This window comes from Procambarus clarkii, unplaced genomic scaffold, assembly GCF_040958095.1.
Source record: "Procambarus clarkii isolate CNS0578487 unplaced genomic scaffold, FALCON_Pclarkii_2.0 HiC_scaffold_687, whole genome shotgun sequence".
NCBI lineage: Eukaryota > Metazoa > Arthropoda > Malacostraca > Decapoda > Cambaridae > Procambarus > Procambarus clarkii.
Window position 1 is genome coordinate 35875 of NW_027189720.1, and position 68349 is coordinate 104223.

General features: G+C 50.9%; 1 protein-coding gene across 1 annotated transcript; it reads right to left on the reverse strand.

Annotated features, from left to right (window-relative positions):
• Nucleotides 1–5883: 5883 nt before the first annotated feature.
• On the reverse strand, nucleotides 5884–60286 carry LOC138361749 (uncharacterized; the record flags this gene model as incomplete). Its single annotated transcript, XM_069320905.1, has 9 exons — nucleotides 60148–60286; nucleotides 54845–54928; nucleotides 50054–50137; nucleotides 45905–46072; nucleotides 43339–43506; nucleotides 28719–28844; nucleotides 21481–21606; nucleotides 7135–7278; nucleotides 5884–6009 (listed from the first exon to the last, which is right to left on the reverse strand). Coding segments are annotated over exons 1-9 (1165 nt in total), but the record flags the coding sequence as incomplete, so codon positions are not given.
• Between the last annotated feature and the right edge of the window lie 8063 nt (nucleotides 60287–68349).

Here is a 68349-nt window from a genome sequence, read left to right on the forward strand (position 1 = left end):
AAACCTTTAGCAGCCACATGTGCCTCACTGATGGACTGCAACAGCCACATGTGTCTCACTGATGGAGTGCAACACACTTGCAGCAGGCACATGTGTCTCGCTGATGGACTGCAGCAGCCACATGTGTCTCACTGATGGACTACAACACACCTGCAGCAGCCACATGTGTCTCACTGATGGACTGCAACACACCTTTAGCAGACACATGTGCCTCAGTGATGGACTGTAACACACCTGCAACAGCCACATGTGCCTCACTGATGGAATGCAATACACATGCAACAGCCACATGTGCTTCACTGATGGACTGCAACACACCTGCAACAGCCACATGTGCCTCACTGATGGACTGCAAAACACCTGCAACAGCCACATGTACCTCACTAATGGACTGCAACACACATGCAGCAGGCACATGTGTCTCACTGATGGAATGCAACACACCTGCAACAGCCACATGTGCCTCACTGATGGACTGCAACAAACATTTAGCAGCCACATGTGCCTCAGTGATGGACTGCAACACACCTGTAACAGCCACATGTGCCTCACTGATGGACTGCAACACACCTGCAACAGTCACATGTGCTTCACTGATGGACTGCAACACACCTGCAACAGCCACATGTGCCTCACTGATGGACTGCAACACACCTGCAACAGCCACATGTGCCTCAATGATGGACTGCAAAACACCTGCAACAACCACATGTACCTCACTAATGGACTGCAACACACCTGCAGCAGCCACATGTGCCTCACTGATGGACTGCAAAACACCTGCAGCAGCCACATGTGCTTCACTGATGGACTGCAACACATCTGCAGCAGCCACATGTGCTTCACTGATGGACTGCAACACATCTGCAGCAGCCACATGTGCTTCACTGATGGACTGCAACACATCTGCAGCAGCCAACTGTGCCTCACTGACGGACTGCAACACACCTGCAGCATCCACATGTGCCTCACTGATGGACTGCAACACACCTGCAGCAGCCACATGTGCCTCACTGATGGACTGCAACACACCTGCAACAACCACATGTGCCTCACTGATGGACTGCAACACACCTGCAGCAGCCACATGTGCTTCACTGATGGACTGCAACACATCTGCAGCAGTCAACTGTGCCTCACTGATGGACTGCAACACACCTGCAGCAGACACATGTGCCTCACTGATGGACTGCTACACACCTGCAACAGCCATGTGTGCCTCACTGATGGACTGCAGCAGCCACATGTGCCTCACTGTAGGACTGCAGCAGCCACATGTGCCTCACTGTAGGACTGCAGCAGCCACATGTGCCTCACTGAAGGACTGTAGCAGCCACATGTGCCTCACTGATGGACTGCAGCAGCCACATGTGCCTCACTGATGGACTGCAGCAGCCAAATGTGCCTCACTGATGGACTGCAGCAGCCACATGTGCCTCACTGAAGGACTGCATCAGCCACATGTGCCTCACTGATGGAATGCAATAGCCACATGTGCCTCACTGAAGAACTGCAACACATCTGCAGCAGCCACATGTGCCTCACTGGAGGACTGCAGCAGCCACATGTGCCTCACTGAAGGACTGCAGCAGCCACATGTGCCTCACTGATGGACTGCAGTTGCCACATGTGCCTCACTGAAGGACTGCAACACATCTGCAGCAGCTACATGTGCCTCAATGATGGACTGCAACACACCTGCAGCAGCCACATGTGCTTCACTTATGGACTGCAACACATCTGCAGCAGCCACATGTGCCTCACTGATGGACTGCAACACACCTGCAGCAGACACATGTGCCTCACTGATGGACAACAACACATCTGCAGCAGCCACATGTGCCTCACTGATGGACTGCAACACACCTGCAACAGCCACATGTGCCTCACTGATGGACTGCAACACACCTGCAACAGCCACATGTGCCTCACTGATGGACTGCAACAGCCACATATGTCTCACTGATGGACTGCAACACACCTGCAGCAGCCACATGTGTCTCACTGATGGACTGCAGCAGCCACATGTGTCTCACTGATGAACTGCTAAACACCTGCAGCAGCCACATGTGTCTCACTGATGGACTGCAACACATCTGCAGCAGCCACATGTGTCTCACTGATGGACTGCTACACACCTGCAGCAGCCACATGTGTCTCACTGATGGACTGCAACACACCTGCAACAGCCACACGTGTCTCACTGATGGACTGCAACACACATGCAACAGCCACATGTGCCTCACTGATGTACTGCAACACACCTGCAACAGCCACATGTGCCTCTCTGATGGACTGCAACACACCTGCAGCAGCCACATGTGCCTCACTGATGGACTGCAAAACACCTGCAACAGCCACATGTGCCTCACTGATGGACTGCAACACACCTGCAACAGCCACATGTGCCTCTCTGATGGACTGCAACACATCAGCAGCAGCCACATGTGCCTCTCTGATGGACTGCAACACACCTGCAACAGCCACATGTGCCTCACTGATGGACTGCAACACACCTGCAGCAGCCACATGTGCTTCACTGATGGACTGCAACACATCTGCAGCAGTCAACTGTGCCTCACTGATGGACTGCAACACACCTGCAGCAGACACATGTGCCTCACTGATGGACTGCTACACTCCTGCAGCAGCCACATGTGTCTCACTGATGGACTGCAACACACCTGCAACAGCCACATGTGCCTCACTTTTGGACTGCAACACACCTGCAACAGCTACATGTGCTTCACTGATGGACTGCAACAGCCACATGTGTCTCACTGATGGACTGCAACACACTTGCAGCAGGCACATGTGTCTCACTGATGGACTGCAGCAGCCACATGTGTCTCACTGATGGACTGCAACACACCTGCAGCAGCCACATGTGTCTCACTGATGGACTGCAACAAACCTTTAGCAGCCACATGTGCCTCACTGATGGACTGCAACAGCCACATGTGTCTCACTGATGGAGTGCAACACACTTGCAGCAGGCACATGTGTCTCGCTGATGGACTGCAGCAGCCACATGTGTCTCACTGATGGACTACAACACACCTGCAGCAGCCACATGTGTCTCACTGATGGACTGCAACACACCTTTAGCAGACACATGTGCCTCAGTGATGGACTGTAACACACCTGCAACAGCCACATGTGCCTCACTGATGGAATGCAATACACCTGCAACAGCCACATGTGCTTCACTGATGGACTGCAACACACCTGCAACAGCCACATGTGCCTCACTGATGGACTGCAAAACACCTGCAACAGCCACATGTACCTCACTAATGGACTGCAACACACATGCAGCAGGCACATGTGTCTCACTGATGGAATGCAACACACCTGCAACAGCCACATGTGCCTCACTGATGGACTGCAACAAACATTTAGCAGCCACATGTGCCTCAGTGATGGACTGCAACACACCTGCAACAGCCACATGTGCCTCACTGATGGACTGCAACACACCTGCAACAGCCACATGTGCTTCACTGATGGACTGCAACACACCTGCAACAGCCACATGTGCCTCACTGATGGACTGCAACACACCTGCAACAGCCACATGTGCCTCAATGATGGACTGCAAAACACCTGCAACAACCACATGTACCTCACTAATGGACTGCAACACACCTGCAGCAGCCACATGTGCCTCACTGATGGACTGCAAAACACCTGCAGCAGCCACATGTGCTTCACTGATGGACTGCAACACATCTGCAGCAGCCACATGTGCTTCACTGATGGACTGCAACACATCTGCAGCAGCCACATGTGCTTCACTGATGGACTGCAACACATCTGCAGCAGCCAACTGTGCCTCACTGATGGACTGCAACACACCTGCAGCATCCACATGTGCCTCACTGATGGACTGCAACACACCTGCAGCAGCCACATGTGCCTCACTGATGGACTGCAACACACCTGCAACAGTCACATGTGTCTCACTGATGGACTGCAACACATCTGTAGCAGCCAACTGTACCTCACTGATGGACTGCAACACACCTGCAGCAGCCACATGTGCCTCACTGATGGACTGCAACACACCTGCAGCAGCCACATGTGCCTCACTGATGGACTGCAACACACCTGCAACTGCCAGATGTGCCTCACTGATGGACAGCAACACACCTGCAACAGCCACATGTGTCTCACTGATTGATTGCAACACACCTGCAGCAGCCATATGTGCTTCACTGATGGACTGCAACACATCTGCAGCAGTCAACTGTGCCTCACTGATGGACTGCAACACACCTGCAGCAGACACATGTGCCTCACTGATGGACTGCAACACACCTGCAGCAGACACATGTGTCTCTCTGATGGACTGCAACACACCTGCAGCAGCCACATGTGCCTCACTGATGGACTGCAAAACACCTGCAACAGCCACATGTGCCTCACTGATGGACTGCAACACACCTGCAACAGCTACATGTGCCTCTCTGATGGACTGCAACACATCAGCAGCAGCCACATGTGCCTCACTGATGGACTGCAACACACCTGCAACAGCCACATGTGCCTCACTGATGGAATGCAACACACCTGCAACAGCCACATGTGCTTCACTGATGGACTGCAACACATCTGCAGCAGTCAACTGTGCCTCACTGATGGACTGCAACACACCTGCAACAGCCACATGTGCCTCACTGATGGACTGCAACACACCTGCAACAGCCACATGTGCCTCTCTGTTGGACTGCAACACACCTGCAACAGCCACATGTGCCTCACTGATGGAATGCAACACACCTGCAAAAGCCACATGTGTCTCACTGATGGACTGCAACACATCTGCAGCAGACACATGTGCCTCACTGATGGACAACAACACATCTGCAGCAGCCACATGTGCCTCACTGATGGACCGCAACACACCTGCAACAGCCACATGTGCCTCACTGATGGACTGCAACACACCTGCAACAGCCACATGTGCCTCACTGATGGATTGCAACAGCCACATGTGTCTCACTGATGGACTGCAACACACCTGCATCAGCCACATGTGTCACACTAATGGACTGCAGCAGCCACATGTGTCTCACTGATGGACTGCTACACACCTGCAGCAGCCACATGTGTCTCACTGATGGACTGCAACAGCCACACGTGTCTCACTGATGGACTGCAACACACATGCAACAGCCACATGTGCCTCACTGATGTACTGCAACACACCTGCAACAGCCACATGAGCCTCTCTGATGGACTGCAACACACCTGCAGCAGCCACATGTGCCTCACTGATGGACTGCAACACACCTGCAACAGCCACATGTGTCTCACTGATGGACTGCAACACATCTGCAGCAGACACATGTGCCTCACTGATGGACAACAACACATCTGCAGCAGCCACATGTGCCTCACTGATGGACTGCAACACACCTGCAACTGCCAGATGTGCCTCACTGATGGACAGCAACACACCTGCAACAGCCACATGTGTCTCACTGATTGATTGCAACAAACCTGCAGCAGCCACATGTGCTTCACTGATGGACTGCAACACATCTGCAGCAGTCAACTGTGCCTCACTGATGGACTGCAACACACCTGCAGCAGACACATGTGCCTCACTGATGGACTGCAACACACCTGCAGCAGACACATGTGTCTCTCTGATGGACTGCAACACACCTGCAGCAGCCACATGTGCCTCACTGATGGACTGCAAAACACCTGCAACAGCCACGTGTGCCTCACTGATGGACTGCAACACACCTGCAACAGCTACATGTGCCTCTCTGATGGACTGCAACACATCAGCAGCAGCCACATGTGCCTCACTGATGGACTGCAACACACCTGCAACAGCCACATGTGCCTCACTGATGGAATGCAACACACCTGCAGCAGCCACATGTGCTTCACTGATGGACTGCAACACTTCTGCAGCAGTCAACTGTTCCTCACTGATGGACTGCAACACACCTGCAACAGCCACATGTGCCTCGCTGATGGACTGCAACACACCTGCAACAGCCACATGTGCCTCTCTGATGGACTGCAACACACCTGCAACAGCCACATGTGCCTCACTGATGGACTGCAACACACCTGCAAAAGCCACATGTGTCTCACTGATGGACTGCAACACATCTGCAGCAGACACATGTGCCTCACTGATGGACTGCAACACACCTGCAACAGCCACATGTGCCTCACTGATGGACAGCAACACACATGCAACAGCCACATGTGCCTCACTGATGGATTGCAACAGCCAAACGTGTCTCACTGATGGACTGCAACACACATGCAACAGCCACATGTGCCTCACTGATGTACTGCATCACACCTGCAACAGCCACATGTGCCTCACTGATGGACTGCAACACACCTGCAACAGCCACATGTGCCTCACTGATGGACTGCAACACACCTGCAACAGCCACATGTGCCTCTCTGATGGACTGCAACACACCTGCAGCAGCCACATGTGCCTCACTGTTGGACTGCAACACACCTGCAAAAGCCACATGTGTCTCACTGATGGACTGCAACACACCTGCAGCAGACACATGTGCCTCACTGATGGACAACAACACATCTGCAGCAGCCACATGTGCCTCACTGATGGACTGCAACACACCTGCAACAGCCACATGTGCCTCACTGATGGACTGCAACACACCTGCAACAGCCACATGTGCCTCACTGATGGACTGCAACAGCCACATATGTCTCACTGATGGACTGCAACACACCTGCAGCAGCCACATGTGTCTCACTGATGGACTGCAGCAGCCACATGTGTCTCACTGATGAACTGCTAAACACCTGCAGCAGCCACATGTGTCTCACTGATGGACTGCAACACATCTGCAGCAGCCACATGTGTCTCACTGATGGACTGCTACACACCTGCAGCAGCCACATGTGTCTCACTGATGGACTGCAACACACCTGCAACAGCCACACGTGTCTCACTGATGGACTGCAACACAAATGCAACAGCCACATGTGCCTCACTGATGTACTGCAACACACCTGCAACAGCCACATGAGCCTCTCTGATGGACTGCAACACACCTGCAGCAGCCACATGTGCCTCACTGATGGACTGCAACACACCTGCAACAGCCGCATGTGTCTCACTGATGGACTGCAACACATCTGCAGCAGACACATGTGCCTCACTGATGGACAACAACACATCTACAGCAGCCACATGTGCCTCACTGATGGACTGCAACACAACTGCAACTGCCAGATGTGCCTCACTGATGGACAGCAACACACCTGCAACAGCCACATGTGTCTCACTGATTGATTGCAACACACCTGCAGCAGCCCCATGTGCTTCACTGATGGACTGCAACACATCTGCAGCAGTCAACTGTGCCTCACTGATGGACTGCAACACACCTGCAGCAGACACATGTGCCTCACTGATGGACTGCAACACACCTGCAGCAGACACATGTGTCTCTCTGATGGACTGCAACACACCTGCAGCAGCCACATGTGCCTCACTGATGGACTGCAAAACACCTGCAACAGCCACATGTGCCTCACTGATGGACTGCAACACTCCTGCAACAGCTACATGTGCCTCTCTGATGGACTGCAACACATCAGCAGCAGCCACATGTGCCTCACTGATGGACTGCAACACACCTGCAACAGCCACATGTGCCTCACTGATGGAATGCAACACACCTGCAGCAGCCACATGTGCTTCACTGATGGACTGCAACACATCTGCAGCAGTCAACTGTGCCTCACTGATGGACTGCAACACACCTGCAACAGCCACATGTGCCTCGCTGATGGACTGCAACACACCTGCAAAAGCCACATGTGTCTCACTGATGGACTGGAACACATCTGCAGCAGACACATGTGCCTCACTGATGGACTGCAACACACCTGCAACAGCCACATGTGCCTCACTGATGGACAGCAACACACATGCAACAGCCACATGTGCCTCACTGATGGATTGCAACAGCCAAACGTGTCTCACTGATGGACTGCAACACACATGCAACAGCCACATGTGCCTCACTGATGTACTGCATCACACCTGCAACAGCCACATGTGCCTCACTGATGGACTGCAACACACCTGCAACAGCCGCATGTGCCTCACTGATGGACTGCAACACACCTGCAACAGCCACATGTGCCTCTCTGATGGACTGCAACACACCTGCAGCAGCCACATGTGCCTCACTGATGGACTGCAACACACCTGCAAAAGCCACATGTGTCTCACTGATGGACTGCAACACACCTGCAGCAGACACATGTGCCTCACTGATGGACAACAACACATCTGCAGCAGCCACATGTGCCTCACTGATGGACTGCAACACACCTGCAACAGCCACATGTGCCTCACTGATGGACTGCAACACACCTGCAACAGCCACATGTGCCTCACTGATGGACTGCAACAGCCACATATGTCTCACTGATGGACTGCAACACACCTGCAGCAGCCACATGTGTCTCACTGATGGACTGCAGCAGCCACATGTGTCTCACTGATGAACTGCTAAACACCTGCAGCAGCCACATGTGCCTCACTGATGGACTGCAACACACCTGCAACTGCCAGATGTGCCTCACTGATGGACAGCAACACACCTGCAACAGCCACATGTGTCTCACTGATTGATTGCTGTTACGGCCCTCTCGGGACGCAACGGGGTTCTTACTCTGATGTAGTTAGAGGAAGATATATATCCGGCCCCAAGCCAGTAGAGGCTATCAAGGGATGCGATCCGTGACGCAAGTAACTTAAAGGGAGTAGGGAAAGAAAGGTAAGAACTTAATATAATATAATATAACCTTCACCATTTAAATATATAAAAGTAAAACGTACACAAGGGGGAAGGGTATTAACACTTTACAAAGGGGATCAACACTGTAGTCTTCTGCTGGAGACTATGGATCCTCGAAGCTAGGTGCTGAGTCCGCGGTGCTTTCTTCGTGGCCTCAAGACGTGTCCTCGGAGAACGCCGAGCCTACCCTGGCCACAGGTCAGCCACAACACAGGTCCACTGGGGGCACCGTCGTGGAGGCCGTCAACCACACGTCCAGCAGGTCTGCTGGCAGGTACTGAGCCACCAAGGCTGGTACGGCCACTCCACGAACGATATAAGGGGTACGCCCTAGACAGGAGTCTCGTGTGATATCACCAATCACCCTCCTGTCCTCAATACCCCAGTGGATTATCGTCTCCAAACGTCGGTCCCGGGTAAATCCTTCCACTGCCACTCCACTGGCAGGCTTAACACACCACAGTGTTCTTCCGGGGGGACGACGTCACGACAGCTGCAGCAAACTTCACTGTATGGAGACTGGCTGCCTCGGGTAGACTGACTACACCTTCAACACAGTGGTCCCAGGTTGGCTCTGTAAGCAGACACGTCATTAATAACCGGGACACTAATACACCACAGTCACAGGCTCAGATACAAACGCCCGACATATCCACTCCCTAGATGGCGCTGTCGTCGGAGCACCACCTCACCAGAGGTCAGGAGCGGCGGTGTTGAGCGCTGAACCAGACTGGAAACTGGTCCTCGAGGCCAGTACACGCTGTCCTCACTAGGTGTCGTCGTTCGTTTGGCGGGGGTTTCGGGAGCTGACCCACAGATGGCGTGTTTGTCACTGCTCCAGGCTCGGACGTTGGATCCGGGTTCGTAACAATTGCAACACACCTGCAGCAGCCACATGTGCTTCACTGATGGACTGCAACACATCTGCAGCAGTCAACTGTGCCTCACTGATGGACTGCAACACACCTGCAGCAGACACATGTGCCTCACTGATGGACTGCAACACACCTGCAGCAGACACATGTGTCTCTCTGATGGACTGCAACACACCTGCAGCAGCCACATGTGCCTCACTGATGGACTGCAAAACACCTGCAACAGCCACATGTGCCTCACTGATGGACTGCAACACACCTGCAACAGCTACATGTGCCTCTCTGATGGACTGCAACACATCAGCAGCAGCCACATGTGCCTCACTGATGGACTGCAACACACCTGCAACAGCCACATGTGCCTCACTGATGGAATGCAACACACCTGCAGCAGCCACATGTGCTTCACTGATGGACTGCAACACATCTGCAGCAGTCAACTGTGCCTCACTGATGGACTGCAACACACCTGCAACAGCCACATGTGCCTCGCTGATGGACTGCAACACACCTGCAACAGCCACATGTGCCTCTCTGATGGACTGCAACACACCTGCAACAGCCACATGTGCCTCACTGATGGACTGCAACACACCTGCAAAAGCCACATGTGTCTCACTGATGGACTGCAACACATCTGCAGCAGACACATGTGCCTCACTGATGGACAGCAACACACATGCAACAGCCACATGTGCCTCACTGATGGATTGCAACAGCCAAACGTGTCTCACTGATGGACTGCAACACACATGCAACAGCCACATGTGCCTCACTGATGTACTGCATCACACCTGCAACAGCCACATGTGCCTCACTGATGGACTGCAACACACCTGCAACAGCCACATGTGCCTCACTGATGGACTGCAACACACCTGCAACAGCCACATGTGCCTCTCTGATGGACTGCAACACACCTGCAGCAGCCACATGTGCCTCACTGATGGACTGCAACACACCTGCAAAAGCCACATGTGTCTCACTGATGGACTGCAACACACCTGCAGCAGACACATGTGCCTCACTGATGGACAACAACACATCTGCAGCAGCCACATGTGCCTCACTGATGGACTGCAACACACCTGCAACAGCCACATGTGCCTCACTGATGGACTGCAACACACCTGCAACAGCCACATGTGCCTCACTGATGGACTGCAACAGCCACATATGTCTCACTGATGGACTGCAACACACCTGCAGCAGCCACATGTGTCTCACTGATGGACTGCAGCAGCCACATGTGTCTCACTGATGAACTGCTAAACACCTGCAGCAGCCACATGTGTCTCACTGATGGACTGCAGCAGCCACATGTGTCTCACTGATGAACTGCTAAACACCTGCAGCAGCCACATGTGTCTCACTGATGGACTGCAACACATCTGCAGCAGCCACATGTGTCTCACTGATGGACTGCTACACACCTGCAGCAGCCACATGTGTCTCACTGATGGACTGCAACACACCTGCAACAGCCACACGTGTCTCACTGATGGACTGCAACACAAATGCAACAGCCACATGTGCCTCACTGATGTACTGCAACACACCTGCAACAGCCACATGAGCCTCTCTGATGGACTGCAACACACCTGCAGCAGCCACATGTGCCTCACTGATGGACTGCAACACACCTGCAACAGCCACATGTGTCTCACTGATGGACTGCAACACATCTGCAGCAGACACATGTGCCTCACTGATGGACAACAACACATCTGCAGCAGCCACATGTGCCTCACTGATGGACTGCAACACACCTGCAACTGCCAGATGTGCCTCACTGATGGACAGCAACACACCTGCAACAGCCACATGTGTCTCACTGATTGATTGCAACACACCTGCAGCAGCCACATGTGCTTCACTGATGGACTGCAACACATCTGCAGCAGTCAACTGTGCCTCACTGATGGACTGCAACACACCTGCAGCAGACACATGTGCCTCACTGATGGACTGCAACACACCTGCAGCAGACACATGTGTCTCTCTGATGGACTGCAACACACCTGCAGCAGCCACATGTGCCTCACTGATGGACTGCAAAACACCTGCAACAGCCACATGTGCCTCACTGATGGACTGCAACACACCTGCAACAGCTACATGTGCCTCTCTGATGGACTGCAACACATCAGCAGCAGCCACATGTGCCTCACTGATGGACTGCAACACACCTGCAACAGCCACATGTGCCTCACTGATGGAATGCAACACACCTGCAGCAGCCACATGTGCTTCACTGATGGACTGCAACACATCTGCAGCAGTCAACTGTGCCTCACTGATGGACTGCAACACACCTGCAACAGCCACATGTGCCTCGCTGATGGACTGCAACACACCTGCAACAGCCACATGTGCCTCTCTGATGGACTGCAACACACCTGCAACAGCCACATGTGCCTCACTGATGGACTGCAACACACCTGCAAAAGCCACATGTGTCTCACTGATGGACTGCAACACATCTGCAGCAGACACATGTGCCTCACTGATGGACTGCAACACACCTGCAACAGCCACATGTGCCTCACTGATGGACAGCAACACACATGCAACAGCCACATGTGCCTCACTGATGGATTGCAACAGCCAAACGTGTCTCACTGATGGACTGCAACACACATGCAACAGCCACATGTGCCTCAATGATGTACTGCATCACACCTGCAACAGCCACATGTGCCTCACTGATGGACTGCAACACACCTGCAACAGCCGCATGTGCCTCACTGATGGACTGCAACACACCTGCAACAGCCACATGTGCCTCTCTGATGGACTGCAACACACCTGCAGCAGCCACATGTGCCTCACTGATGGACTGCAACACACCTGCAAAAGCCACATGTGTCTCACTGATGGACTGCAACACACCTGCAGCAGACACATGTGCCTCACTGATGGACTGCAACACACCTGCAACAGCCACATGTGCCTCACTGATGGACTGCAACAGCCACATATGTCTCACTGATGGACTGCAACACACCTGCAGCAGCCACATGTGTCTCACTGATGGACTGCAGCAGCCACATGTGTCTCACTGATGAACTGCTAAACACCTGCAGCAGCCACATGTGCCTCACTGATGGACTGCAACACACCTGCAACTGCCAGATGTGCCTCACTGATGGACAGCAACACACCTGCAACAGCCACATGTGTCTCACTGATTGATTGCAACACACCTGCAGCAGCCACATGTGCTTCACTGATGGACTGCAACACATCTGCAGCAGTCAACTGTGCCTCACTGATGGACTGCAACACACCTGCAGCAGACACATGTGCCTCACTGATGGACTGCAACACACCTGCAGCAGACACATGTGTCTCTCTGATGGACTGCAACACACCTGCAGCAGCCACATGTGCCTCACTGATGGACTGCAAAACACCTGCAACAGCCACATGTGCCTCACTGATGGACTGCAACACACCTGCAACAGCTACATGTGCCTCTCTGATGGACTGCAACACATCAGCAGCAGCCACATGTGCCTCACTGATGGACTGCAACACACCTGCAACAGCCACATGTGCCTCACTGATGGAATGCAACACACCTGCAGCAGCCACATGTGCTTCACTGATGGACTGCAACACATCTGCAGCAGTCAACTGTGCCTCACTGATGGACTGCAACACACCTGCAACAGCCACATGTGCCTCGCTGATGGACTGCAACACACCTGCAACAGCCACATGTGCCTCTCTGATGGACTGCAACACACCTGCAACAGCCACATGTGCCTCACTGATGGACTGCAACACACCTGCAAAAGCCACATGTGTCTCACTGATGGACTGCAACACATCTGCAGCAGACACATGTGCCTCACTGATGGACAGCAACACACATGCAACAGCCACATGTGCCTCACTGATGGATTGCAACAGCCAAACGTGTCTCACTGATGGACTGCAACACACATGCAACAGCCACATGTGCCTCACTGATGTACTGCATCACACCTGCAACAGCCACATGTGCCTCACTGATGGACTGCAACACACCTGCAACAGCCACATGTGCCTCACTGATGGACTGCAACACACCTGCAACAGCCACATGTGCCTCTCTGATGGACTGCAACACACCTGCAGCAGCCACATGTGCCTCACTGATGGACTGCAACACACCTGCAAAAGCCACATGTGTCTCACTGATGGACTGCAACACACCTGCAGCAGACACATGTGCCTCACTGATGGACAACAACACATCTGCAGCAGCCACATGTGCCTCACTGATGGACTGCAACACACCTGCAACAGCCACATGTGCCTCACTGATGGACTGCAACACACCTGCAACAGCCACATGTGCCTCACTGATGGACTGCAACAGCCACATATGTCTCACTGATGGACTGCAACACACCTGCAGCAGCCACATGTGTCTCACTGATGGACTGCAGCAGCCACATGTGTCTCACTGATGAACTGCTAAACACCTGCAGCAGCCACATGTGTCTCACTGATGGACTGCAACACATCTGCAGCAGCCACATGTGTCTCACTGATGGACTGCTACACACCTGCAGCAGCCACATGTGTCTCACTGATGGACTGCAACACACCTGCAACAGCCACACGTGTCTCACTGATGGACTGCAACACAAATGCAACAGCCACATGTGCCTCACTGATGTACTGCAACACACCTGCAACAGCCACATGTGCCTCTCTGATGGACTGCAACACACCTGCAGCAGCCACATGTGGCTCACTGATGGACTGCAAAACACCTGCAACAGCCACATGTGCACACTGATGGACTGCAACACACCTGCAACAGCCACATGTGCCTCTCTGATGGACTGCAACACATCAGCAGCAGCCACATGTGCCTCACTGATGGACTGCAACACACCTGCAACAGCCACATGTGGCTCACTGATGGACTGCAACACACCTGCAGCAGCCACATGTGCTTCACTGATGGACTGCAACACATCTGCAGCCGTCAACTGTGCCTCACTGATGGACTGCTACACTCCTGCAGCAGCCACATGTGCCTCACTGATGGACTGCAACACACCTGCAACAACCACCTGTGCCTCACTGAAGGACTGCAGCAGCCTCATGTGCCTCACTGAAGGACTGCAGCAGCCACATGTGTCTCACTGATGAACTGCTAAACACCTGTAGCAGCCACATGTGTCTCACTGATGGACTGCTACACACCTGCAGCAGCCACATGTGTCTCACTGATGGACTGCAACACACCTGCAACAGCCACACGTGTCTCACTGATGGACTGCAACACACATGCAACAGCCACATGTGCCTCACTGATGTACTGCAACACACCTGCAACAGCCACATGTGCCTCTCTGATGGACTGCAACACACCTGCAGCAGCCACATGTGCCTCACTGATGGACTGCAACACACCTGCAACAGCCACATGTGCCTCACTGATGGACTGCAACACACCTGCAACAGCCACATGTGCCTCTCTGATGGACTGCAACACATCAGCAGCAGCCACATGTGCCTCACTGATGGACTGCAACACACCTGCAACAGCCACATGTGCCTCACTGATGGACTGCAACACACCTGCAACAACCACATGTGCCTCACTGAAGGACTGCAACACACCTGCAGCAGCCACATGTGCTTCACTGATGGACTGCAACACATCTGCAGCAGTCAACTGTGCCTCACTGATGGACTGCAACACACCTGCAGCAGACACATGTGCCTCACTGATGGACTGCTACACACCTGCAACAGCCATGTGTGCCTCACTGATGGACTGCAGCAGCCACATGTGCCTCACTGTAGGACTGCAGCAGCCACATGTGCCTCACTGTAGGACTGCAGCAGCCACATGTGCCTCACTGAAGGACTGCAGCAGCCACATGTGCCTCACTGATGGACTGCAGCAGCCACATGTGCCTCACTGATGGACTGCAGCAGCCAAATGTGCCTCACTGATGGACTGCAGCAGCCACATGTGCCTCACTGATGGACTGCAGCAGCCACATGTGCCTCACTGAAGGACTGCAGCAGCCACATGTGCCTCACTGATGGACTGCAGTAGCCACATGTGCCTCACTGAAGAACTGCAACACATCTGCAGCAGCCACATGTGCCTCACTGGAGGACTGCAGCAGCCACATGTGCCTCACTGAAGGACTGCAGCAGCCACATGTGCCTCACTGATGGACTGCAGTTGCCACATGTGCCTCACTGAAGGACTGCAACACATCTGCAGCAGCTACATGTGCCTCAATGATGGACTGCAACACACCTGCAGCAGCCACATGTGCTTCACTTATAGACTGCAACACATCTGCAGCAGCCACATGTGCCTCACTGATGGACTGCAACACACCTGCAGCAGACACATGTGCCTCACTGATGGACAACAACACATCTGCAGCAGCCACATGTGCCTCACTGATGGACTGCAACACACCTGCAACAGCCACATGTGCCTCACTGATGGACTGCAACACACCTGCAACAGCCACATGTGCCTCACTGATGGACTGCAACAGCCACATATGTCTCACTGATGGACTGCAACACACCTGCAGCAGCCACATGTGTCTCACTGATGGACTGCAGCAGCCACATGTGTCTCACTGATGAACTGCTAAACACCTGCAGCAGCCACATGTGTCTCACTGATGGACTGCAACACATCTGCAGCAGCCACATGTGTCTCACTGATGGACTGCTACACACCTGCAGCAGCCATATGTGTCTCACTGATGGACTGCAACACACCTGCAACAGCCACACGTGTCTCACTGATGGACTGCAACACACATGCAACAGCCACATGTGCCTCACTGATGTACTGCAACACACCTGCAACAGCCACATGTGCCTCTCTGATGGACTGCAACACACCTGCAGCAGCCACATGTGCCTCACTGATGGACTGCAAAACACCTGCAACAGCCACATGTGCCTCACTGATGGACTGCAACACACCTGCAACAGCCACATGTGCCTCTCTGATGGACTGCAACACATCAGCAGCAGCCACATGTGCCTCTCTGATGGACTGCAACACACCTGCAACAGCCACATGTGCCTCACTGATGGACTGCAACACACCTGCAGCAGCCACATGTGCTTCACTGATGGACTGCAACACATCTGTAGCAGTCAACTGTGCCTCACTGATGGACTGCAACACACCTGCAGCAGACACATGTGCCTCACTGATGGACTGCTACACTCCTGCAGCAGCCACATGTGCCTCACTGATGGACTGCAACACACCTGCAACAGCCACATGTGCCTCACTTTTGGACTGCAACACACCTGCAACAGCCACATGTGCTTCACTGATGGACTGCAACAGCCACATGTGTCTCACTGATGGACTGCAACACACTTGCAGCAGGCACATGTGTCTCACTGATGGACTGCAGCAGCCACATGTGTCTCACTGATGGACTGCAACACACCTGCAGCAGCCACATGTGTCTCACTGATGGACTGCAACAAACCTTTAGCAGCCACATGTGCCTCACTGATGGACTGCAACAGCCACATGTGTCTCACTGATGGACTGCAACACACTTGCAGCAGGCACATGTGTCTCGCTGATGGACTGCAGCAGCCACATGTGTCTCACTGATGGACTACAACACACCTGCAGCAGCCACATGTGTCTCACTGATGGACTGCAACACACCTTTAGCAGACACATGTGCCTCAGTGATGGACTGTAACACACCTGCAACAGCCACATGTGCCTCACTGATGGACTGCAATACACCTGCAACCGCCACATGTGCCTCACTGATGGACTGCAAAACACCTGCAACAGCCACATGTACCTCACTAATGGACTGCAACACACATGCAGCAGGCACATGTGTCTCACTGATGGAATGCAACACACCTGCAACAGCCACATGTGCCTTACTGATGGACTGCAACAAACATTTAGCAGCCACATGTGCCTCAGTGATGGACTGCAACACACCTGCAACAGCCACATGTGCTTCACTGATGGACTGCAACACACCTGCAACAGCCACATGTGCCTCACTGATGGACTGCAACACACCTGCAACAGCCACATGTGCCTCAATAATGGACTGCAAAACACCTGCAACAACCACATGTACCTCACTAATGGACTGCAACACACCTGCAGCAGCCACATGTGCCTCACTGATGGACTGCAACACACCTGCAGCAGCCACATGTGCTTCACTGATGGACTGCAACACATCTGCAGCAGCCACATGTGCTTCACTGATGGACTGCAACACATCTGCAGCAGCCACATGTGCTTCACTGATGGACTGCAACACATCTGCAGCAGCCAACTGTGCCTCACTGATGGACTGCAACACACCTGCAGCATCCACATGTGCCTCACTGATGGACTGCAACACACCTGCAGCAGCCACATGTGCCTCACTGATGGACTGCAACACACCTGCAACAGTCACATGTGTCTCACTGATGGACTGCAACACATCTGCAGCAGCCAACTGTGTCTCACTGATGGACTGCATCACACCTGCAGCAGCCACATGTGCCTCACTGATGGACTGCAACACACCTGCAGCTGCCACATGTGCCTCACTGAGGGACTGCAACACACCTGCAACAGCCACATGTGTCTCACTGATGGACTGCAACACATCTGCAGCAGACACATGTGCCTCACTGATGGACTGCAACACATCTGCAGCAGCCACATGTGCCTCACTGATGGACTGCAACACACCTGCAACAGCCACATGTGCCTCACTGATGGACTGCAACACACCTGCAACAGCCAAACGTGTCTCACTGATGGACTGCAACACACATGCAACAGCCACATGTGTCTCACTGATGGACTGCAGCAGCCACATGTGTCTCACTGATGGACTACTACACACCTGCAGCAGCCTTATGTGTCTCACTGATGGACTGCAACACATCTGAAACAGCCACATGTGCCTCACTGATGGATTGCAACAGCCACATGTGTCTCACTGATGGACTGCAACACACCTGCAGCAGCCACATGTGTCTCACTGATGGACTGCAGCAGCCACATGTGTCTCACTGATGGACTACTACACACCTGCAGCAGCCTTATGTGTCTCACTGATGGACTGCAACACATCTGAAGCAGCCACATGTGTCTAACTGATGGACTGCTACCCACCTGCATCAGCCACATGTGTCTCACTGATGGACTGCAACACACCTGCAACAGCCAAACGTGTCTCACTGATGGACTACAACACACATGCAACAGCCACATGTGCCACACTGATGTACTGCAACACACCTGCAACAGCCACATGTGCCTCTCTGATGGACTGCAACACACCTGCACTAGCCACATGTGCCTCACTGATGGACTGCAACACACCTGCAGCAGCCACATGTGCCTCACTGATGGACTGCAACACACACCTGCAACAGCCACATGTGCCTCACTGTTGGACTGCAACACACCTGCAACAGCCACATGTGCCTCACTGATGGACTGCAACACACCTGCAACAGCCACATGTGCCTCTCTGATGGACTGCAACACACCTGCAACAGCCACATGTGCCTCACTGATAGACTGCAACACATCTGCAGCAGACACATGTGCCTCACTGATGGACTGCAACACACCTGCAACAGCCACATGTGCCTCACTGATGGACTGCAACACACCTGCAACAGCCACATGTGCCTCACTGATGGATTGCAACTGCCACATGTGTCTCACTGATAGACTGCAACACACTTGCAGCAGGCACATGTGTCTCACTGATGGACAGCAGCAGCCACATGTGTCTCACTGATGGACTGCAACACACCTGCAGCAGCCACATGTGTCTCACTGATGGACTGCAACAGCCACATGTGTCTCACTGATGGACTGCTAAACACCTGCAGCAGCCACATGTGCCTCACTGATGGACTGCAGTTGCCACATGTGCCTCACTGAAAGACTGCAACACATCTGCAGCAGCTACATGTGCCTCACTGATGGACTGCAACACACCTGCAGCAGCCACATATGCTTCACTTATGGACTGCAACACATCTGCAGCAGCCACATGAGCCTCATTGATGGACTGCAACACATCTGCAGCAGCCATATGTGCTTCACTGAAGGACTGCAACACATCTGCAGCAGCCATATGTGCCTCACTGATGGACTGCAACACACCTGCAACAGCCATATATGCCTCACTGATGGTCTGCAACACACCTGCAGCAGGCACATGTGCCTCACTTTTGGACTGCAACACACCTGCAACAGCCACATGTGTCTCACTGATGGACTGCAACACACTTGCAGCAGGCACATGTGTCTCACTGATGGACTGCAGCAGCAACATGTGTCTCACTGATGGACTGCAACACACCTGCAGCAGCCACATGTGTCTCACTGATGGACAGCAACACACCTTTAGCAGCCACATGTGCCTCACTGATGGACTGCAACAGCCACATGTGTCTCACTGATGGACTGCAACACACTTGCAGCAGGCACATGTGTCTCACTGATGGACTGCAGCAGCCACATGTGTCTCACTGATGGACTGCATCACATCTGCAGCAGCCACATGTGCCTCACTGATGGACTGCAACACACCTGCAACAGCCACATGTGCCTCACTGATGGACTGCAACACACCTGCAGCAGGCACATGTGCCTCACTTTTGGACTGCAACACACCTGCAACAGCCACATGTGCCTCACTGATGGACTGCAACAGCCACATGTGTCTCACTGATGGACTGCAACACACTTGCAGCAGGCACATGTGTCTCACTGATGGCCTGCAGCAGCCACATGTGTCTCACTGATGGACTGCAACACACCTGCAGCAGCCACATGTGTCTCACTGATGGACTGCAACACACCTGCAGCAGCCACATGTGTCTCACTGATGGACTGCAACACACCTTTAGCAGCCACATTTGCCTCACTGATGGACTGCAACAGCCATATGTGTCTCACTGATGGACTGCAATACACTTGCAGCAAGCACATGTGTCTCGCTGATGGACTGCAGCAGCCACATGTGTCTCACGGATGGACTGCAACACACCTGCAGCAGCCACATGTGTCTCACTGATGGACTGCAGCACACCTTTAGCGGCCACATGTGCCTCAGTGATGGACTGCAACACACCTGCAACAGCTACATGTGCCTCACTGATGGACTGCAACACACCTGCAACAGATACATGTGCTTCACTGATGGACTGCAGCACACCTGCAACAGCCACATTTGCCTCACTGATGGACTGCAAAACACCTGCAACAGCCACATGTACCTTACTAATGGACTGCAACACACATGCAGCAGGCACATGTGTCTGACTGATGGAATGCAACACACCTGCAACAGCCACATGTGCCTCACTGATGGACTGCAACAAACATTTAGCAGCCACATGTGCCTCAGTGATGGACTGCAACACACCTGCAACAGCCACATGTGCCTCACTGATGGACTGCAACACACCTGCAACAGCCACATGTGCTTCACTGATGGACTGCAACACACCTGCAACAGCCACATGTGCCTCACTGATGGACTGCAACACACCTGCAACAGCCACATGTGCCTCAATGATGGAGTGCAAAACACCTGCAACAGCCACATGTACCTCACTAATGGACTGCAACACACCTGCAGCAGCCACATGTGCCTCACTGATGGACTGCAACACACCTGCAGCAGCCACATGTGCTTCACTGATGGACTGCAACACATCTGCAGCAGCCACATGTGCTTCACTGATGGACTGCAACACACCTGCAGCAGCCACATGTGCTTCACTGATAAACTGCAACTCATCTGCAGCAGCCAACTGTGCCTCACTGATGGACTGCAACACACCTGAAGCATCCACATGTGCCTCACTGATGGACTGCAACACACCTGCAGCAGCCACATGTGCCTCACTGATGGACTGCAACACACCTGCAACAGTGACATGTGTCTCACTGATGGACTGCAACACATCTGCAGCAGCCAACTGTACCTCACTGATGGACTGCAACACACCTGCAGCAGCCACATGTGCCTCACTGATGGACTACAACACACCTGCAGCAGCCACATGTGCCTCACTGATGGACTGCAACAGATCTGCAGCAGCCACATGTGCTTCACTGATGGACTGCAACACACCTGCAGCAGCCACATGTGCTTCACTGATGGACTGCAACACATCTGCAGCAGCCAACTGTGTCTCACTGATGGACTGCATCACACCTGCAGCAGCCACATGTGCCTCACTGATGGACTGCAACACACCTGCAGCTGCCACATGTGCCTCACTGATGGACTGCAACACACCTGCAACAGCCACATGTGTCTCACTGATGGACTGCAACACATCTGCAGCAGACACATGTGCCTCACTGATGGACTGCAACACATCTGCAGCAGCCACATGTGCCTCACTGATGGACTGCAACACACCTGTAACAGCCACATGTGCCTCACTGATGGACTGCAACACACCTGAAACAGCCACATGTGCCTCACTGATGGATTGCAACAGCCACATGTGTCTCACTGATGGACTGCAACACACCTGCAGCAGCCACATGTGCCTCACTGATGGACTGCAGCAGCCACATGTGTCTCACTGATGGACTACTACACACCTGCAGCAGCCTTATGTGTCTCACTGATGGACTGCAACACATCTGAAGCAGCCACATGTGTCTAACTGATGGACTGCTACACACGTGCATCAGCCACATGTGTCTCACTGATGGACTGCAACACACCTGCAACAGCCAAACGTGTCTCACTGATGGACTGCAACACACATGCAACAGCCACATGTGCCTCACTGATGTACTACAACACACCTGCAACAGCCACATGTGCCTCTCTGATGGACTGCAACACACCTGCAGCAGCCACATGTGCCTCACTGATGGACTGCAACACACCTGCAGCAGCCACATGTGCCTCACTGATGGACTGCAACACACACCTGCAACAGCCACATGTGCCTCACTGATGGACTGCAACACACCTGCAACAGCCACATGTGCCTCACTGATGGACTGCAACACACCTGCAACATCCACATGTGCCTCACTGATGGACTGCAACAGCCACATGTGTCTCACTGATGGACTGCAACACACTTGCAGCAGGCACATGTGTCTCACTGATGGACTGCAGCAGCCACATGTGTCTCACTGATGGACTGCAACACACCTGCAGCAGCCACATGTGTCTCACTGATGGACTGCAACACACCTTTAGCAGCCACATTTGCCTCACTGATGGACTGCAACAGCCATATGTGTCTCACTGATGGACTGCAATACACTTGCAGCAAGCACATGTGTCTCACTGATGGACTGCAGCAGCCACATGTGTCTCACGGATGGACTGCAACACACCTGCAGCAGCCACATGTGTCTCACTGATGGACTGCAGCACACCTTTAGCAGCCACATGTGCCTCAGTGATGGACTGCAACACACCTGCAACAGCCACATGTGTCTCACTGATGGACTGCAACACACTTGCAGCAGGCACATGTGTCTCACTGATGGACTGCAGCAGCCACATGTGTCTCACTGATGGACTGCAACACACCTGCAGCAGCCACATGTGTCTCACTGATGGACTGCAACACACCTTTAGCAGCCACATGTGCCTCACTGATGGACTGCAACAGCCACATGTGTCTCACTGATGGACTGCAACACACTTGCAGCAGGCACATGTGTCTCACTGATGGACTGCAGCAGCCACATGTGTCTCACTGATGGACTGCATCACATCTGCAGCAGCCACATGTGCCTCACTGATGGACTGCAACACACCTGCAACAGCCACATGTGCCTCACTGATGGACTGCAACACACCTGCAGCAGGCACATGTGCCTCACTTTTGGACTGCAACACACCTGCAACAGCCACATGTGCCTCACTGATGGACTGCAACAGCCACATGTGTCTCACTGATGGACTGCAACACACTTGCAGCAGGCACATGTGTCTCACTGATGGACTGCAGCAGCCACATGTGTCTCACTGATGGACTGCAACACACCTGCAGCAGCCACATGTGTCTCACTGATGGACTGCAACACACCTTTAGCAGCCACATTTGCCTCACTGATGGACTGCAACAGCCATATGTGTCTCACTGATGGACTGCAATACACTTGCAGCAAGCACATGTGTCTCACTGATGGACTGCAGCAGCCACATGTGTCTCACGGATGGACTGCAACACACCTGCAGCAGCCACATGTGTCTCACTGATGGACTGCAGCACACCTTTAGCAGCCACATGTGCCTCAGTGATGGACTGCAACACACCTGCAACAGCTACATGTGCCTCACTGATGGACTGCAACACACCTGCAACAGATACATGTGCTTCACTGATGGACTGCAGCACACCTGCAACAGCCACATTTGCCTCACTGATGGACTGCAAAACACCTGCAACAGCCACATGTACCTTACTAATGGACTGCAACACACATGCAGCAGGCACATGTGTCTGACTGATGGAATGCAACACACCTGCAACAGCCACATGTGCCTCACTGATGGACTGCAACAAACATTTAGCAGCCACATGTGCCTCAGTGATGGACTGCAACACACCTGCAACAGCCACATGTGCCTCACTGATGGACTGCAACACACCTGCAACAGCCACATGTGCTTCACTGATGGACTGCAACACACCTGCAACAGCCACATGTGCCTCACTGATGGACTGCAACACACCTGCAACAGCCACATGTGCCTCAATGATGGAGTGCAAAACACCTGCAACAGCCACATGTACCTCACTAATGGACTGCAACACACCTGCAGCAGCCACATGTGCCTCACTGATGGACTGCAACACACCTGCAGCAGCCACATGTGCTTCACTGATGGACTGCAACACATCTGCAGCAGCCACATGTGCTTCACTGATGGACTGCAACACACCTGCAGCAGCCACATGTGCTTCACTGATGGACTGCAACACATCTGCAGCAGCCAACTGTGCCTCACTGATGGACTGCAACACACCTGAAGCATCCACATGTGCCTCACTGATGGACTGCAACACACCTGCAGCAGCCACATGTTCCTCACTGATGGACTGCAACACACCTGCAACAGTCACATGTGTCTCACTGATGGACTGCAACACATCTGCAGCAGCCAACTGTACCTCACTGATGGACTGCAACACACCTGCAGCAGCCACATGTGCCTCACTGATGGACTACAACACACCTGCAGCAGCCACATGTGCCTCACTGATGGACTGCAACAGATCTGCAGCAGCCACATGTGCTTCACTGATGGACTGCAACACACCTGCAGCAGCCACATGTGCTTCACTGATGGACTGCAACACATCTGCAGCAGCCAACTGTGTCTCACTGATGGACTGCATCACACCTGCAGCAGCCACATGTGCCTCACTGATGGACTGCAACACACCTGCAGCTGCCACATGTGCCTCACTGATGGACTGCAACACACCTGCAACAGCCACATGTGTCTCACTGATGGACTGCAACACATCTGCAGCAGACACATGTGCCTCACTGATGGACTGCAACACATCTGCAGCAGCCACATGTGCCTCACTGATGGACTGCAACACACCAGCAACAGCCACATGTGCCTCACTGATGGACTGCAACACACCTGAAACAGCCACATGTGCCTCACTGATGGATTGCAACAGCCACATGTGTCTCACTGATGGACTGCAACACACCTGCAGCAGCCACATGTGCCTCACTGATGGACTGCAGCAGCCACATGTGTCTCACTGATGGGCTACTACACACCTGCAGCAGCCTTATGTGTCTCACTGATGGACTGCAACACATCTGAAGCAGCCACATGTGTCTAACTGATGGACTGCTACACACGTGCATCAGCCACATGTGTCTCACTGATGGACTGCAACACACCTGCAACAGCCAAACGTGTCTCACTGATGGACTGCAACACACATGCAACAGCCACATGTGCCTCACTGATGTACTACAACACACCTGCAACAGCCACATGTGCCTCTCTGATGGACTGCAACACACCTGCAGCAGCCACATGTGCCTCACTGATGGACTGCAACACACCTGCAGCAGCCACATGTGCCTCACTGATGGACTGCAACACACACCTGCAACAGCCACATGTGCCTCACTGATGGACTGCAACACACCTGCAACAGCCACATGTGCCTCACTGATGGACTGCAACACACCTGCAACAGCCACATGTGCCTCACTGATGGACTGCAACAGCCACATGTGTCTCACTGATGGACTGCAACACACTTGCAGCAGGCACATGTGTCTCACTGATGGACTGCAGCAGCCACATGTGTCTCACTGATGGACTGCAACACACCTGCAGCAGCCACATGTGTCTCACTGATGGACTGCAACACACCTTTAGCAGCCACATTTGCCTCACTGATGGACTGCAACAGCCATATGTGTCTCACTGATGGACTGCAATACACTTGCAGCAAGCACATGTGTCTCACTGATGGACTGCAGCAGCCACATGTGTCTCACGGATGGACTGCAACACACCTGCAGCAGCCACATGTGTCTCACTGATGGACTGCAGCACACCTTTAGCAGCCACATGTGCCTCAGTGATGGACTGCAACACACCTGCAACAGCTACATGTGCCTCACTGATGGACTGCAACACACCTGCAACAGATACATGTGCTTCACTGATGGACTGCAGCACACCTGCAACAGCCACATTTGCCTCACTGATGGACTGCAAAACACCTGCAACAGCCACATGTACCTTACTAATGGACTGCAACACACATGCAGCAGGCACATGTGTCTCACTGATGGAATGCAACACACCTGCAACAGCCACATGTGCCTCACTGATGGACTGCAACAAACATTTAGCAGCCACATGTGCCTCAGTGATGGACTGCAACACACCTGCAACAGCCACATGTGCCTCACTGATGGACTGCAACACACCTGCAACAGCCACATGTGCTTCACTGATGGACTGCAACACACCTGCAACAGCCACATGTGCCTCACTGATGGACTGCAACACACCTGCAACAGCCACATGTGCCTCAATGATGGAGTGCAAAACACCTGCAACAGCCACATGTACCTCACTAATGGACTGCAACACACCTGCAGCAGCCACATGTGCCTCACTGATGGACTGCAACACACCTGCAGCAGCCACATGTGCTTCACTGATGGACTGCAACACATCTGCAGCAGCCACATGTGCTTCACTGATGGACTGCAACACACCTGCAGCAGCCACATGTGCTTCACTGATGGACTGCAACACATCTGCAGCAGCCAACTGTGCCTCACTGATGGACTGCAACACACCTGAAGCATCCACATGTGCCTCACTGATGGACTGCAACACACCTGCAGCAGCCACATGTGCCTCACTGATGGACTGCAACACACCTGCAACAGTCACATGTGTCTCACTGATGGACTGCAACACATCTGCAGCAGCCAACTGTACCTCACTGATGGACTGCAACACACCTGCAGCAGCCACATGTGCCTCACTGATGGACTGCAACACACCTGCAGCAGCCACATGTGCCTCACTGATGGACTGCAACAGATCTGCAGCAGCCACATGTGCTTCACTGATGGACTGCAACACACCTGCAGCAGTAACATGTGCTTCACTGATGGACTGCAACACATCTGCAGCAGCCAACCGTGTCTCACTGATGGACTGCATCACACCTGCAGCAGCCACATGTGCCTCACTGATGGACTGCAACACACCTGCAGCTGCCACATGTGCCTCACTGATGGACTGCAACACACCTGCAACAGCCACATGTGTCTCACTGATGGACTGCAACACATCTGCAGCAGACACATGTGCCTCACTGATGGACTGCAACACATCTGCAGCAGCCACATGTGCCTCACTGATGGACTGCAACACACCTGCAACAGCCACATGTGCCTCACTGATGGATTGCAACAGCAACATGTGTCTCACTGATGGACTGCAACACACCTGCAGCAGCCACATGTGCCTCACTGATGGACTGCAGCAGCCACATGTGTCTCACTGATGGACTACTACACACCTGCAGCAGCCTTATGTGTCTCACTGATGGACTGCAACACATCTGAAGCAGCCACATGTGTCTAACTGATGGACTGCTACACACGTGCATCAGCCACATGTGTCTCACTGATGGACTGCAACACACCTGCAACAGCCAAACGTGTCTCACTGATGGACTGCAACACACATGCAACAGCCACATGTGCCTCACTGATGTACTACAACACACCTGCAACAGCCACATGTGCCTCTCTGATGGACTGCAACACACCTGCAGCAGCCACATGTGCCTCACTGATGGACTGCAACACACACCTGCAACAGCCACATGTGCCTCACTGATGGACTGCAACACACCTGCAACAGCCACATGTGCCTCACTGATGGACTGCAACACACCTGCAACAGCCACATGTGCCTCTCTGATGGACTGCAACACACCTGCAACAGCCACATGTGCCTCACTGATGGACTGCAACAGCCACATGTGTCTCACTGATAGACTGCAACACATCTGCAGCAGACACATGTGCCTCACTGATGGACTGCAACACACCTGCAACAGCCACATGTGCCTCACTGATGGACTGCAACACACCTGCAACAGCCACATGTGCCTCACTGATGGATTGCAACTGCCACATGTGTCTCACTGATGGACTGCAACACACTTGCAGCAGGCACATGTGTCTCACTGATGGACAGCAGCAGCCACATGTGTCTCACTGATGGACTGCAACACACCTGCAGCAGCCACATGTGTCTCACTGATGGACTGCAACAGCCACATGTGTCTCACTGATGGACCGCTAAACACCTGCAGCAGCCACATGTGCCTCACTGATGGACTGCAGTTGCCACATGTGCCTCACTGAAGGACTGCAACACATCTGCAGCAGCTACATGTGCCTCACTGATGGACTGCAACACACCTGCAGCAGCCACATGTGCTTCACTTATGGACTGCAACACATCTGCAGAAGCCACATGAGCCTCACTGATGGACTGCAACACATCTGCAGCAGCCATATGTGCCTCAGTGATGGACTGCAACACACCTGCAACAGCCATATGTGCCTCAGTGATGGTCTGCAACACACCTGCAGCAGGCACATGTGCCTCACTTTTGGACTGCAACACACCTGCAACAGCCACATGTGTCTCACTGATGGACTGCAACACACTTGCAGCTGGCACATGTCTCACTGATGGACTGCAGCAGCCACATGTGTCTCACTGATGGACTGCAACACACCTGCAGCAGCCACATGTGTCTCACTGATGGACTGCTACACACCTTTAGCAGCCACATGTGCCTCACTGATGGACTGCAACAGCCACATGTGTCTCACTGATGGACTGCAACACACTTGCAGCAGGCACATGTGTCTCACTGATGGACTGCAGCAGCCACATGTGTCTCACTGATGGACTGCAACACATCTGCAGCAGCCACGTGTGCCTCACTGATGGACTGCAACACACCTGCAACAGCCACATGTGCCTCACTGATGGACTGCAACACACCTGCAGCAGGCACATGTGCCTCACTTTTGGACTGCAACACACCTGCAACAGCCACATGTGCCTCACTGATGGACTGCAACAGCCACATGTGTCTCACTGATGGACTGCAACACACTTGCAGCAGGCACATGTGTCTCACTGATGGACTGCTACACAATTGCAGCAGCCACATGTGTCTCACTGATGGACTGCAACACATCTGCAGCAGCCACATGTGTCTCACTGATGGACTGCTACACACCTGCATCAGCCACATGTGTCTCACTGATGGACTGCAACACACCTGCAACAGCCACATGTAATTCACTGATGGACTGCAACAGACCTGCAACAGCCACATGTGCCTCACTGATGTACTGCAACACACCTGCAACAGCCACATATACCTCTCATATGGACTGCAACACACCTGCAGCAGCCACATGTGCCTCACTGATGGACTGCAACACACCTGCAGCAGCCACATGTGCTTCACTGATAGACTGCAACACATCTGCAGCAGCCACATGTGCTTCACTGATGGACTTTAACACACCTGCAGCAGCCACATGTGCTTCCCTGATGGACTGCAACACACCTGCTTCAGCACCATGTGCCTCACTGATGGACTGCAACACACCTGCAACAGCCACATGTGTTTCACTGATGGACTGCAACACATCTGCAGCAGCCACATGTGCCTAACTGATGGACTGCAACACACCTGCAACAGCCACATGTGTCTCACTGATGTACTGCAACACACCTGCAACATCCACATGTTCCTCTCTGATGGACTGCAACACACCTGCAACAGCCACATGTGCCTCACTGATGGACTGCAACACACCTGCAACAGCCACATGTGCCTCACTGATGGACTGCAACACACCTGCAACAGCCACATGTGCCTCTCTGATGGACTGCAACAGCCACATGTGTCTCACTGTTGGACTGCAACACACTTGCAGCAGGCACATGTGTCTCACTGATGGACTGCAGCAGCCACATGTGTCTCACTGATGGACTGCAACACACCTTTAGCAGCCACATGTGCCTCACTGATGGACTGCAACAGCCACATGTGTCTCACTGATGGACTGCAGCAGCCACATGTGTCTCACTGATCGACTGCAACACACCTGCAGCAGCCACATGTGTCTCGCTGATGGACTGCAACACACCTTTAGCAGCCACATGTGCCTCACTGATGGACTGCAACAGCAACATGTGTCTCACTGATGGACTGCAACACACTTGCAGCAGGCACATGTGTCTCACTAATGGACTGCAGCAGCCACATGTGTCTCACTGATGGACTGCAACACACCTGCAACAGCCACATGTGCCTCACTGATGGAATGCAACACACCTGCAGCAGGCACATGTGCCTCACTTTTGGACTGCAACACACTTGCAACAGCCACATGTGCCTCACTGATGGACTGCAACAGCCACATGTGTCTCACTGATGGACTGCAACACACCTGCAGCAGCCACATGTGTCTCACTGATGGACTGCAACACACCTTTAGCAGCCACATGTGCCTCACTGATGGACTGCAACAGCCACATGTGTCTCACTGATGGACTGCAACACACTTGCAGCAGGCACATGTGTCTCACTGATGGACTGCAGCAGCCACATGTGTCTCACTGATGGACTGCAACACATCTGCAGCAGCCACATGTGCCTCACTGATGGACTGCAACACACTGCAACAGCCACATGTGCCTCACTGATGGACTGCAACACACCTGCAGCAGGCACATGTGCCTCACTTTTGGACTGCAACACACCTGCAACAGCCACATGTGCCTCACTGATGGACTGCAACAGCCACATGTGTCTCACTGATGGACTGCAACACACTTGCAGCAGGCACATGTGTCTCACTGATGGACTGCAGCAGCCACATGTGTCTCACTGATGGACTGCAACACACCTGCAGCAGCCACATGTGTCTCACTGATGGACTGCAACACACCTTTAGCAGCCACATTTGCCTCACTGTTGGACTGCAACAGCCACATGTGTCTCACTGATGGACTGCAATACACTTGCAGCAAGCACATGTGTCTCACTGATGGACTGCAGCAGCCACATGTGTCTCACTGATGGACTGCAACACACCTGCAGCAGCCACATGTGTCTCACTGATGGACTGCAACACACCTGCAACAGCTACATGTGCCTCACTGATGGACTGCAACACACCTGCAACAGATACATGTGCTTCACTGATGGACTGCAGCACACCTGCAACAGCCACATTTGCCTCACTGATGGACTGCAAAACACCTGCAACAGCCACATGTACCTCACTAATGGACTGCAACACACCTGCAGCAGGCATATGTGTCTCACTGATGGAATACAACACACCTGCAACAGCCACATGTGACTCACTGATGGACTGCAGCACACCTTTAGCAGCCACATGTGCCTCAGTGATGGACTGCAACACACCTGCAACAGCCACATGTGCTTCACTGATGGACTGCAACACACCTGCAACAGCCACAAGTGCCTCACTGATGGATTGCAACACACCTGCAACAGCCACAAGTGCCTCACTGATGGACTGCAACACACCTGCAACAGCCACAAGTGCCTCACTGATGGACTTCAACACACCTGCAGCAGCCACATGTGCTTCACTGATGGACTGCAACACATCTGCAGCAGCCACATGTGCTTCATTGATGGACTGCAACACACCTGCAGCAGCCACATGTGCTTCACTGATGGACTGCAACACATCTGCAGCAGCCAACTGTGCCTCACTGATGGACTGCAACACACCTGCAGCAGCCACATGTGCCTCACTGATGGACTGCAACACACCTGCAGCAGCCACATGTGTCTCACTGATGGACTGCAACAGCCACATGTGTCTCACTGATGGACTGCAACACACCTGCAGCAGCCACATGTGTCTCACTGATGGACTGCTACACAATTGCAGCAGCCACATGTGTCTCACTGATGGACTGCAACACATCTGCAGCAGCCACATGTGTCTCACTGATGGACTGCTACACACCTGCATCAGCCACATGTGTCTCACTGATGGACTGCAACACACCTGCAACAGCCACATGTAATTCACTGATGGACTGCAACAGACCTGCAACAGCCACATGTGCCTCACTGATGTACTGCAACACACCTGCAACAGCCACATATACCTCTCTTATGGACTGCAACACACCTGCAGCAGCCACATGTGCCTCACTGATGGACTGCAACACACCTGCAGCAGCCACATGTGCTTCACTGATAGACTGCAACACATCTGCAGCAGCCACATGTGCTTCACTGATGGACTGCAACACACCTGCAGCAGCCACATGTGCTTCCCTGATGGACTGCAACACACGTGCTGCAGCACCATGTGCCTCACTGATGGACTGCAACACACCTGCAACAGCCACATGTGTTTCACTGATGGACTGCAACACATCTGCAGCAGCCACATGTGTCTAACTGATGGACTGCAACACACCTGCAACAGCCACATGTCCCTCACTGATGGACTGCAACACACCTGCAACAGCCACATGTGCCTCACTTTTGGACTGCAACACACCTGCAACAGCCACATGTGTCTCACTGATGTACTGCAACACACCTGCAACATCCACATGTTCCTCTCTGATGGACTGCAACACACCTGCAACAGCCACATGTGCCTCACTGATGGACTGCAACACACCTGCAACAGCCACATGTGCCTCACTGATGGACTGCAACACACCTGCAACAGCCACATGTGCCTCTCTGATGGACTGCAACAGCCACATGTGTCTCACTGTTGGACTGCAACACACTTGCAGCAGGCACATGTGTCTCACTGATGGACTGCAGCAGCCACATGTGTCTCACTGATGGACTTATTCGTTTGCCTTGTTCGGGTAGAATGTAGACTCAGTAGTCGCTTCTGTATATATTTATTGACTGAGATAGCAAGGTAAATATCTGCCTAGCCGAGGTCCTTCTACTCTGAGCCTGTGAGGATAACTGAGGCTGCTGGGAGCATGCTTGATGCTCCTCTGTCTGGCATGACGTCAGAGGCCTACTTGCCTGTGATTGGTTACATTTCAACTGACAGAATTTGAGTATAACACCGCTCGGACACGCTACCAAGTCGACGTCCCTTGTCGACAAGCTCTGGCTAGCTATATAGTTACAATGATACTGAAAGGACCTCGGTGGCATACAATAATGGCTTACATGTGAAATTTGCATAATAAAACATTGAAAGAAGATCAGGTGTGCGTAATACAAACAACTCGGCATATATGCACCAAAAAAAAAATTCATCATAATAGGTGAAAATCATGGTAACAATGCTTTGATTAAATCAGAGTATTAAGAACATGTGTATGTCTACTGATCAGATATGAACAGTACAACTCAAGGTATTGCCTAAACAAAATTATTAACATGTGTCAATGGCATGTGCTTGAAAACCATACAAAATTAAACAATTATTACATTAATAGAACAAAGTTCTGACCTAACAACCACAATTGAATTTCAAGATAGATAATTTTTTTTTTTTTTCTCTTTTTTTTTTTTTTTTTTTCGAAATATACAATATATTTACAAGACCAATGTACAATATATATAATGTGCAATATATTTACAAGCATATACAAGACCTGGATCAAGAAGACTAACATCTGCGTGATAGCAGTCAGGATTCACTGGCCACAATGTGGTTGCTAGAACAATAATAACTCTTATGACAAGCACTGTAAAAATACAAATGGTAGTAGACTTGACAATGGCATCTAATTCATAACAAAATAAAGTTGAGAAAAACTATACATTATATATAATGGTAATAATAAGACACATGTGGTAGAAATACTGCAATTGAGTTTTTTTTTTTTTTTTTTTTTTTTTCAAAACAAACAGAATAACTACAGAGTGCAATCAATTATAAATTCTGCGGATATCTACACCTAGCTCATCCAGAGCACTATACAACTCTGGCTCTGACTGAAGGTCCGGAACAGGTGAAACTTCATGCGACAAACTATCATCTTGAGAGATATCCTCGTTAACATCTAGCCAATGGACGTGTGGTGAGTGCACGGTTGAAACGAGAGGTCTAGATCTAAGATTATAATTGCTAGTATGGGGTTGCTGAACATCCAGTGGTCTGTCAACCACAGGCGGTGGTGTCCGAGTAGGAGTATCTGTCTGGGTAAGTTCATTGTCATCTTCCTCATCAGTCTCGTCAACAGTCATTTTAGCTAACTTCATGTGGTCTAAATGTTCATTTATATACTCTCCTGTTAACAAGTTCTTAAGTCTGTATTTGTTACCTTTAATAAGCTCGATTACCTTATATGGACCCAAAAATTTCTTAGTTAACTTGTACATAGGACCAGACCTGTGTTGGTTAAGTATCATTACTACAGATCCAATAGTTATTTTATTGGGTTTAGCTCGTGCATTCCTTGCTAGAGTGAACTCGGCTGTTGCTTTGGACAGTTGTTCTCGTATTTTCTTGAATACTAGTTGCATTTGTCTACGCTTCACTTGAACAAAATCATCTACGTTATATAAGGGAGTAGGAGGTACGTTAATCAATTCATTAGGGAGGATCTTATCTGTACCATAAAGAATAGCGTGAGGTGTGTCACCAGTAGAAACATTAATTGAAGAATTTATAGCACACTGAATTAAGGGTATAAAATCATCCCAATTGTTGTTATCAAAATTCAACGTGACTCTCAAGGCATCTAACACTTTCCTGTTAGTACGTTCAGCTAGTCCATTACTTGCCGGATGATAAGGCATGATGCTACATTTTTTGATGTTATATAAATCACACAAGCTAGTTAGAATACTATTACTGAATTCTGGACCATTATCTGAAAGGATTACTTTAGGCATACTATATCTACAAATTATTTGGTCATGGAATGCGCTGGCTATGGTTTCTGCTGTTTTGTTCGGGATAGGAACTAGTTCGCAAAACCGTGAAAAATTATCGACCATTACAAGCAAATGTTTGTTCCCTTTCTCTGTTTCCGCAAAATTTGTCAATAAATCCATCGATATTCGTTCCCAAGGAGCTTTAGTTGCTGGGTACACCTGAATTGGATTAGGCCCTGAAACATGTCCCTTGTGCTGTAAACAAGTTAAACATCTGTCAACATAATGAGCAATCTCCTTAGCCATTTTTGGCCAAAAATATTTCAATCGACCTTGTTGGAGTGTACGATCCTTTCCTGGATGTGCACTTGCAGGAGCATCATGGATAATTTTTAACACAGTTGGTACCAAGACAGCTGGAACAACTAACTGACAACATTTCCTCGGGGCTGTCCCTAGCTTTACTACTCTACACAGTAAATTGTCCAACATAACTAGTTCTTTCAATGGTACTGGCGGTTTATGAATCGGGCGAGTGTCTTGCTTAGTCAAAAATTTAATGACGGGTGCCCATATGGGGTCTTGTCTTTGTTCCGTTTCTACTACTGTAGCATCTAATGCTGGGTAATTTAACTGAATCGCAGCTACGTGTCGAGAAAACGCATCGGCTACAACATTTTGCTTTCCTGGAATATATCCAAATGTGGGATTGAATTCTTGAATTGTGAGCAAATATCTAGCAAACTTTCCAACTGGATTCTTATTTTTGAACAAGGGAATTAATGGTTGGTGATCTGTAAGAACATGAACTGGGTAATTATAAATTGTATCCTTGAAATGTTTAAGTGCCCAAACAACTGCCAAGGCTTCTCGTTCTGTTGCACTATAATTTTTCTCTTCTTTAGATAAAGTACGGCTAGCATAAGCTATTGCGTGATCATTGTGACCTTCTGTTTGAAGTAATGCAGCACCTAGACCTATGTCACTAGCATCTGTAACCAACGTAAAAGGTTTAGAAAAATCTGGGTACCTAAGGACAGGTGACGAAATCAAGGCTGCTTTGAGTTTTTTGAATGACTGATCCTGGGCCTCTCCCCAAACAAAGGGTTCATCTTTTCTTTGCAACTTGTAAAGCGGAGCGGCTATAATAGAGAATCCAGCAATAAATGAACGATAAAATCCTACAAGACCTGTGAACTGTCTTACGGCTTCTGCGGTACGAGGTGTTGGAAAATCACGGGCAGCAATAATTTTTGATTCATTCAATGTAATACCTGAAGGTGTAACTGTATGACCTAGGAAATTAATCTTTTGCTTTAAAAATGAACATTTTGCAAGCTTTATTTTTAAATTAGCTTCAGCGAGCTTTGCAAGTACTTTTTCAAGGTTCTGGAAATGAGTCTGAACATCTTGCGACATGATTATGAGATCATCAAGGTAAACTAGAAGCGTACTTCCTATCAATCTACGAAATAAATTTGTCATGAGCCGTGAAAAGGTTATTGGACTACTACGCAAACCAAACGGCATTCTTTTGAAATGAAAATGACCATTGGGAGTACTAAAGGCTGTCAATTGTTTACTTTCCTCATCAAGGGGGATTTGCCAGAATCCCTGCAACAAATCTAACGTTGAGAATACTTTGTTTCGACCAATACTTTGCAACAAATCATTGAGAACTGGAAGTGGGAAACGATCAGGTATTGTTACTCTGTTAAGCTTGCGATAATCGATTACAGGTCTCCAAGTCCCATCTCGCTTTGGTACAAGAATCAATGGAGCGTTCCATGGCGAATTACTCGATTCAATTACATCACTCTGTAACATTTCTTCTACAAGTCTATCTGCTTCTGCTCTCTGAGAATGGGGAAGACGGTAAGCTGGTACATAAATAGGCGTAGTTCCTTGTTCAAGGGGAATTTTATGTGTAATGAGAGGAGTGAGACCTAATTTTTCTCCTGGTAGAGCAACAACAGCTCTATTCCTGTTCAAAATTTCCAAAAGCTGAGCCACAGAGTCAGGAAAATCAGTAGGACTGAGGTGTTGCGCTTGCACCTCTGGCTGAGATCCCTGTTCTCCTGGTGTGAGTGTACAAACAGTATGATCCATGGAGACATCATCCACAACTCGCACCGGTAACGAGTAATGGGCAAAATCTACAACATGGGTACCAGACTGGAGATGGATATCGGCATTACTTGTGTTCGCGATAAAAAGTGAGACAGTACCATCCTGCACTGTGTGCCAGGAGGGTTCAACAAATGTACCATTCACTTTACATGTTTCACTTTCCGCAATCACATCCGACAACTCAGGCACTCCCTGAACCTTAACTCTTATTCTGGTGAGAGAATGAGGGTGTAGCACAGTGTCAGTAGCCGTGGAACCACTGACTTCAGAGATGGAAGCTGCCAGGCGAGCGAGACAACGAGAATCCGTTAGGGCGTCCCCTTCCAGAAAGTCCCGATACTCATTCTCCTTAACAACTGTACAACTACTATGCTTCAATCGAGTGCCTGTTTTCTCGGGTATGCTACCACGACAATGATCTGACAAACCTACGCTAGCAAGGCGGGTGTCAACAAAATTAACATAATCTGATTGAAGGTTGAACTCGTGGCCCTGTCGATACATGCTACACAAGGGTATGACGTGGTCTTTGATACTTATGTTCCAACGATGGGGAAACAATGCAATATTTTCATCAATCATGGTGTACAGACCTAAGAGAATGTCTCCAGGAAAATGAATAATGTCAACAACTAAACATGTTATAGACAATGTGACATCATTGAACTTGAGTGGGAGGTCAATTTCACCCTGAACTTTTACTTTATTTCCTGAAATACCACTTAGAAAAGGTATGTGTGACTGTTTTAAAATAGTAGGGTGCATACTTTCAATGTCTCTAAGAGCTGAGGGCTTGACAATATTAATTTTTGCACCTGAGTCAAGAAAAACTTTTAAAACTCTACCATGTACAATGGCTGATACAAGGGGACCATCACTTGAGACTGGACAAGTTACTATTTTTGACTTATGTTGTCTGGGATATCTGCGTCTTGTTTGTGTCAAATTTACTGTGGATCCGTCAACATCTACAACTGGTCTAGAGTCAGTGTCCTCCTCTGTCAAGTGTCCAAATCTATTTTGGGTAGCTACTGAATACACAGGGAGGGCACTAGGATTGGCTAGCTTGAATTGGTTAGCGGATGGCCTTGGGGGTTTCCCGACGACATGGAGTGAACATTCTGAGCTCCAGCATTCTGTGACTGAGCATTATAATTTGAAGTTGCATTATAGCTGGGCTGGGAGTTGTAATTACGAGAGTTCTGATAATGTCTTGGACGCTGTGAGCCTCGCCAAGACTGACCATGGGAGTTACGAGGTGGAGATGTCCTTTGCCTAGCTCTACAATCCGCAGTGTGGTGACCAACTTGTTTATGGTACGTGCAATATGGAAGCCTAGAATGATTAGATTGATGAGGGGGCCGAGAGAATTGTCTAGGAGGTGATGATCTAGGGGCGGACCAACAGTCCCTTGCAAGGTGGTTACTCTTACCACAATGCCAACATGAGGGAGTGGATGGTTGTGGACTATGGCGTTTCGGCATTTTATGAGGCGGCGAATTTGACTGGGGGCTACGAGCATGGGTACGCTTCTGCGACCAAGAGTTTTGAGAATTTGTGGGAGGATGCTGAGAACTTGTAACTACATTTACAGCATCAGAGGGTGGCAACAGTTGAGCACTTCGGGGAGCTAGTTTATCGGCGGCATTGTTAATAGCCTCAAACACTTCACCAATTTCATGTTTAACACCAAAATTTTGTTGCTCAACGATTGGTTTTGTATGCTCAGGGGCAAAATGCATTAAAGTACCAAATGCTATCATTTTGGCCATAGCCTCAGGGGACAGATTATTGTCTTTATCTAACCAAGTCGAATTATTCATAGCAGAAACTAAGGCATACAGATACTGATCGAGACGGCTAGTAAACGCATTAAACGATTCACCAGGCTGCATGGTGGCATTGGCAATTTTCTTGACTAACCTATATGGGTCAAGGTCTCCTTTATTAACAAAGCGACGGCGAAAGAAATCCTTAAATTCAGGCCAAGACTGGAGGCTAACAATGGCTTTCTCATCAACAACAAAACGTGCATCACCTTTGGTTGTGTCCACGGCTGACCGTGCAATTGCTAAGTATTCGGCATCAGTAGGCTTAGAAAAACGTGCAACTGTTTTCGCTTCAACCTTACTAAACCATGATTCTAATAAACGCGATTCCCCAGCAAAAAGAGGAATAGCCATTTCCTGAGCTGATCTCTGGCCATTGGGACGAGCAACTGTTCCCATTGATTCTGAAGGGGTTTCAACAGTGGTAGGCATTGTCACAGCCGTGGAAGTAATATTTGAACGCAGATTATAATTAAGTGCACCTGGCATCAGAAATAGTATACACAAAAATAAACACAAAAAAATATCAACTTGGCTAAAGTAAAAATGGCAGAAATAAAATTATTAAACTGGGCTAGGCAAGAAAATAATTAAGAACAAGCAAATTGTAAACTAAATTTAGCAATCTTTCATTAAAAAATGACTGGAATTAGATGTATGTAAATTAATTAAACCAGACTAAGCACAGCAATTTAGAATAAAAACTGGGAAATGCAATTGCAAAATTTCATTAAAAGATTCAACACAACAAGTGGCAATGCAAGAAATATGGATGTAGCACATAAACTGGACACAGGAATGTATATAACTCCTATGGTAAAAGTTTAAAATAAAATGCTTAAAGGATAAATTTCAAGTTAGGTCTGGAGAAATATAAAAAAAAAATTTCTATGTTCTATTGTCTATGGAAATCTCAAAAACAAATTTCTTTTATGCAAAATAAACTGCTAGAACAATTATTTCTTACTTCTCTCACCTTTGAATTCAGTAATGACACTAGTAACAATTAATGAATAATGGAATCATATGCAGGGAATATTGAAATGTCTCAGAGAAACTGTGGGCCTCTGGAGTACTAAACCGGCTCCAATATTTAACAAGTCACTGAATGGTTAATTCACAGGATATTATGGGAATTATTACATAAGTCACTTTTTAACACTTGGCACGTTGTTCTCAACTAGCAATTACTTATCTCAGGGTTGTAATTTATGAGGAACACCAGTAGCCAAAGTAGGAGAAGCGTCGTGAAGATCGGAAGAGGCCCATGTGAGGCGTGTTTACAAACTGGATGCGACGGCAGCGCTCCTGGCGGCGGTGGCGCGAGACTCAGGGACCCCACACTGTTCACGCTAGAGGCACGAAGATAAATTCTGACGACGACAATATTGCGACGATGGAATAACCAGTTGATACTTGCGACGATGGCTGACGACGATTGCAGTAGCTTGCACCCTCACGAAGCTTGATACTGTCAGCTTGGGTGGCGGTGGTGGTGGTGGTGGGTGTAATAGGTGGTTCCCACGTGGTGGCGCGAGGTTCAAAAATGGCTGGCGCGGGAAGCTTCCTTCCTCCTCACTGATGAGTGAGCGTTCTCACAGGAAAATATTGATCCTTACTTCTGAAACGTTGGCCTGGAGTAGTGGTTGATGGCAGGACCCCGGTCTGGCACAATATTTGATGCGTGGGTGGCAGGATGGCGGCTTATGGCGGTGGCGGTGGCGGCGGGTTTGGCTGGAACACGAGGCGATGCTGGGTACTGGAACTTTTGCTTCCAGAAAAAAATTTCTGGATCCCACTGCTGCTACCAGTATTCGTTTGCCTTGTTCGGGTAGAATGTAGACTCAGTAGTCGCTTCTGTATATATTTATTGACTGAGATAGCAAGGTAAATATCTGCCTAGCCGAGGTCCTTCTACTCTGAGCCTGTGAGGATAACTGAGGCTGCTGGGAGCATGCTTGATGCTCCTCTGTCTGGCATGACGTCAGAGGCCTACTTGCCTGTGATTGGTTACATTTCAACTGACAGAATTTGAGTATAACAGACTGCAACACACCTTTAGCAGCCACATGTGCCTCACTGATGGACTGCAACAGCCACATGTGTCTCACTGATGGACTGCAGCAGCCACATGTGTCTCACTGATGGACTGCAACACACCTGCAGCAGCCACATGTGTCTCGCTGATGGACTGCAACACACCTTTAGCAGCCACATGTGCCTCACTGATGGACTGCAACAGCAACATGTGTCTCACTGATGGACTGCAACACACTTGCAGCAGGCACATGTGTCTCACTGATGGACTGCAGCAGGCACATGTGCCTCACTTTTGGACTGCAACACACCTGCAACAGCCACATGTGCCTCACTGCTGGACTGCAACAGCCACATGTGTCTCACTGATGGACTGCAACACATTTGCAGCAAGCACATGTGTCTCACTGATGGACTGCAGCAGCCACATGTGTCTCACAGATGGACTGCAACACACCTGCAGCAGACACATGTGTCTCACTGATGGACTGCAACACACTTTTAGCTGCCACATGTGCCTCACTGATGGACTTCAACAGCAACATGTGTCTCACTGATGGACTGCAACACACTTGCAGCAGGCACATGTGTCTCACTGATGGACTGCAGCAGCCACATGTGTCTCACTGATGGACTGCAACACATCTGCAACAGCCACATGTGCCTCATTGATGGACTGCAACACACCTGCAACAGCCACATGTGCCTCACTGATGGACTGCAACAGCCACATGTGTCTCACTGATGGACTGCAACACACTTGCAGCAGGCACATGTGTCTCACTGATGGACTGCAGCAGCCACATGTGTCTCACTGATGGACTGCAACACACTTGCAGCAGGCACATGCGTCTCACTGATGGACTGCAGCAGCCACATGTGTCTCACTGATGGACTGCAACACACCTGCAGCAGCCACATGTGTCTCACTGATGGACTGCAACACACCTTTAGCAGCCACATGTGCTTCAGTGATGGACTGCAACACACCTGCAACAGCCACATGTGCCTCACTGACGGACTGCAACACACCTGCAACAGATACATGTGCTTCACTGATGGACTGCAACACACCTGCAACACCCACATGTGCCTCACTGATGGACTGCAACACACCTGCAACAGCCACATTTGCCTCACTGATGGACTGCAAAACACCTGCAACAGCCACATGTACCTCACTAATGGACTGCAACACACCTACAGCAGGCACATGTGTCTCACTGATGGAATGCAACACACCTGCAACAGCCACATGTGCCTCACTGATGGACTGCAACACACCTGCAACAGCCACATGTGCTTCACTGATGTACTGCAACACACCTGCAACAGCCACATGTGCCTCACTGATGGATTGCAACACACCTGCAACAGCCACATGTGCCTCAATGATGGACTGCAAAACACCTGCAACAGCCACGTGTACCTCACTAATGGACTGCAAAAAACCTGCAGCAGCCACATGTGCCTCACTGATGGACTGCAACACACCTGCAGCAGCCACATGTGCTTCACTGATGGACTGCAACACATCTGCAGCAGCCACATGTGCTTCATTGATGGACTGCAACACACCTGCAGCAGCCACATGTGCTTCACTGATGGACTGCAACACATCTGCAGCAGCCAATTGTGCCTCACTGATGGACATCAACACACCTGCAGCAGCCACATGTGCCTCACTGATGGACTGCAACACACCTGCAGCAGCACATGTGCCTCACTGATGGACTGCAACACACCTGCAGCAGCCACATGTGTCTCACTGATGGACTGGAACAGCCACATGTGTCTCACTGATGGACTGCAACACACCTGCAGCAGCCACATGTGTCTCACTGATGGACTGCTACACAATTGCAGCAGCCACATGTGTCTCACTGATGGACTGCAACACATCTGCAGCAGTTACATGTGTCTCACTGATGGACTGCTACACACCTGCAGCGGCCACATGTGTCTCACTGATGGACTGCATCACACCTGCAACAGCCACATGTGTTTCACTGATGGACTGCAACAGACCTGCAACAGCCACATGTGCCTCACTGATGTACTGCAACACACCTGCAACAGCCACATGTGCCTCTCTGATGGACTGCAACACACCTGCAGCAGCCACATGTGCCTCACTGATGGACTGCAACACACCTGCAGCAGCCACATGTGCTTCACTGATGGACTGCAACACATCTGCAGAAGCCACATGTTCTTCACTGATGGACTGCAACACACCTACAGCAGCCACATGTGCTTCACTGATGGACTGCAACACATGTGCAGCAGCCAACTGTGCCTCACTGATGGACTGCAACACACCTGCAGCAGCCACATGTGCCTCACTGATGGACTGCAACACACCTGCTGCAGCACCATGTGCCTCACTGATGGACTGCAACACACCTGCAACAGCCACATGTGTTTCACTGATGGACTGCAACACATCTGCAGCAGCCACATGTGCCTTACTGATGGACTGCAACACACCTGCAACAGCCACATGTCCCTCACTGATGGACTGCAACACACCTGCAACCGCCACATGTGCCTCATTGATGGACTGCAACAGCCACATGTGTCTCACTGATGGACTGCACCACACCAGCAGCAGGCACATGTGTCTCACTGATGGACTGCAGCAGCCACATGTGTCTCACTGATGGACTGCAACACACCTGCAGCAGCCACATATGTGTCACTGATGGACTGCAACACACCTGCAACAGCCACATGTGTCTCACTGATGGACTGCAACACACCTGCAACAGCCATATGTGCATCACTTTTGGACTGCAACACACCTGCAACAGCCACATGTGTCTCACTGATGTACTGCAACACACCTGCAACAGCCACATGTGCCTCTCTGATGGACTGCAACACACCTGCAACAGCCACATGTGCCTCACTGATGGACTGCAACACACCTGCAACAGCCACATGTGCCTCACTGATGGACTGCAACACACCTGCAACAGCCACATGTGCCTCTCTGATGGACTGCTACACAATATCAGCAGCCACATGTGTCTCACTGATGGACTGCAACACATCTGCAGCAGCCACATGTGTCTCACTGATGGACTGCTACACACCTGCATCAGCCACATGTGTCTCACTGATGGACTGCAACACACCTGCAACAGCCACATGTAATTCACTGATGGACTGCAACAGACCTGCAACAGCCACATGTGCCTCACTGATGTACTGCAACACACCTGCAACAGCCACATATACCTCTCTTATGGACTGCAACACACCTGCAGCAGCCACATGTGCCTCACTGATGGACTGCAACACACCTGCAGCAGCCACATGTGCTTCACTGATAGACTGCAACACATCTGCAGCAGGCACATGTGTCTCACTGATGGACTGCAACAGCCACATGTGTCTCACTGATGGACTGCAGCAGCCACATGTGTCTCACTGATGGACTGCAACACACCTGCAGCAGCCACATGTGTCTCGCTGATGGACTGCAACACACCTTTAGCAGCCACATGTGCCTCACTGATGGACTGCAACAGCAACATGTGTCTCACTGATGGACTGCAACACACTTGCAGCAGGCACATGTGTCTCACTGATGGACTGCAGCAGCCACATGTGTCTCACTGATGGACTGCAACACATCTGCAACAGCCACATGTGGCTCACTGATGGACTGCAACACACCTGCAACAGCCACATGTGCCTCACTGATGGAATGCAACACACCTGCAGCAGGCACATGTGCCTCACTTTTGGACTGCAACACACCTGCAACAGCCACATGTGCCTCACTGATGGACTGCAACAGCCACATGTGTCTCACTGATGGACTGCAACACACTTGCAGCAAGCACATGTGTCTCACTGATGGACTGCAGCAGCCACATGTGTCTCACAGATGGACTGCAACACACCTGCAGCAGACACATGTGTCTCACTGATGGACTGCAACACACTTTTAGCAGCCACATGTGCCTCACTGATGGACTTCAACAGCAACATGTGTCTCACTGATGGACTGCAACACACTTGCAGCAGGCACATGTGTCTCACTGATGGACTGCAGCAGCCACATGTGTCTCACTGATGGACTGCAACACATCTGCAACAGCCACATGTGCTTCATTGATGGACTGCAACACACCTGCAGCAGCCACATGTGCTTCACTGATGGACTGCAACACATCTGCAGCAGCCAATTGTGCCTCACTGATGGACATCAACACACCTGCAGCAGCCACATGTGCCTCACTGATGGACTGCAACACACCTGCAGCAGCACATGTGCCTCACTGATGGACTGCAACACACCTGCAGCAGCCACATGTGTCTCACTGATGGACTGGAACAGCCACATGTGTCTCACTGATGGACTGCAACACACCTGCAGCAGCCACATGTGTCTCACTGATGGACTGCTACACAATTGCAGCAGCCACATGTGTCTCACTGATGGACTGCAACACATCTGCAGCAGTTACATGTGTCTCACTGATGGACTGCTACACACCTGCAGCGGCCACATGTGTCTCACTGATGGACTGCATCACACCTGCAACAGCCACATGTGTTTCACTGATGGACTGCAACAGACCTGCAACAGCCACATGTGCCTCACTGATGTACTGCAACACACCTGCAACAGCCACATGTGCCTCTCTGATGGACTGCAACACACCTGCAGCAGCCACATGTGCCTCACTGATGGACTGCAACACACCTGCAGCAGCCACATGTGCTTCACTGATGGACTGCAACACATCTGCAGAAGCCACATGTTCTTCACTGATGGACTGCAACACACCTACAGCAGCCACATGTGCTTCACTGATGGACTGCAACACATGTGCAGCAGCCAACTGTGCCTCACTGATGGACTGCAACACACCTGCAGCAGCCACATGTGCCTCACTGATGGACTGCAACACACCTGCTGCAGCACCATGTGCCTCACTGATGGACTGCAACACACCTGCAACAGCCACATGTGTTTCACTGATGGACTGCAACACATCTGCAGCAGCCACATGTGCCTTACTGATGGACTGCAACACACCTGCAACAGCCACATGTCCCTCACTGATGGACTGCAACACACCTGCAACCGCCACATGTGCCTCATTGATGGACTGCAACAGCCACATGTGTCTCACTGATGGACTGCACCACACCAGCAGCAGGCACATGTGTCTCACTGATGGACTGCAGCAGCCACATGTGTCTCACTGATGGACTGCAACACACCTGCAGCAGCCACATATGTGTCACTGATGGACTGCAACACACCTGCAACAGCCACATGTGTCTCACTGATGGACTGCAACACACCTGCAACAGCCATATGTGCATCACTTTTGGACTGCAACACACCTGCAACAGCCACATGTGTCTCACTGATGTACTGCAACACACCTGCAACAGCCACATGTGCCTCTCTGATGGACTGCAACACACCTGCAACAGCCACATGTGCCTCACTGATGGACTGCAACACACCTGCAACAGCCACATGTGCCTCACTGATGGACTGCAACACACCTGCAACAGCCACATGTGCCTCTCTGATGGACTGCTACACAATATCAGCAGCCACATGTGTCTCACTGATGGACTGCAACACATCTGCAGCAGCCACATGTGTCTCACTGATGGACTGCTACACACCTGCATCAGCCACATGTGTCTCACTGATGGACTGCAACACACCTGCAACAGCCACATGTAATTCACTGATGGACTGCAACAGACCTGCAACAGCCACATGTGCCTCACTGATGTACTGCAACACACCTGCAACAGCCACATATACCTCTCTTATGGACTGCAACACACCTGCAGCAGCCACATGTGCCTCACTGATGGACTGCAACACACCTGCAGCAGCCACATGTGCTTCACTGATAGACTGCAACACATCTGCAGCAGGCACATGTGTCTCACTGATGGACTGCAACAGCCACATGTGTCTCACTGATGGACTGCAGCAGCCACATGTGTCTCACTGATGGACTGCAACACACCTGCAGCAGCCACATGTGTCTCGCTGATGGACTGCAACACACCTTTAGCAGCCACATGTGCCTCACTGATGGACTGCAACAGCAACATGTGTCTCACTGATGGACTGCAACACACTTGCAGCAGGCACATGTGTCTCACTGATGGACTGCAGCAGCCACATGTGTCTCACTGATGGACTGCAACACATCTGCAACAGCCACATGTGGCTCACTGATGGACTGCAACACACCTGCAACAGCCACATGTGCCTCACTGATGGAATGCAACACACCTGCAGCAGGCACATGTGCCTCACTTTTGGACTGCAACACACCTGCAACAGCCACATGTGCCTCACTGATGGACTGCAACAGCCACATGTGTCTCACTGATGGACTGCAACACACTTGCAGCAAGCACATGTGTCTCACTGATGGACTGCAGCAGCCACATGTGTCTCACAGATGGACTGCAACACACCTGCAGCAGACACATGTGTCTCACTGATGGACTGCAACACACTTTTAGCAGCCACATGTGCCTCACTGATGGACTTCAACAGCAACATGTGTCTCACTGATGGACTGCAACACACTTGCAGCAGGCACATGTGTCTCACTGATGGACTGCAGCAGCCACATGTGTCTCACTGATGGACTGCAACACATCTGCAACAGCCACATGTGCCTCACTGATGGACTGCAACACACCTGCAACAGCCACATGTGCCTCACTGATGGAATGCAACACACCTGCAGCAGGCACATGTGCGTCACTTTTGGACTGCAACACACCTGCAACAGCCACATGTGCCTCACTGATGGACTGCAACAGCCACATGTGTCTCACTGATGGACTGCAACACACTTGCAGCAGGCACATGTGTCTCACTGATGGACTGCAGCAGCCACATGTGTCTCACTGATGGACTGCAACACACCTGCAGCAGCCACATGTGTCTCACTGATGGACTGCAACACACTTGCAGCAGGCACATGCGTCTCACTGATGGACTGCAGCAGCCACATGTGTCTCACTGATGGACTGCAACACACCTGCAGCAGCCACATGTGTCTCACTGATGGACTGCAACACACCTTTAGCAGCCACATGTGCCTCAGTGATGGACTGCAACACACCTGCAACAGCCACATGTGCCTCACTGACGGACTGCAACACACCTGCAACAGATACATGTGCTTCACTGATGGACTGCAACACACCTGCAACACCCACATGTGCCTCACTGATGGACTGCAACACACCTGCAACAGCCACATTTGCCTCACTGATGGACTGCAAAACACCTGCAACAGCCACATGTACCTCACTAATGGACTGCAACACACCTACAGCAGGCACATGTGTCTCACTGATGGAATGCAACACACCTGCAACAGCCACATGTGCCTCACTGATGGACTGCAACACACCTGCAACAGCCACATGTGCTTCACTGATGTACTGCAACACACCTGCAACAGCCACATGTGCCTCACTGATGGATTGCAACACACCTGCAACAGCCACATGTGCCTCAATGATGGACTGCAAAACACCTGCAACAGCCACGTGTACCTCACTAATGGACTGCAAAAAACCTGCAGCAGCCACATGTGCCTCACTGATGGACTGCAACACACCTGCAGCAGCCACATGTGCTTCACTGATGGACTGCAACACATCTGCAGCAGCCACATGTGCTTCATTGATGGACTGCAACACACCTGCAGCAGCCACATGTGCTTCACTGATGGGCTGCAACACATCTGCAGCAGCCAATTGTGCCTCACTGATGGACATCAACACACCTGCAGCAGCCACATGTGCCTCACTGATGGACTGCAACACACCTGCAGCAGCACATGTGCCTCACTGATGGACTGCAAAACACCTGCAGCAGCCACATGTGTCTCACTGATGGACTGGAACAGCCACATGTGTCTCACTGATGGACTGCAACACACCTGCAGCAGCCACATGTGTCTCACTGATGGACTGCTACACAATTGCAGCAGCCACATGTGTCTCACTGATGGACTGCAACACATCTGCAGCAGTTACATGTGTCTCACTGATGGACTGCTACACACCTGCAGCAGCCACATGTGTCTCACTGATGGACTGCATCACACCTGCAACAGCCACATGTGTTTCACTGATGGACTGCAACAGACCTGCAACAGCCACATGTGCCTCACTGATGTACTGCAACACACCTGCAACAGCCACATGTTCCTCTCTGATGGACTGCAACACACCTGCAGCAGCCACATGTGCCTCACTAATGGACTGCAACACACCTGCAGCAGCCACATGTGCTTCACTGATGGACTGCAACACATCTGCAGAAGCAACATGTGCTTCACTGATGGACTGCAACACACCTGCAGCAGCCACATGTGCTTCACTGATGGACTGCAACACATGTGCAGCAGCCAACTGTGCCTCACTGATGGACTGCAACACACCTGCAGCAGCCACATGTGCCTCACTGATGGACTGCAACACACCTGCTGCAGCACCATGTGCCTCACTGATGGACTGCAACACACCTGCAACATCCACATGTGTTTCACTGATGGACTGCAACACATCTGCAGCAGCCACATGTGCCTTACTGATGGACTGCAACACACCTGCAACAGCCACATGTCCCTCACTGATGGACTGCAACACACCTGCAACCGCCACATGTGCCTCATTGATGGACTGCAACAGCCACATGTGTCTCACTGATGGACTGCACCACACCTGCAGCAGGCACATGTGTCTCACTGATGGACTGCAGCAGCCACATGTGTCTCACTGATGGACTGCAACACACCTGCAGCAGCCACATATATGTCACTGATGGACTGCAACACACCTGCAACAGCCACATGTGTCTCACTGATGGACTGCAACACACCTGCAACAGCCATATGTGCATCACTTTTGGACTGCAGCACACCTGCAACAGCCACATGTGTCTCACTGATGTACTGCAACACACCTGCAACAGCCACATGTGCCTCTCTGATGGACTGCAACACACCTGCAACAGCCACATGTGCCTCACTGATGGACTGCAACACACCTGCAACAGCCACATGTGCCTCACTGATGTACTGCAACACACCTGCAACAGCCACATGTGCCTCTCTGATGGACTGCAACACACCTGCAAGAGCCACATGTGCCTCACTGATGGACTGCAACACATATGTAACAGCCACATGTGCCTCATTGATGGACTGCAACCTCACCTGCAACAGCCACATGTGCCTCATTGATGGACTGCAACACACCTGCAACAGACACATGTGCCTCACTGATGGACTGCAACACACCTGCAACAGCCACATGTGCCTCACTAATGGACTGCAACACACCTGCAACAGCCACATGTGCCTCACTGATGGACTGCAACACACTTGCAACAGCCACATGTGCCTCACTGATGGAGTGCAACACACCTGCAACAGTCACATGTGCCTCACTGATTGACTGCAAAACACCTGCAACAGCCACATGTGCCTCACTGAAGGACTGCAGCAGCCATATGTGCCTCACTGAAGGACTGCAGCAGCCTCATGTGCCTCACTGAAGGACTGCAGCTTCCACATGTGCCTCACTGAAGGACTTCAGCAGCCACATGTGCCTCACTGAAGGACTGCAACACATCTGCAGCAGCCACATGTGCCTCACTGATGGACTGCAGCAGCCACATGTGTCTTACAGATGGACTGCAACACACCTGCAGCAGCCACATGTGTCTCACTGATGGACTGCAACACACCTGCAACAGCCACATGTGTCTCACTGATGGACTGCAACACACCTGCAACAGCCACATGTGCCTCACTTATGGACTGCAACACACCTGCAACAGCAACATGTGTCTCACTGATGTACTGCAACACACCTGCAACAGCCACATGTGCCTCTCTGATGGACTGCAACACACCTGTAACAGCCACATGTGCCTCACTGATGGACTGCAACACACCTGCAACAGCCACATGTGCCTCACTGATGGACTGCAACACACCTGCAACAGCCACATGTGCCTCTCTGATGGACTGCAACACACCTGCAACAGCCACATGTGCCTCACTGATGGACTGCAACACATATGTAACAGCCACATGTGCCTCATTGATGGACTGCAACCTCACCTGCAACAGCCACATGTGCCTCATTGATGGACTGCAACACACCTGCAACAGCCACATGTGCCTCACTGATGGACTGCAACACACCTGCAACAGCCACATGTGCCTCAGTAATGGACTGCAACACACCTGCAACAGCCACATGTGCCTCACTGATGGACTGCAACACACTTGCAACAGCCACATGTGCCTCACTGATGGACTGCAACACACCTGCAACAGTCACATGTACCTCACTAATGGACTGCAACACACCTGCAACAGCCACATGTGCCTCACTGATGGACTGCAACACAACTGCAACAGTCACATGTGCCTCACTGATGGACTGCAAAACACCAGCAACAGCCACATGTGCCTCACTGAAGGACTGCAGCAGCCATATGTGCCTCACTGAAGGACTGCAGCAGCCTCATGTGCCTCACTGAAGGACTGCAGCAGCCACATGTGCCTCACTGAAGGACTGCAACTGCCACATGTGCCTCACTGAAGGACTGCAACACATCTGCAGCAGCCACATGTGCCTCACTGATGGACTGCAAAACACCTGCAATAGCCACATGTGCCTCACTGAAGAACTGCAGCAGCCATATGTGCCTCACTGAAGGACTGCAGCAGCCTCATGTGCCTCTCTGTAGGACTGCAGCAGCCACATGTGCCTCACTGAAGGACTGCAGCAGCCACATGTGCCTCACTGATGGACTGCAGCAGCCACATGTGCCTCACTGAAGGACTGCAGCAGCCACATGTGCCTCACTGAAGGACTGCAACACACCTGCAGCAGCCACATGTGCCTCACTGAAGGACTGCAACACATCTGCAGCAGCCACATGTACCTCACTGATGGACTGCAACACACCTGCAGCAGCCACATGTGCTTCACTTATGGACTGCAACACATCTGCAGCAGCCACATGTGCTTCACTTATGGACTGCAACACATCTGCAGCAGCCACATGTGCCACACTGAAGGACTGCAACACATCTGCAGCAGCCACATGTGCCTCACTGATGGACTGTAACACACCTGCAACAGCCACATGTGCCTCACTGATGGACTGCAACACACCTGCAGCAGGCACATGTGCCTCACTGATGGACTGCAACACACCTGCAGCAACCACATGTGCCTCACTGATGGACCGCAACACATCTGCAGCAGCCACATGTGCCTCACTGATGGACTGCAACACACCTGCAGCAGACACATGTGCCTCACTGATGGACTGCAACACACCTGCTGCAGCACCATGTGCCTCACTGATGGACTGCAACACACCTGCAACAGCCACATGTGTTTCACTGATGGACTGCAACACATCTGCAGCAGCCACATGTGCCTTACTGATGGACTGCAACACACCTGCAACAGCCACATGTCCCTCACTGATGGACTGCAACACACCTGCAACCGCCACATGTGCCTCATTGATGGACTGCAACAGCCACATGTGTCTCATTGATGGACTGCACCACACCTGCAGCAGGCACATGTGTCTCACTGATGGACTGCAGCAGCCACATGTGTCTCACTGATGGACTGCAACACACCTGCAGCAGCCACATGTGCCTCACTGAAGGACTGCAACACATCTGCAGCAGCCACATGTACCTCACTGATGGACTGCAACACACCTGCAGCAGCCACATGTGCTTCACTTATGGACTGCAACACATCTGCAGCAGCCACATGTGCTTCACTTATGGACTGCAACACATCTGCAGCATCCACATGTGCTTCACTGGTGGACTGCAACACACCTGCAGCAGCCACATGTGCTTCACTGATGGACTGCAACACATCTGCAGCAGCCAACTGTGCCTCACTGATGGACTGCAACACACCTGCAGCAGCCACATGTGCCTCTCTGATGGACTGCAACACACCTGCAGCAGCCACATGTGCCTCACTGATGGACTGCAACACACCTGCAACAGCAACATGTGTCTCACTGCAGGACTGCAACACATCTGCAGCAGGCACATGTGCCTCACTGATGGACTGCAACACATCTGCAGCAGCCACATGTGCCTCACTGATGGACTGCAACACACCTGCAACAGCCACATGTGCCTCACTGATGGACTGCAACACACCTGCAATAGCCACATGTGCCTCACTGATGGACTGCAAAACACCTGCAACAGCCACGTGTACCTCACTAATGGACTGCAACAAACCTGCAGCAGCCACATGTGCCTCACTGATGGACTGCAACACACCTGCAACAGCCACATGTGCTTCACTGATGGACTGCAACACATCTGCAGCCGCCACATGTGCTTCATTGATGGACTGCAACACACCTGCAGCAGCCACATGTGCTTCACTGATGGACTGCAACACATCTGCAGCAGCCAATTGTGCCTCACTGATGGACATCAACACACCTGCAACAGCCACATGTGCCTCACTGATGGACTGCAACACACCTGCAGCAGCCACATGTGCCTCACTGATGGACTGCAACACACCTGCAGCAGCCACATGTGTCTCACTGATGGACTGCAACACATCTGCAGCAGCCACATGTGTCTCACTGATGGACTGCAACACATCTGCAGCAGCCACATGTGCCTCACTGATGGACTGCAACACACCTGCAACAGCCACATGTGCTTCACTGATGGACTGCAACACATCTGCAGCCGCCACATGTGCTTCATTGATGGACTGCAACACACCTGCAGCAGCCACATGTGCTTCACTGATGGACTGCAACACATCTGCAGCAGCCAATTGTGCCTCACTGATGGACATCAACACACCTGCAACAGCCACATGTGCCTCACTGATGGACTGCAACACACCTGCAGCAGCCACATGTGCCTCACTGATGGACTGCAACACACCTGCAGCAGCCACATGTGTCTCACTGATGGACTGCAACACATCTGCAGCAGCCACATGTGTCTCACTGATGGACTGCAACACATCTGCAGCAGCCACATGTGTCTCACTGATGGACTGCTACACACCTGCAGCAGCCACATGTGTCTCACTGATGGACTGCAACACATCTGCAGCAGCCACATGTGTCTCACTGATGGACTGCAACACATGTGCAGCAGCCAACTGTGCCTCACTGATGGACTGCAACACACCTGCAGCAGCCACATGTGCCTCACTGATGGACTGCAACACACCTGCTGCAGCACCATGTGCCTCACTGATGGACTGCAACACACCTGCAACATCCACATGTGTTTCACTGATGGACTGCAACACATCTGCAGCAGCCACATGTGCCTTACTGATGGACTGCAACACACCTGCAACAGCCACATGTCCCTCACTGATGGACTGCAACACACCTGCAACCGCCACATGTGCCTCATTGATGGACTGCAACAGCCACATGTGTCTCACTGATGGACTGCACCACACCTGCAGCAGGCACATGTGTCTCACTGATGGACTGCAGCAGCCACATGTGTCTCACTGATGGACTGCAACACACCTGCAGCAGCCACATATATGTCACTGATGGACTGCAACACACCTGCAACAGCCACATGTGTCTCACTGATGGACTGCAACACACCTGCAACAGCCATATGTGCATCACTTTTGGACTGCAGCACACCTGCAACAGCCACATGTGTCTCACTGATGTACTGCAACACACCTGCAACAGCCACATGTGCCTCTCTGATGGACTGCAACACAACTGCAACAGCCACATGTGCGTCACTGATGGACTGCAACACACCTGCAACAGCCACATGTGCCTCACTGATGTACTGCAACACACCTGCAACAGCCACATGTGCCTCTCTGATGGACTGCAACACACCTGCAAGAGCCACATGTGCCTCACTGATGGACTGCAACACATATGTAACAGCCACATGTGCCTCATTGATGGACTGCAACCTCACCTGCAACAGCCACATGTGCCTCATTGATGGACTGCAACACACCTGCAACAGACACATGTGCCTCACTGATGGACTGCAACACACCTGCAACAGCCACATGTGCCTCACTAATGGACTGCAACACACCTGCAACAGCCACATGTGCCTCACTGATGGACTGCAACACACCTGCAGCAGACACATGTGCCTCACTGATGGACTGCAACACACCTGCTGCAGCACCATGTGCCTCACTGATGGACTGCAACACACCTGCAACAGCCACATGTGTTTCACTGATGGACTGCAACACATCTGCAGCAGCCACATGTGCCTTACTGATGGACTGCAACACACCTGCAACAGCCACATGTCCCTCACTGATGGACTGCAACACACCTGCAACCGCCACATGTGCCTCATTGATGGACTGCAACAGCCACATGTGTCTCACTGATGGACTGCACCACACCTGCAGCAGGCACATGTGTCTCACTGATGGACTGCAGCAGCCACATGTGTCTCACTGATGGACTGCAACACACCTGCAGCAGCCACATGTGCCTCACTGAAGGACTGCAACACATCTGCAGCAGCCACATGTACCTCACTGATGGACTGCAACACACCTGCAGCAGCCACATGTGCTTCACTTATGGACTGCAACACATCTGCAGCAGCCACATGTGCTTCACTTATGGACTGCAACACATCTGCAGCATCCACATGTGCTTCACTGGTGGACTGCAACACACCTGCAGCAGCCACATGTGCTTCACTGATGGACTGCAACACATCTGCAGCAGCCAACTGTGCCTCACTGATGGACTGCAACACACCTGCAGCAGCCACATGTGCCTCTCTGATGGACTGCAACACACCTGCAGCAGCCACATGTGCCTCACTGATGGACTGCAACACACCTGCAACAGCAACATGTGTCTCACTGCAGGACTGCAACACATCTGCAGCAGGCACATGTGCCTCACTGATGGACTGCAACACATCTGCAGCAGCCACATGTGCCTCACTGATGGACTGCAACACACCTGCAACAGCCACATGTGCCTCACTGATGGACTGCAACACACCTGCAATAGCCACATGTGCCTCACTGATGGACTGCAAAACACCTGCAACAGCCACGTGTACCTCACTAATGGACTGCAACAAACCTGCAGCAGCCACATGTGCCTCACTGATGGACTGCAACACACCTGCAACAGCCACATGTGCTTCACTGATGGACTGCAACACATCTGCAGCCGCCACATGTGCTTCATTGATGGACTGCAACACACCTGCAGCAGCCACATGTGCTTCACTGATGGACTGCAACACATCTGCAGCAGCCAATTGTGCCTCACTGATGGACATCAACACACCTGCAACAGCCACATGTGCCTCACTGATGGACTGCAACACACCTGCAGCAGCCACATGTGCCTCACTGATGGACTGCAACACACCTGCAGCAGCCACATGTGTCTCACTGATGGACTGCAACACATCTGCAGCAGCCACATGTGTCTCACTGATGGACTGCAACACATCTGCAGCAGCCACATGTGTCTCACTGATGGACTGCTACACACCTGCAGCAGCCACATGTGTCTCACTGATGGACTGCAACACATCTGCAGCAGCCACATGTGTCTCACTGATGGACTGCTACACACCTGCAGCAGCCACATGTGTCTCACTGATGGACTGCAACACACCTGCAACAGCCACATGTGTTTCACTGATGGACTGCAACAGACCTGCAACAGCCACATGTGCCTCACTGATGTTCTGCAACACACCTGCAACAGCCACATGTGCCTCTCTGATGGACTGCAACACACCTGCAGCAGCCACATGTGCCTCACTGATGGACTGCAACACACCTGCAGCAGCCACATGTGCTTCACTGATGGACTGCAACACATCTGCAGAAGCCACATGTGCTTCACTGATGGACTGCAACACACCTGCAGCAGCCACATGTGCTTCACTTATGGACTGCAACACATGTGCAGCAGCCAACTGTGCCTCACTGATGGACTGCAACACACCTGTAGCAGCCACATGTGCCTCACTGATGGACTGCAACACACCTGCTGCAGCACCATGTGCCTCACTGATGGACTGCAACACACCTGCAACAGCCACATGTGTTTCACTGATGGACTGCAACACATCTGCAGCAGCCACATGTGCCTTACTGATGGACTGCAACACACCTGCAACAGCCACATGTCCCTCACTGACGGACTGCAACACACCTGCAACCGCCACATGTGCCTCATTGATGGACTGCAACAACCACATGTGTCTCACTGATGGACTGCACCACACCTGCAGCAGGCACATGTGTCTCACTGATGGACTGCAGCAGCCACATGTGTCTCACTGATGGACTGCAACACACCTGCAGCAGCCACATATGTGTCACTGATGGACTGCAACACACCTGCAACAGCCACATGTGTCTCACTGATGGACTGCAACACACCTGCAACAGCCACATGTGCCTCACTTTTGGACTGCAACACACCTGCAACAGCCACATGTGTCTCACTGATGTACTGCAACACACCTGCAACAGCCACATGTGCCTCTCTGATGGACTGCAACACACCTGCAACAGCCACATGTGCCTCACTGATGGACTTCAGCCACATGTGCCTCACTGAAGGACTGCAACACATCTGCAGCAGCCACATGTGCCTCACTGATGGACTGCAGCAGCCACATGTGTCTCACTGATGGACTGCAACACACCTGCAGCAGCCACATGTGTCTCACTGATGGACTGCAACACACCTGCAACAGCCACATGTGTCTCACTGATGGACTGCAACACACCTGCAACAGCCACATGTGCCTCACTTATGGACTGCAACACACCTGCAACAGCCACATGTGTCTCACTGATGTACTGCATCACACCTGCAACAGCCACATGCGCCTCTCTGATGGACTGCAACACACCTGCAACAGCCACATGTGCCTCACTGATGGACTGCAACACACCTGCAACAGCCACATGTGCCTCACTGATGGACTGCAACACACCTGCAACAGCCACATGTGCCTCTCTGATGGGCTGCAACACACCTGCAACAGTCACATGTGCCTCACTGATGGACTGCAAAACATATGTAACAGCCACATGTGCCTCATTGATGGACTGCAACCTCACCTGCAACAGCCACATGTGCCTCATTGATGGACTGCAACACACCTGCAACAGCCACATGTGCCTCAGTAATGGACTGCAACACACCTGCAACAGCCACATGTGCCTCACTGATGGACTGCAACACACTTGCAACAGCCACATGTGCCTCACTGATGGACTGCAACACACCTGCAACAGTCACATGTACCTCACTAATGGACTGCAACACACCTGCAACAGCCACATGTGCCTCACTGATGGACTGCAACACACCTGCAACAGTCACATGTGCCTCACTGATGGACTGCAAAACACCTGCAACAGCCACATGTGCCTCACTGAAGGACTGCAGCAGCCATATGTGCCTCACTGAAGGACTGCAGCAGCCTCATGTGCCTCACTGAAGGACTGCAGCAGCCACATGTGCCTCACTGAAGGACTGCAACAGCCACATGTGCCTCACTGAAGGACTACAACACATCTGCAGCAGCCACATGTGCCTCACTGATGGACTGCAAAACACCTGCAATAGCCACATGTGCCTCACTGAAGGACTGCAGCAGCCATATGTGCCTCACTGAAGGACTGCAGCAGCCTCATGTGCCTCACTGTAGGACTGCAGCAGCCACATGTGCCTCACTGAAGGACTGCAGCAGCCACATGTGCCTCACTGATGGACTGCAGCAGCCACATGTGCCTCACTGATGGACTGCAGCAGCCACATGTGCCTCACTGAAGGACTGCAGCAGCCACATGTGCCTCACTGAAGGACTGCAACACATCTGCAGCAGCCACATGTGCCTCACTGATGGACTGCAACACACCTGCAGCAGCCACATGTGCTTCACTTATGGACTGCAACACATCTGCAGCAGCCACATGTGCTTTACTTATGGACTGCAACACATCTGCAGCAGCCACATGTGCCACACTGAAGGACTGCAACACATCTGCAGCAGCCACATGTGCCTCACTGATGGACTGCAACACATCTGCAACAGCCACATGTGCTTAACTGATGGACTGCAACACACCTGCAGCAGGCACATGTGCCTCACTGATGGACTGCAACACACCTGCAGCAGCCACATGTGCCTCACTGATGGACTGCAACACATCTGCAGCACCCACATGTGCCTCACTGATGGACTGCAACACACCTGCAGCAGACACATGTGCCTCACTGATGGACTGCAACACACCTGCAGCAGCCACATGTGCCTCACTGATGGACTGCAACACACCTGCAGCAGCCACATGTGTCTCACTGCTGGACTGCAACACATCTGCAGCAGACACATGTGCTTCACTGATGGATTGCAACACATCTGCAGCAGCCACATGTGCTTCACTGGTGGACTGCAACACACCTGCAGCAGCCACATGTGCTTCACTGATGGACTGCAACACATCTGCAGCAGCCAACTGTGCCTCACTGATGGACTGCAACACACCTGCAGCAGCCACATGTGCTTCTCTGATGGACTGCAACACACCTGCAGCAGCCACATGTGCCTCACTGATGGACTGCAACACACCTGCAACAGCCACATATGTCTCACTGCTGGACTGCAACACATCTGCAGCAGGCACATGTGCCTCACTGATGGACTGCAACACATCTGCAGCAGCCACATGTGCCTCACTGATGGACTGCAACACACCTGCAACAGCCACATGTGCCTCACTGATGGACTGCAACACACCTGCAACAGCCACATGTGCCACACTGATGGACTGCAACAGCCAAATGTGTCTCACTGATGGACTGCAACACACCTGCAGCAGCCACATGTGCTTCACTGATGGACTGTAGCACACGTGCAACTGCCACATGTGCCTCACTGATGGACTGCAAGACACCTGCAGCAGCCACATGTGCCTCAGTGATGGACTGCAAAACACCTTTAGCAGCCATATGTTCCTCAGTGATGGACTGCAACACACCTACAACAGCCACATGTGCCTCACTGATGGACTACAACACACCTGCCACAGCCACATGTGCCTCACTGATGGACTGCAACACACCTGCAACAGCCACAAGTGACTCACTGATGGACTGCAACACACCTGCAACAGCCACATGTGCCTCACTGATGGACTGCAACAGCCACATGTGTCTCACTGATGGACTGCAACACACCTGCAGCAGCCACATGTGTCTCACTGATGGACTGCAGCAGCCACATGTGTCTCACTGATGGACTGCTACAAACCTGCAGCAGCCACATGTGTCTCACTGATGGACTCCAACACATCTGCAGCAGCCACATGTGTCTCACTGATGTACTGCAACACACCTGCAACAGCCACATGTGCCTTTCTGATGGACTGCATCACACCTGCAGCAGCCACATGTGCCTCACTGATGGACTGCAACACACCTGCAGCAGCCACATGTGCTTCACTGATGGACTGCAACACATCTGCAGCAGCCACATGTGCTTCACTGATGGACTGCAACACACCTGCAACAACCACATGTGCCTCACTGATGGACTGCAGCAGCCACATGTGTCTCACTGATGGACTGCAACACACCTGCAGCAGCCACATGTGTCTCACTGATGGACTGCAGCAGCCACATGTGTCTCACCGATGGACTGCAACACACCTGCAGCAGCCACATGTGTCTCACTGCTGGACTGCAACACACCTGCAACAGCCACATGTGTCTCACTGATGTATTGCAACACACCTGCAACAGTAACATGTGCCTCACTGATGGACTGCAACACACCTGCAACAGTCACATGTGTCTCACTGATGAACTGCAACACACCTGCAACAGCCACATGTGCCTCTCTGATGGACTGCAACAGCCACATGTGCCTCACTGATGGACTGCAACACAACTGCAACAGCCACATGTGCCGCACTGATGGACTGCAACACACCTGCAGCAGCCACATGTGCCTCACTGATGGATTGCAACACACCTGCAACAGCCACATGTGCCTCACTGAAGGAATGCAACACACCTTTAGCAGACACATGTGCCTCACTGATGGACTGCAACACACCTGCAACAGCCACATGTGCCTCACTGATGGACTGCAACACACCTGCAACAGCCACATGTGCCTCACTGATGGACTGCAACACACCTGCAACAGTCTCAAGGGCCTCACTGATGGACTGCAACACACCTGCAACAGCCACATGTGCCTCACTGATGGACTGCAACACATCTGCAGCAGCCACATGTGTCTCACTGATGGACTGCTACACACCTGCAGCAGCCACATGTGTCTCACTGATGGACTGCAACAGCCACATGTGTATCACTGATGGACTGCAACACACCTGCAACAGCCACATATGCCTTTCTGATGGACTGCAACACACCTGCAGCAGCCACATGTGCCTCACTGATGGACTGCAACACACCTGCAGCAGCCACATGTGCCTCACTGATGGACTGCAACACATCTGCAGCGGCCACATGTGATTCACTGATGGACTGCAACACACCAGCAGCAGCCACATGTGCTTGACTGATGGACTGCAACACATCTGCAGCAGCCAACTGTGCCTCACTGATGGACTGCAACACACCTGCAGCAGCCACATGTGCCTCACTGATGGACTGCAACACACCTGCAGCAGCCACATGTGACTCACTGATGGACTGCAACACACCTGCAACAGCCACATGTGTCTCACTGATGGACTGCAACACATCTGCAGCAGACACATGTGCCTAACTGTTTAACTGCAACACATCTGCAGCAGCCACATGTGCCTCACTGATGGATGCAACACACCTGCAACTGCCTCATGTGCCTCACTGATGGACTGCAACACACCTGCAACAGCCACATGTGCCTCACTGATGGACTGCAACAGTTACATGTGTCTCACTGATGGACTGCATCACACCTGCAGCAGCCACATGTGTCTCACTGATGGACTGCAGCAGCCACATGTGCCTCACTGATGGACTGCAACAGCCACATGTGCCTCACTGATGGATTGCAACACACCTGCAGCAGCCACATGTGCCTCACTGATGGACTGCAACACACCTGCAGCAGCCACATGTGCCTCACTGATGGACTGCAACACACCTGCAGCAGCCACATGTGACTCACTGATGGACTGCAACAGCCACATGTGTCTCACTGATGGACTGCAACACATCTGCAGCAGACACATGTGCCTAACTGATGGACTGCAACACATCTGCAGCAGCCACATGTGCCTCACTGATGGATGCAACACACCTGCAACAGCCACATGTGCCTCACTGATGGACTGCAACACACCTGCAACAGCCACATGTGCCTCACTGATGGACTGCAACAGTTACATGTGTCTCACTGATGGACTGCAACACACCTGCAGCAGCCACATGTGTCTCACTGATGGACTGCAACAGCCACATGTGCCTCACTGATGGACTGCAACACACCTGCAACAGCCACATGTGCCTCACTGATGGACTGCAACAGCCACATGTGCCTCACTGATGGATTGCAACACACCTGCAGCAGCCACATGTGCCTCACTGATTTACTGCAACACACCTGCAACAGCCACATGTGCCTCTCTGATGGACTGCAACACACCTGCACCAGTCACATGTGCCTCACTGATGGACTCCAACACACCTGCAACTGCCACATGTGCCTCACTGATGGACTGCAACACACCTGCAACAGCCACATGTGCCTCTCTGATATACTGCAACACACCTGCACCAGTCACATGTGCCTCACTGATGGATTGCAACACACCTGCAGCAGCCACATGTGCCTCACTGATGGACTGCAACACACCTGCAGCAGCCACATGTGTCTCACTGATGGACTGCAACACATCTGCAGCAGACACATGTGCCTAACTGATGGACTGCAACACATCTGCATCAGCCACATGTGCCTCACTGATGGATGCAACACACCTGCAACAGCCACATGTGCCTCACTGATGGACTGCAACAGTTACATGTGTCTCACTGATGGACTGCAACACACCTGCAGCAGCCACATGTGTCTCACTGATGGACTGCAGCAGCCACATGTGCCTCACTGATGGACTGCAACACACCTGCAACAGCCACACGTGCCTCACTGATGGACTGCAACAGCCACATGTGCCTCACTGATGGATTGCAACACACCTGCTGCAGCCACATGTGCCTCACTGATGGACTGCAACACACCTGCAACAGCCACATGTGCCTCTCTGATGGACTGCAACACACCTGCACCAGTCACATGTGCCTCACTGATGGACTGCAACACACCTGCAACAGCCACATGTGCCTCACTGATGGACTGCAACACACCTGCAACAGCCACATGTGCCTCTCTGATTTACTGCAACACACCTGCAACAGCCACATGTGCCTCACTGATGGACTGCAACACACCTGCAACAGCCACATGTGCCTCACTGATGGACTGCAACACACCTGCAACAGCCACATGTGCCTCTCTGATGGACTGCAACACACCTGCAACAGCCACATGTGCCTCACTGATGGACTGCAACACACCTGCTACAGCCACATGTGCCTCACTAATGGACTGCAACACACCTGCAACAGCCACATGTGTCTCACTGATGGACTGCAACACACCTGCAACAGCCACATGTGCCTCACTGATGGACTGCAACACACCTGCAACAGTCACATGTACCTCACTAATGGACTGCAACACATCTGCAGCAGCCACATGTTCCTCACTGATGGACTGCAACACACCTGCAGCAGCCACATGTGCCTCACTGATTGACTGCAACACACCTGCAGCAGCCACATGTGCCTCACTGATGGACTGCAACACATCTGCCTCACTGATGGACTGCAACACATCTGCCTCACTGATGGACTGCAACACATCTGCAGCAGCCACATGTGCCTCACTAATGGACTGCAACACACCTGCAGAAGTCACATGTGATCATGCTGAGACATGATGACATGTCTCAGCATGATGACATACACTACACCATGATGAGACAATGATTGTAATTCAATATTAGTATTAGTTTTGAGTGTTGCACTGCTTAACTTGGTCCTGGCCTCGTTTGTGTTTATTTTTTTTTTTATTTTTTTTATTTTTTTTTTATTTTATTTATTTATTTTTTTTTTTTTTTGAGATATATACAAGAGTTGTTACATTCTTGTACAGCCACTAGTACGCGTAGCGTTTCGGGCAGGTCCCTGGAATACGATCCCCTGCCGCGAAGAATCGTTTTTTCATCCAAGTACACATTTTACTGTTGCGTTAAACAGAGGCTACAGTTAAGGAATTGCGCCCAGTAAATCCTCCCCGGCCAGGATACGAACCCATGACATAGCGCTCGCGGAACGCCAGGCGAGTGTCTTACCACTACACCACGGAGACTGTCAAATTCTATGGTGATATAATTCCTGCTCGGGAAGGATAACTTTTGTCACTCTTTAAATCAGCTTTTTACAAATTTTGTATTTCCAAATAATTTGTGCATCTAATCCATGTTAAACAGGATGAAACAATGATGATCACTAGAACTTAATTCTTTGTCCACATGTACATAATTTATAGAATCTTTCTTAAAAGATAAAATTATGTCCAGTACATTTGAGGTCCACGTTAGATTCTTAACCAATTAACACAGTGCGATTTAAAATAAATTTGTGAACAAACTATGTCCATAGCTATTAGATATTGGATCTCCCAAGTATGGTGTAGGCAGATTTACGTCACCAATTAAGACTAGTTCGTTCGTGTTACATATATCAGCTATTTGATTATATGTCAATTCATCTCTTCCAAAATAAGCAGCAAGAAGCTTGAAGTAGATCCATATTAGTAATTGATGCTTTTGTTATCACCAAATGCAATAAACATATAATCTATATCTAAGAGATGAGTGTGTAGGATGGTTATTAGGTTCACATATTTTCCTTTACCAGTTTTCATGTAAATATTACCGATAATGTTACTATTTTCACAGACATCGCCGGCTGCTTCAGGTGTAGAGCAATTCTTACACAGGCTGCTTCACGTGTAGAACAATTCTCACACAGGCTGCTTCAGGTGTAGAACAATTCTTACACAGGCTGCTTCAGGTGTAGAACAATTCTTACACAGGCTGCTTCAGGTGTAGAACAATTCTTACACAGGCTACTACAGGTGTAGAACAACTCTTACACAGGCCTCTACAGGTGTAGAACAATTCTTACACAGGCTGCTTCAGGTGTAGAACAATTCTTACACAGGCTACTACAGGTGTAGAACAATTCTTACACAGGCTACTACAGGTGTAGAACAATTCTTACACAGGCTACTACAGGTGTAGAACAATTCTTACACAGGCTGCATCAGGCGTAGAACAATTCTTACACAGGCTGCTTCAGGTGTAGAACAATTCTTACACAGGCTGCTTCAGGTGTAGAACAATTCTTACACAGGCTACTACAGGTGTAGAACAACTCTTACACAGGCCTCTACAGGTGTAGAACAATTCTTACACAGGCTGCTTCAGGTGTAGAACAATTCTTACACAGGCTACTACAGGTGTAGAACAATTCTTACACAGGCTACTACAGGTGTAGAACAATTCTTACACAGGCTACTACAGGTGTAGAACAATTCTTACACAGGCTGCATCAGGCGTAGAACAATTCTTACACAGGCTGCTTCAGGTGTAGAACAATTCTTACACAGGCTGCTTCAGGTGTAGAACAATTCTTACACAGGCTACTACAGGTGTAGAACAATTCTTACACAGGCTACTACAGGTGTAGAACAATTCTTACACAGGCTACTACAGGTGTAGAACAATTCTTACACAGGCTGCTTCAGGTGTAGAACAATTCATACACAGGCTGCTTCAGGTGTAGAACAATTCTTACACAGGCTACTACAGGTGTAGAACAATTCTTACACAGGCTACTACAGGTGTAGAACAATTCTTACACAGGCTACTACAGGTGTAGAACAATTCTTACACAGGCTGCTTCAGGTGTAGAACAATTCTTACACAGGCTGCTTCAGGTGTAGAACAATTCTTACACAGGCTACTACAGGTGTAGAACAATTCTTACACTGGCTACTACAGGTGTAGAACAATTCTTACACAGGCTACTACAGGTGTAGAACAATTCTTACACGGGCTACTACAGGTGTAGAACAATTCTTACACAGGCTACTATAGGTGTAGAACAATTCTTACACAGGCTACTATAGGTGTAGAACAATTCTTATACAGGCTACTACAGGTGTAGAACAATTCTTACACAGGCTACTACAGGTGTAGAACAATTCTTACACAGGCTACTACAGGTGTAGAACAATTCTTACACTGGCTACTACAGGTGTAGAACAATTCTTACACAGGCTACTACAGGTGTAGAGCAATTCTTACACAGGCTGCTTCAGGTGTAAAACAATTCTTACACAGGCTGCTTCAAGTGTAGAACAATTCTTACACAGGCTGCTTCAGGTGTAGAACAATTCTTACACAGGCTGCTTCAGGTGTAGAACAATTCTTACACAGGCTGCTTCAAGTGTAGAACAATTCTTACACAGGCTGCTTCAGGTGTAGAGTTCGTTCAAACTATGCCAATGATTCTGGGTTAATAAACGTTACCAAATATTTTCAAACGTTTCTCCGTCTCATTAATATATAAATATTGATTTATCGTTTAGACTAATGGCATTGTTGAACGTAAGGCCTTTTATGAACATGTAGGTCGTGCAGTCACTATAAATTTATAACTGATTTTCTTTAGAAGCTTTGAAACATAAACTATTACATCCTCAGCAATTTATCGGATACTGTTATCATAGAGGCATCCAGGCAGCAGCTTATATGTGTGACTATTATTACATAAAAAATAATGAAAATAAAGATTCTCAATGGTTTTTGCTCCTGATTGAAAATAGAACTAATGTAATGCTTAGAAATAACTAGAATTTAAAATGACTAAATAAACCGCACTCAGTGGCTACAATTAATTGTAACTGGGTATTGAATTACTGTTTGAGTCAGTATTGAAATACAGATGTAGTTTCCTGAGGTATATGAGGAAAGAATCCCTAGACTCCATCCCTGTTGTTGTCTTCACACAGTACACCCACAGTGTATGCTCAGTAACTGTACTAGACACATAAATAACAAGAAATATATTAACAACACGAGACTACACTAAAGATAAGAATGACACTACCAAACTCCTAACGACTATTCTCCTAAGAACACATAAGAACATTCCCTTACTCTCATATCCCACCCTGGCCACACCTCTCAGCCTAGAGTATTGAGTGTTCCCAAGAACACATAAGAACATTCCCTTACTCTCATATCCCACCCTGGCCACACCTCTCAGCCTAGAGTATTGAGAGTTCCCAGGAACACATAAGAACATTCCCTTATTCTCAAATCCCACCCTGGCCACACATAACAAATTGTAATGTTCATAATACTATGTATGATCATTTCAGAAGCATCTTGGGTCGTGATAAATCATACCAGATAACATTATATTTGTCTGACAGGTTGGACAGCTGTTCAGCACGCAGCCATTAGAGGTCACAACGACGTGGTGAAGATTCTCACCCGTGATGGTGCAGATGTCAACGAGGAGAATGAAGTGTATAGCAACGATGTTTGGCAAACTGGTATGAAATCCATGAACTTTATAACAACAAGGTGGGATATCCGGCGATGGCTGGGTATCCTCCCTTAAACACATCCCCACTCCCATCACCTTTTGTTTCCATCTCTCTCCTCTCTATACAATTTTCCACCCTCAATTAAAACTTTTCCCATTTTCCCCCACCTCCTCCCTCCTCTACCCCCTCTCTTGCCCACTCCCTTCCATACCCTTTATCTTTCCCGGACCCCCTTGCCCTTCACACTCTCATCCACTCGTTCTCCCCTCTTTTCCTCTACCCTTCTATCTCCCAACTTAAAGATTTATTCCTTCTCCTTCCCCCTTCTCTCTCTCTCTCTCTCTCTCTCTCTCTCTCTCTCCTC